This window comes from Lactuca serriola, chromosome 4 (assembly GCF_051521515.1).
Source record: "Lactuca serriola cultivar US96UC23 chromosome 4, Lser_US96UC23_V15, whole genome shotgun sequence".
Classification (NCBI taxonomy): domain Eukaryota; kingdom Viridiplantae; phylum Streptophyta; class Magnoliopsida; order Asterales; family Asteraceae; genus Lactuca; species Lactuca serriola.
The window spans coordinates 396,604,773-396,676,250 of NC_136411.1; the positions used below are offsets into that span (position 1 = coordinate 396,604,773).

Below are 71,478 nucleotides of genomic sequence, written 5' to 3' on the forward strand. Positions count from 1 at the left end.
ACCAATCATTCACTAAAATTTCATTCTAAGGGAAAGAAAGGTAAATACCTGGATTTTGACCGTTACAATAATATTTGGTTTGATCTTCATTAAATGTTTGATTTGTACTCTTTTTCACTTGATCAATGAAATTAGGGTTCATATCATCATAGTTAGTCAAATTATGAAATTAATAAATGTTTTATGATTTGATGTTAGTGACAACCTTTTAATTGGTTTCAATGGGATCAAAATTTGTGTAATCAAAGATTAGATGTTTAGATTCTTGAGCCTGTGAGGAATATTGGAAATTGTTGGTATTAACCGTATGAACTTAAATTATTTTAGTGATCTAATCTAAGAGTTTGTTTACATTTAATCAACTAAATGAAGTTTTACTTAAAGATCATATTTTGAGTAAAATACTTTTGTCAATTTGGAGATATTAGAGCTTATTAATATCTTAATTACCGATCTAGATTGAACATAAATTGAAGTTATATTACATCTTACAACATAGTATTTGAATAAGATGTGGAATTAGAAATTTCTTTTAATTATTGAATTTTAATCTTTGTTTAGTTAATACGTGAAATTTCATTTAATGCTAACAAAATCCCCCTTTTTAACAATTGTATTAATGTGTCAAGTGAAAATATGGTTATACAATAAGTCTCGTATCTCAGTGGTTCGACCCTGCTTTCTCTATACTGTCTCTTAGTATATTGTTGCAGTGACTTGTATTTGTTATTATTTCATCATTTTGTTTGTTGGTTTGACAACCAAACAAATTGGCGCCATTGTCGGGGATACGATAGTACTAATTTTTATGCCAAGATCATTTTGCATAGGTACACCTTTACCAATTGATTTGGAGACAAAGAAATTTGCAAGCAAATGCACAAACAAGCTAGACTTTTAAAGAAACAACAAAAATCTAGATCTTCTACATCAAATCTTTCAATCACATCCAAAGAATCCACACCACCATCTTCACCCACTCATACAACTGAATCTGAAACCTCTACTCCTACTCTTACCATGGTAGGCCAAGAGTGCAATAATCAGGGAAACAATCGAATTCCTACCAATCCACCTTTTAAACATACCTTTTGACAATGTTCCACACAAGATGTTACCGAACAACTGTAACATCCTGATTCCTATGTATGAGAATTATATATAAAAATGGCAATTTTCCTTGGAACTTGTCGAGTTGATGGCCTCAACTCGACGTGTTGAAAGTCTATGGGTCGCAGATCTTTTTGGACCAACTTGACGAGTCGGAGAAGAAAACTCGACGAGTTGGTGGCTGAATATGAAACCCTAATTTTTAGAGTGTTGCACCCTATTTAAAGGCCTTAAGTCCCATTCTTGGCCTCCCTAATTGCCCCCTCTGTCCAGAAACCCTAGCCTCGTGTCTTCTCTCCCATTTTTGAGTGTGTGTGAGATTAAAGAGTGTTTCCTTGGTGTTCTCTTGAAGAAGCTTGAAGTTGGTGGTGCATAGCTTGAAAGGAGAAGCTTTAGATCCAAAATCTTCTTGAGTTCAGCTACTCTTTGAGGTAAAAGTCGAAAACTTGCTCATCTATTGCTTAGAACTCTTCCTTGGAAGTTTATTGTCATTTTTATCTCATTTTTGGGTTGTTCTTGGTTTGAGCATGTCCTGAAATTAAAACTTTAGATCTAGAAGTTTTTTGGCCTCCTTGGGATTAAAGTTTCAAGATTTATCTAGATCTAGGCTTCCTTCATGCTCTAAGTCCCCTAATAAGCCTTCTTTGAGTGTTTTAGCCTCTTGGTCTTATGCATGGACTTAAAGTTAGCAACTTTACGTGGTTTTTCAGCTCTTGGGTTCCATATCTACATTCTTGAGCGTTATAAGGGATGAAAATGGACTGAATAGGTTAAGCTGGGAAAACTCGACGAGTTGTCCTGACAACTCGATGAGTTGGATTGGGTTTTCCCATTTTTCTGGAAAATGTAGGAACTCGACGAGTTATCCTGATAATTCGGCGAGTTGGCTCGGGTTTTCCCTGTTTCTCTAAGTATTGAAGAAACTCAACGAGTTGGGTCAACATGGACTGTTGACTTTGACTTTGACCATGGTCGACCAAGTTTGACTTTTGAGGGCATTTTGGGTATTTTGAGGTTTTTATGGGTTTGTCATGATAGTTGTAGGCTTTGATTCGGGAGTTGGGTTTTGGAGTTAGTTCTTATCAGTTCAACTGCTTGTGATGTGAGTCTTCCTCACTATATTTTCGGGTCGAAGGCACCAAGGCTGGAGTATTGGTTTGATACCTTGATATTGCTGACATGTTGAGTATGTTATAGTTATGCATGCTAGTCTTGCTACGCTAGTCTGGTAGATCTGTAAGACTGCCTGTGAATTGCCTGTTTATCTGTTTATGACATTATCTGTATATGTGGACATATTGTGGGGGTTGGGTTGACGTTGTACTGCTTTGTGCTATAACCAACAAACCCTAGAGTATGCCAGATATGGGTTGGGTTGAGGGCCAGGGAGGGCATGCCAGACTCATACGGAAGACTCATGAGCATTCCATATATGAGCTAAGGGTCGGGTCGGGCATGCCAGACACGTACTGAGGGATTAGCGATATTCAGTCAGATGACTGACCAGGCCGGTGAGCAAGCCATACATAAGCTATGGGCTTGTGAGGCAATCTAGACTGATGTTGTGGGGTCAGGGGTAATCCGGACTGTAAAGCTGTAGACCCATTTCATGTTGTTATTATATTTTGTTATTTGTTATGTATTGGTATTTCAGGGGAAAACTCACTAAGGTTTGGGTTTACAGGTTGTTGGATTATGTTTTAGGTACTTCTCAGGATCGCGGGAAGGCGAACGCGTGATCGTGCACCTCCTCATGTTTTTATTTCATGATTTTGGGATATTTCTGATATGAATCTTATTATGGAAACAGTTTTTTAACAATGATGATTTTGAATGTTTTAAAATGTTTAGAAATTTTCTTGAATTTTATAGGTGTTACAAGTTGGTATCAGAGCCTTGGTGTGTGCGAATTGGAGGAACACTCTTGTGAATCCAGTCTCAAACTAAGGAAAATATTTTCAAAATACTAACGGAGGATGCGATGTGTACAATCAACTGGATCTAGTAAGTAAACCACAAAATACCATACTGTTATTTGATATTGTGATATGATAAAACAACATGCTAGTGATAGGCTGGGGATCTTCATGAATTGCATGATTGAATTTCCTGACTATAAGATGTCTGATAGGCTAGGGCCTTTCTTTTATGAAATTGACATCATTACTGTAGTTGCTTAGTGTATGCATCACATATATATAACTAAGACCTTATAGCCTGAGAATGTTTGGTTTGGCCTTATTTCCTACTCTTGTTTGATGAAGGGCTTAGGGTAGGATCAGATATTCGAATGTCTATAGGTTCCAGTGTTATGTATGGCTAGCATACACGAGTGCTGGATGGTTGGTGGAAGTTTCATAGATGAGTCGGGGGGGGGGGGGGGGGGGTCAATCGACCAGTAGTGAGATGTTTAGCTTTTCCTTTAGGAGTGAGGACTGCACGTCCATTTATGCTTATGGGTATTGTTATGGGTGTTGTGATGATCCTTGAGACGAACACATGTTGGTGTGGAAGGTAGTATGGACCCATACTGCTGAAAGCACAAGACCCGTAAGCGTAGCAAAGATGTCACAACCCCTAAGGATTCATTGGAAGTAGGTTCCCCATTATTCATGTGGATTATCTGATATCTTCTTGGTGTATTTTCAATATGCTGGTTACGAGACGATTCGAGATCGGATCCGGGTCGGGATCGGGAGCTGGCAGTCAGGGTGGGCCAGCATTGATAGAGGACCGTGTTAGGGAGATCATCCGTGAAGAGGTGGTTGCTGTTGTCCGGGTCAGATTCTAAAGATGTTCGGATCTATCAAGACCGTGATGATGGAGTTACTTGACGATCGCTATGCAACCACTGATGAGACGGCTGCTGTTGCAGCCTCCGCAGCCATGGCAGCTGCAGGTGTTGGGACATGACGGGCCTTTCAGTATCGGGACTTCGATAATACAAAGCCCCAAACTTTCGATGGATTCCAGGACCCGATTGTGTCGATGAGGTGGATATCTAATGTGGAGGGGTGTTTCTTCATGTGTTCATGCCATCCTGACCAGAAGGTGAGGTGGGCTCTGAACCTTCTGAGGTCTGGATCGATGGATTGGTGGAGACTTGTTACGGGAGTCAGGTCAGGGTGGACCCCCTGAGGGATCGAGATCACGCTTTCCAGCTCACTGACGAGGAGGCCAGGGCAACACCATATGCTGTGACTGGTACGTTCTTAGTGAACTCTTTGCCTACTCATGTGTTATTCGACTCTGGTGCAAGTCGGTCCTTTGTCTCTCAGTCTTTTAGTATGGAGTTTACTTTTCCCATAGGGGAGTTGAAGTATCCATTGTGAGTTCCCATCACCAATGAACGCGGGTTTTCTGCTGTTTTGGTTTATCAAGGTTGCATTCTGGAGATTTTCGGAGTATATTTCCTGATCGATTTGATTCCTATTCGTATAGGAGATGTCTGCGTGATAGTGGGTATGGATTGGCTGATCCGTTTCGGTGCCATGATCGACTGCGAGGGTCAGCATGTGGTAGTTCGAACCCCAAGTGGGGGATAACTGCTTATTTATGGAGAGGGCACCAGGCTGGGTTCAGGGTTTTGTTCGGCAGCTAGGGCTCGATAGTATATTCAGCACAGATGTGCAGGTTATTTGGCTTATGCGGTAGAAACACAGGTTGGGGATCAGGTATCAGTTGCTGATGTTCCGATTGTTAGGGAGTTCGCTGATGTATTCCGAAGGAGTTACCCGGTGTGCCTCCTGAGAGGCAGGTTGAGTTCAGGATCGACCTTGTGCCAGGTGCGGCCCCTATTGCCAAGGAGCCATATCGATTGGCACCACCTGAGATGCATGAGTTATCATCTTAGTTGTAGGAGCTGCTAGACAAGCAGTTCATCTGTCCAAGCAGTTCTCCGTGGGGAGCCCCAATTTTATTTGTCAAGAAGAAGGATGGTTCGCACCAGATGTGCATCAATTATAGGGAGTTGAACAAGTTAATAGTTAAGAACCGTTATCCCCTACTGCGAATTGATGATCTCTTTGATCAATTGCAGGGAGCATCTTGGTTCTCCAAGATAGATCTGAGGTCTGGGTACCATCAGGTGAGGGTGAGGGAGGAGGACGTAGAGAAGACCGTGTTCCGGACTCTTTATGGGAATTACGAGTTTGTGGTGATGCCATTTGGGCTCACCAATGTGCTTGCAATATTTATGGATTTGAAAAATCGGTTATGCAGACTAATGCTCGATCGCTCGTTATCATGTTTATTGATGATATTTTGGTATATTCCAATACCAAAGAGCAGCATGAGGAGCATCTTCGCGGGCTTCTGGAGGTTTTGAGACGAGAACGACTTTATGCTAAGTTCTCGAAGTCCGAGTTTTGGTTGCGAGAGGTTCAGTTCCTTAGACACCTCATTAACATGGATGGGATTTTGGTCGATCCGTCCAAAATTAAGGCATTGATGCAATGGGAGGTTCTGAAGTCTCCCTCGGATATCAGGAGTTTCTTGGGTTTGGCAGGGTACTACTGGAGATTCATTCAGGATTTCTCCAAGATTGCAGTACCCCTCACTCGTCTGACGAGGAAGGGGGTGGATATCTGGTGGGTCCCTGAGCAGCAGTCCACATTTGAGACCCTTCGGCAAAGACTTTGTGAGGCCCTAGTCTTGACCCTCCCGGAGGGGATTGAGGATTTTTTGGTTTTCTGTGATGCATCCATCACTGGCTTTGGGGCAGTCCTCATGCAGAGAGGACGAGTGATAGCTTATGCTTTGCGGCAGATGAAGCCACATGAGACGAGATATCCCACGCATGATCTTGAGTTGGGAGCGGTGGTTTTCACACTCAATATTTGGAGGCAATATCTTTATGGGTCTGCTAGACTATCTACACGGATCACAAGTGTTTGAGGCATATTATGGATCAGCCGAACCTGAACATGAGGCAGCACGGGTGGCTGGACGTGGTCAAAGCTTATAACTACAAGATCCTTTACCATCCGTGTAAAGTGAACGTGGTTGCGGATGCCCTGAGCCGCAAGTCGGCTGGACCTTTGGTTGAGGTGGCATGTATGAGGATATCTATGGATTCTCCACTTGTGGGTTTGATTATGGATGCTCAGTCTGAGAGTGTTCGAGAGGAGAATTGGAAGATTGAGAGGATCGGGGGCGAGATTACCATATTTGTGCCGGATAGTCGTGGTTTGTTGACTCGTTGTGGTCGGGTATGGGTTCTTGTGTCTGGTGGGGTCAGACAGATTGTGTTATATGAGGCTCATAATTCTCGCTTTTCTATCCATCCAAGGGACACCAAAATGTATCAGGATCTGATACTGAGTTACTGGTGGTCGTGCATGAAGAGAGAGATCGCTTGGTATATTGAGAGGTGCTTGACTAGCAGGATGGTCAAGGCCGAGCATCAGAGACCGCATGGCAAGCTGCAGCTATCACACCCCAAAACCACGAACGGTGGAAACGTTCAGGGGTGGAGGACGTCATGTACAATATCACAACAGTGTAAAATAGTAAACAAGCAACAACATCATTCATTGCATTATAAGTAAAGTTTTAATAGATGTGTGTTCTTTCATTGTAATAAGACACCAAAAATATATAATCAAAATAAAAGACGAGACTTGTCTGCTCCGTCTTCTCAAAACCTGGCCACCGTACCTGTCTACTGATGACCTGAGAATACAAGTTATTTTGAAAGAGAGTATCAGCTTTAAAGCTGGTGAATTCATAATTATTTAAGTGTCATTGTCTTGCTTTGAAAAGCTGTTTTAAAAGTCATGTAAACCTCTAATTGAAAATGTTGATGTAAGTATGAAAAGCCCTAGAAAATCCCTTATTTTCTATTATTATGAAATGTAGTCTTCAACAAGACCCGAATGGTTTGTAAGTAAAATGATAGTTTTTCCTTCTATTGACTAGTACTAAAGTACTCAGTCTAATTCATCGTTTATGTGAAAGTATCACAAAATAAAGTAAACAGGAAAGAGTATATGATAGTCTTCTACCAAGACTTAAATGTTCTGTAAGTAAAATGATAGTTTTTCCTTCTATTGACTAGTACTAAAGTACTGAGTCTAACTCATCGTTTATGAGAAAGTATCACAAAATAAAGTAAACAGGAAAGAGTATATGATAGTCTTCTACCAAGACTTAAATGTTCTGTAAGTAAAATGACAGTTTTTCCTTCTATTGACTAGTACTAAAGTACTTAGTCTAACTCATCATTTATGTGAAAGCATCACAAAATAAAGTAAACAGGAAAGAGTATATGATAGTCTTCTACCAAGACTTAAATGTTCTGTAAGTAAAATGACAGTTTTTCCTTCTATTGACTAGTACTAAAGTACTTAGTCTAACTCATCGTTTATGTGAAAGTATCACAAAATAAAGTAAACAGGAAAAAGTACTAGTGTAAGTGTTGTCACTGGGTGCTAGGACTAACACAACATCGCAATAAGCGAAATATGTAACCTAATGAACATCCGAAGATTGTCCAGAAAAAGTATTAATGTAAGTGTTATCACTGGGTACTAGGAGTAACACAACATCGCAATAAGCGAAAAGTATAACCTAATGAACATCAGAAGATTTTCCACTTGTCCTCTGTAGCAGCAGCAGGTGGGTGGAAGGGTTAGTCCCTATATCGATCTACCTAATATAAATAGTAACCTTAGACCTCCGTAGATGGTCATCGACCACTGGTGCAAATCAGTGGGGTTCGAAATGGTTAGTCCCGCCGAGATATCCCATTAAACCGGGATAGGAAAGATAATTTACACAAAAAGTACTAATAAATCATCCTCATGAACCGAGGTTCAAGTATTCATGTAAGTATACACAGGTATTGTATCTACGTAAAGGTATTCATGTAATGTGTTCATGTAAGCGGATTCATGTATCATGTAAGCATATGTAAAGGTACTCATGTATCAGATAATGTACTAGTAAAGACTCATGAATGAACTGACTCTTGTGTGATTCCTTGTAATAGGAATAATGTTTGATATCTTCTAACTATCCCTATGATAGTTAACTGAAAGGTAATTGGTTGTTCAAGTAGGTTTATACACTCTTGCTGCCCAAGAGTGTTGGAAACTAAATGAAGGGTGAAAACTATAATCTCTAACATATATATGAACATATACGTATAAGTATAGTTTGGTTCAAGAAGGTAAAAACGGTTTTGTACGACATCTAAGAGTTTTGAACAATAATTAACAAGGACTTGATGTCATTTTAATAAACCTTTCAAAAGTAATACTTTTGATAACAAAGTATTTTTAAGATTTGAAACCATTTCATGCATCACATTTTGTAGTATGTGAAATCTGCTGATTTAAAACACAGTTATAAAATACATATAAATGATTTAATAACATGTTGTTTTCTACTTGTATTCCCCCCCCCCCAATTAAAGCATTTAAAATCATTTAAAACATTGATTTAGGGGTATGAACTCACCTGTAGATGGTGGTTTGGATGAACTGGATGGTGTAGGATTGTTAGGTGTCAAGTGAGGACTTGTACACACACTACGATCCTAATGAACATATAATCACACATATATGCACTCAATTAGTCTTAACTTACTAATTGATCATTTTAAGACATCCTAGAACATAATAAGCACTTTATATAAGTGTTTTAAGCCCTAAGGATTGCATCTAAGCTATTATGGGACAAGGTACTTGGGTTTAGGGTTCCAAAGGACCCCATACTTGAGTTTACTCTCCATATAACCTCACACATGGAGTTTACGGTTGTAAACTCTTGAGTTTACGACCGTAAACTCCAAGACTTAAAGTCCTTGGTTGTTTTGAGGTGTTAAATGATCCCTAGAAGCATTCCAACTTTGTGGGTTAATTCTTGGAAGGGTTTAAGGCATAGAAACACTCCTTTAAGGAGTTTATGGCCCTAAGGCCATTTCCTTGGGAGTTTACTGCCGTAAACTCTCTTGGAATGTTGTTTTTGTTGCTTTTAAGTCCCTTGCACATGTGGTATAGGTCTTAGACTTTTATTCCAAGCATATGAAGGCCTTAGGCACACTTTGGTGCCCTTCTTTGATGTTCACGGCCCAAGAACCTTATTAGGGCCGTGAACTCACTTTGAGGGGTGTTTTTGATGTGTTTTGGTCCTTGATTTAAGTGGGAACAATTCCTAGTAAATGTCTAAGGCTTTAGGTGCCTTAAAAGCACCCTTTTGTCCATGATTTTGGAGTTCACGGTCCAAGATCTTCTTGGGCCGTGAACACCTAAACTTGGGTGATTCTTTGATGTTTTCTTGTCCCTAATACACTTCTATACAAGTCCAAGGTAATAGCACGTCATGGGGGAAAGTCTAGGCTTTGTTTCGGGAGTTTACCGCCCAAGAACACCTTGGGGAGTAAACTCCTAAATCTAGTTATTTAGCTATATAAAACATGTTATAAACACATAATAAGCTTTCTAACACTACTAGGGAGAGTTACTCACGTTTTGGTATAAAAACCCGAAGATCCGTGAGAGAGAAAATGGCTTTTCTCTAGTTGGAAATGCGAATAATTAATGAATTTGGTTCAGAATTCTATTTATAGTCCTGAGATATTTTTGGCAGAAATATTTTTATTCCTGAAATAATTTCTAATTTAACAGAGTGTTGGAATAACAGTGTTGCACAAAACCCTAGTGCATCCACTCTCCTGATATTTCCTGAAGTGTAAACCCTGAAGAACTCAAACTTATACTAAAAAGTCTAAAAATCAACTGTGACTGTTATAACTTCTATTGAAGTGATATTATTTGTTCAGAATGGAAATTTCGGGTTGTCACATCATCCCCCTGTTAAAGGGAATTTCGTCCCAAAATTAGAATTTAGGCAAGGAAGTAGGTACGAATGATCGAGTCGTTATGTGAACTTCCTAATCGATTGGCTCTCGTGCTCCTAAGTGAAATCGGGTTCTCGGTTGGTATCCCAACGAACCTTCACTAACGGGCGATGGCGCTGCTTCGTCCGCTTGACCACTCGGTTGAGCGTCACAACGGTTTTAATACGAAGGCGAGGATCTCGTTAATCTCGATTTCGTTGAGTGGGCTTACGAGAGTCCTGACGGAAAGGTATTGTTTAAAAATTGAGACGCGGAGGGTAACATGTACGTTACTGAGTTCGCGGAGTAAATCTAGTCGGTGAGATGCAGGACCGATTCTGGTAGGAATCTCGGAGGTCCTAACTATATTGGATTTAGCTTTCCACGCCTTACGAAGCGTATTTAAGCCATTCCCAGAGTGAGGTTTCTTAAAGAATTTGGTCACTCACTTGGTATTCCAAAGGTTCTTTCTATTGCTTAACTTCCCAGTCAAGGGCCACCCCTCGTTGGGTCAAAGTCAAAAGGGTTTCTGAAATTTGCGAGGAGTTCTGGTTGGACTATGATAGTAGGTCTGTAAGACCTAGTATTTGGCGAATTTTCCCGTCGGTGACTACGGTGCCGACAAATTCCCAACGGTTTTGGATAACTTGTCAGAGTACTCAAGAATTTCCACATCACTAATAGTGTGTCTCAGGAAATCTGACTCTTAGTTCCAAACCTCATGTTCAGAGAACTTTGCGAAAAGTATCTCCGAGGGTAATGTTTCCATGGGTTCTTTCTTACTACGAGGGTAGATAAGTAAATCATTTCATGGAGAAATGACGAACTGATCCCAGTAAAAAAGACGTACTCCACTCATTTAGCTCATGAATACTGTGGGCGTATTGGTCCTATCCGAGGGGTATCACTACTGACTTGAAATGTCCGCATTGAGTTCGGAGGATAGTCTTCAGGACATCCTTCTCTATCACATCGAACTGGTGATATTCGGATCTCATGTCCATTTCTAAAAGTAACTCTTTCCCTGTGTTTGCTCAATCAATTCGTCTAAGCGAGGCAGAGACAACGATTTCTAAAGGAAATCTAAATGAAGTCTCCGGTAGTCGAGGTACATATGATGCACTCCGTCGACTTCTGGTAAGAATAAGACCAGAGCTCTCAAGGGTGAGAAACCTGGTCTTCTAATTCTATTGTTGAGTAGTTCGTTGTGTTGTCCGGGCTGTTCTTGTATCTTCCGTAGATGTTTAGACTGTAAGGTGTTCTGGTTATAAGAGTCATATTGGGTCGTAAGTTTGTTCACATGCTAAATGCAATTACTCGTAGTCTTGGGCAGTCTCCGTCCAGAAGTTCATATTACAATTCATACATGGTTCAATGATCACAATTTCGTGTATACGAGTCGTATATAACTAAGGTTGAAAAGGTAGTCGAATAACTGATTCTTCCTTAACCTCACATCCCATCGAGGGAGAAGAAGTTATAGTGAAATCATCAATTCTAAACCTGTAGAACATTGATTATATATCACTCTCATGTATACGTTCTTCAGTGATAGGTCAACCGTATGAATCCTGGAGTTGAACTTGACGTACTGCACGAGTAATATTGTGGGGGTTCCTTCGGAAAGGAAAGGAACTAAAAGGTACTTCATGCATGAGTACCACGGTGTTCCGATATGACAGCTTCGCTGAAAGACGTTTACTGAGAAAGAGATGTACTTATGAAACTGGTATTGCGAGGATCGAATGGAATCGAGTCGTATGATAATGTCGGAATCATACAGAAACTTAAAGACATTAGATTTGAACATAAAACGTCTACAGACAAAAACAACTGTACAACCATGAACAGAGTTACCGTTACAATACTATTGCTGCAAATAAGATATACTACAAAAGACAAGTATACGCAGCACGAGCATCCTATACCGACAGGATCCCGCAAAAGATAAGACTCTAGTTGCACTAGTTTTAAACATGTTTTTGAACATACAAAATACTGACGATTTGGAGGGAACCTATACTATATTAGGGTCCTTAACTGCCTCTTTGCATTCTGAGGTCAAACTCCTCCGGATTTGTCGTTGTCCTTCTCTGTTGGACAGTCCCTCTTGAAGTGTCCCATGACGCCACATAGATGGCATATCTGAGAGGTTTGGACATTGGTGGTTGAACAAATGTGTTGGATCTGGATCCTGCAGCAACTGGCAGTATGTCCATTCCTGTTGCACTTATAACAGTGTAACGGTCGGCAACTACCCAGATGATGAAAGCTACACCCATAACATTTCGGTAGGTTTCCGGCATATTGTCTGGTTGGTGTGGGGACCATTGGGACACCAGAAGGAATGGTCGTAGGAGGTGTAGATGTCGTAGCTGTGTTCTTATTCGCCCCTCGAAGCGATTTGTTCTTCCTTTTGGCCCAAAACTTTCGGCTGTTACTCTTGGTCTCGGCACTCGGGGTATCGTGGTAGTTTGTTGCTCATTGCGGTGCTTGATTGTTACTTGGATTGGAATGGTTGTTGACAATCCCGCTAACACTTGCGCTGTTAGCGTTCAGATGGGTCAGAATAGCTGACACGACAGCCGAGACTGCAGCTTGAAAGGTAGTTGCATCAATCTGAAGAGTTGGTGTTTGGTTGATGGGCTGATCGTTTTTCTTGGACGACATGATTTTGTTACACCGAAAGAAAATGAATTTGTGAGCGAAAATGGTTGAACCTAGACGTAGTTCGATCGCTCATGTAAAGAATAGAAGTATGTTCTCTAAGGTTCGACCTACATCCCTATGATGCAGTCCTACTACGGAATTGAAGTATGTTCACAAAGGTTTAACCTACATCCCTATGATGCAGTCCTAGTAAAGATCGGAAGTAAGTTCTTACAACGGTCTCAAGATGTTTGTTGTTCGAACCGAGGTATCATTGGTTGGTGAATAACATGATCCAACCATTAAAAGAGACTTGGAGGTGTCTCCGGAGTTAAATTGCTATAGTCCAATGACTTGACTAGAGCATGTTTCAAATAGACTCAAATGAAAGTATGATAAGAGTATTTGAATAGAGAAAGACATAGAAGTTAGCCGACTGTCAATATCTTTGATATTCACGATGTAAAGATTCGGGAAAATGACCTTGTAAAGGTCTTACATCATATCCACATAAGATAGTTCCTGACAGCATAAAGACCTAACCAAAAGTACTTACAGTACAAGATAGTTTCATAGAAAATGCCACATCGGGCATAGACAGAAACACGATTCCTTTCTAACAAGGAATATAAAGTAAAGTATCTACTACTAGCGACGGTCATCCCTCTGGTGAACTCTCAGTTCAGCCAGTTGGCGTTCCATATCGAGAAGTTATCTTTCGTACACCGCCTGGCGTTCTCGGAGCTCTATGACTTCGGCTCGAGTTTCAGCTAGCGCTTGCAAAAAGGTTTCATGGTCTCTCTCAGGCCTCTCACGAGCATGTTCAAGGCGACTGGTGTGAAGCATATGCATTCCTCCATTTGTATCTACTTCTGCGATATGTTGTAGAGCTGTCATGCCCTGAATTTCGTTTCGGGCAACTCTACGGATCAGAATTGGTAGAACTTTGTTTGTTGAGCTCCCTTCACTTACGTTATAAAAGCTTCGGTCTCCATTAAACGACATAGGTTGATTTTGACCTTCGCTCCATGTTTCCAAGCATTCCACCCACGGAGGCGTCGGGCCATGAAAAGCCAGACGAGGGTTAGGAATTGGAAAGGGAGCTGTCTGAGGTAGGTTCTCAACCTCGGGTTCGGAGATGGCACTATCTGAGAGGTCTTCAGCATGGTGATCATTCTGAGGGATCGGATGATCACTATCTAGTTCTTCTCCAAACCATCCAGCAATAACTTCGTTCGGAAGGAACAGGTTGACGTGGGGATGGAGTCCAGCCATGTTATCTACGCGAGAATTTGGGGTAAGAAAATAATTATTAGACGAACTATCTAGATAATTATTTAGGAAATCTTCATTAGTTACATCGCTATTTGTAAAGTGCATACCAGTTATATGTAATCAACACAGGATAGACCTTCGAATAAGTGACCTTAACTCCAAATTCACAAGTAATAGGGGTAAAGCAAAAATTTCACTGATTCTAAGTCTATAACATCCTAGTTACATATAACTTTAGTTTATCCACTTAGCAACTATCAATTTGGTAATGAAGATCCCGCTTTATTTTTCAAGTATAAAGTACCTATAGTAACACAAAACACCCCTATGGTATTTTAGATTTAGGTTCTGTTATAATGTTCTCATTGTGGTAATGTTGGTAAGTTTTTAGACTTGTTGCCATATCACAACCATTCTTGGGCATGTGTTAATCACTCCTTGGAACAACATAGTTGATCAGGCTATGCCACTCCTAAGACTGACCATACATCTGCAGGCTTACTTGTGATATTCAACAATCGTAATACTTTTGTTCTTGTCATTGCGACACTGATTTTAGTATGAATGCAGGCATGTATACTTTGCTAAATATTTTATTATTTAAAAGTACAAACTCCTAGACAAAGTGTTTTAATCCCAATGTGTTTATAGTTAGTATATCTTTTATGGGTTGATATACTTAATTCACTATAAACAGTGCTCTGATACCAATCTATCACACCCCAAAACCACGAACGGCGGAAACGTTCAGGGGTGGAGGACGTCATGTACAGTATCACAACAGTGTAAAATAGTAAACAAGCAACAACATCATCCATTGCATTATAAGTAAAGTTTTAATACATGTGTGTTCTTTCATTGTAATAAGACACCAAAAATATATAATCAAAATAAAAGACGAGACTTGTCTGCTCCGTCTTCTCAAAACCTGGCCACCGTACCTGTCTACTGATGACCTGAGAATACAAGTTATTTTAAAAGAGAGTATCAGCTTTAAAGCTGGTGATTTCATAAGTATTTAAGTGTCATTGTCTTGCTTTGAAAAGTTGTTTTAAAAGTCATGTAAATCTCTAATTGAAAATGTTGATGTAAGTATGAAAAGCCCTAGAAAATCCCTTATTTTCTATTATTATGAAATGTAGTCTTCAACAAGACCCGAATGGTTTGTAAGTAAAATGATAGTTTTTCCTTCTATTGACTAGTACTAAAGTACTTAGTCTAATTCATCGTTTATGTGAAAGTATCGCAAAATAAAGTAAACAGGAAAGAGTATATGATAGTCTTCTACCAAGACTTAAATGTTCTGTAAGTAAAATGATAGTTTTTCCTTCTATTGACTAGTACTAAAGTACTGAGTCTAACTCATCGTTTATGAGAAAGTATCACAAAATAAAGTAAACAGGAAAGAGTATATGATAGTCTTCTACCAAGACTTAAATGTTCTGTAAGTAAAATGACAGTTTTTCCTTCTATTGACTAGTACTAAAGTAGTTAGTCTAACTCATCATTTATGTGAAAGCATCACAAAATAAAGTAAACAGGAAAGAGTATATGATAGTCTTCTACCAAGACTTAAATGTTCTGTAAGTAAAATGACAGTTTTTCCTTCTATTGACTAGTACTAAAGTACTTAGTCTAACTCATCGTTTATGTGAAAGTATCACAAAATAAAGTAAACAGGAAAAAGTACTAATGTAAGTGTTGTCACTGGGTGCTAGGACTAACACAACATCGCAATAAGCGAAATATGTAACCTAATGAACATCCGAAGATTGTCCAGAAAAAGTATTAATGTAAGTGTTATCACTGGGTACTAGGAGTAACACAACATCGCAATAAGCGAAAAGTATAACCTAATGAACATCCGAAGATTTTCCACTTGTCCTCTGTAGCAGCAGCAGGTGGGTGGAAGGGTTAGTCCCTATATTGATCTACCTAATATAAATAGTAACCTTAGACCTCCGTAGATGGTCATCGACCACTGGTGCTAATCAGTGGGGTTCGAAATGGTTAGTCCCGCCGAGATATCCCATTGAACCGGGATAGGAAAGATAATTTACACAAAAAGTACTAATAAATCATCCTCATGAACCGAGGTTCAAGTATTCATGTAAGTATACACAGGTATTGTATCTACGTAAAGGTATTCATGTAATGTGTTCATGTAACGGATTCATGTATCATGTAAGCATATGTAAAGGTACTCATGTATCAGATAATGTACTAGTAAAGACTCATGAATGAACTGACTCTTGTGTGATTCCTTGTAATAGGAATAATGTTTGATATCTTCTAACTATCCCTATGATAGTTAACTGAAAGGTAATTGGTTGTTCAAGTAGGTTTATACACTCTTGCTGCCCAAGAGTGTTGGAAACTAAATGAAGGGTGAAAACTATAATCTCTAACATATATATGAACATATACGTATAAGTATAGTTTGGTTCAAGAAAGTAAAAACGGTTTTGTACGACATCTAAGAGTTTTGAACAATAATTAACAAGGACTTGATGTCATTTTAATAAACCTTTCAAAAGTAATACTTTTGATAACAAAGTATTTTTAAGATTTGAAACCATTTCATGCATCACATTTTGTAGTATGTGAAATCTGCTGATTTAAAACACAGTTATAAAATACATATAAATGATTTAATAACATGTTGTTTTCTACTTGTATTCCCCCCCCCCCATTAAAGCATTTAAAATCATTTAAAACATTGATTTAGGGGTATGAACTCACATGTAGATGGTGGTTTGGATGAACTGGATGGTGTAGGATTGTTAGGTGTCAAGTGAGGACTTGTACACACACTACGATCCTAATGAACATATAATCACACATATATGCACTCAATTAGTCTTAACTTACTAATTGATCATTTTAAGACATCCTAGAACATAATAAGCACTTTATATAAGTGTTTTAAGCCCTAAGGATTGCATCTAAGCTATTATGGGACAAGGTACTTGGGTTTAGGGTTCCAAAGGACCCCATACTTGAGTTTACTCTCCATATAACCTCACACATGGAGTTTACGGTTGTAAACTCTTGAGTTTACGACCGTAAACTCCAAGACTTAAAGTCCTTGGTTGTTTTGAGGTGTTAAATGATCCCTAGAAGCATTCCAACTTTGTGGGTTAATTCTTAGAAGGGTTTAAGGCATAGAAACACTCCTTTAAGGAGTTTATGGCCCTAAGGCCATTTCCTTGGGAGTTTACTGCCGTAAACTCTCTTGGAATGTTGTTTTTGTTGCTTTCAAGTCCCTTGCACATGTGGTATAGGTCTTAGACTTTTATTCCAAGCATATGAAGGCCTTAGGCACACTTTGGTGCCCTTCTTTGATGTTCACGGCCCAAGAACCTTATTAGGGCCGTGAACTCACTTTGAGGGGTGTTTTTGATGTGTTTTGGTCCTTGATTTAAGTGGGAACAATTCCTAGTAAATGTCTAAGGCTTTAGGTGCCTTAAAAGCACCCTTTTGTCCATGATTTTGGAGTTCACGGTCCAAGATCTTCTTGGGCCGTGAACACCTAAACTTGGGTGATTCTTTGATGTTTTCTTGTCCCTAATACACTTCTATACAAGTCCAAGGTAATAGCACGTCATGGGGGAAAGTCTAGGCTTTGTTTCGGGAGTTTACCGCCCAAGAACACCTTGGGGAGTAAACTCCTAAATCTAGTTATTTAGCTATCTAAAACATGTTATAAACACATAATAAGCTTTCTACCACTACTAGGGAGAGTTACTTACATTTTGGTATAAAAATCCGAAGATCCGTGAGAGAGAAAATGGCTTTTCTCTAGTTGGAAATGCGAATAATGAATGAATTTGGTTCAGAATTCTATTTATAGTCCTGAGATATTTTTGGCAGAAAATATTTTTATTCCTGAAATGATTTCTAATTTAACAGAGTGTTGGAATAACAGTGTTTCACAAAACCTTAGTGCATCCACTCTCCTGATATTTCCTGAAGTGTAAACCCTGAAGAACTCAAACTTATACTAAAAAGTCTGAAAATCAATTGTGACTGTTATAACTTCTATTGAAGTGATATTGTTTGTTCAGAATGGAAATTTTGGGTTCTCACAGCCGCCTCTGGAGGTTCCCATGTTGAAATAGGAGTATATTTCGATGGATTTCACCACTAAGTTGCCGAAGACGGCAAAGGGTTTTGATGCTATTTGGGTCATCATGGATCGATTGACCAAGAATGCCCATTTTCTGGCAATTGGGGAGAGCTCGTCGGCCAAGAAGTTGGCTGATGTGTATATTCGTGACATTTGCTCACCATGGGGTTCTGGTCTCTATTGTTTCAGACCGCGATGTTCGGTTCACCTCCCATTTCTGGCATAAGTTCCACGAGGAATTGGGCATGAGGCTGCATTTCAGCACAACTTATCATCCGCAGACCAATGGCTAGAGCGAGCGGACCATTCAGACTCTTCAGGATATGTTGCGAGCTTGCATCATTGATTTTGGTGTGAGCTGGGACTTCTACCTACCTCTTGTTGAGTTCTCCTACAAAAACAGTTTCCACTCCAGTGTTGGTGCTCCTCCTTTTGAGTTGTTGTATAGGCGGAGGTGTCATACCCCAGTCTGTTGGGGCGAGGTTAGCCATAGGGTCATGGGTCGGACCGAGGTGGTACTGCAGACTATAGAGATGATCCAGCAGATCGAGCAGAGATTGCAGACTACTTAGAGTCGGTAGAAGAGTTATGTCTACCGACGCCGATCTGAGTTAGAGTTTCAGGTCAGTGACATGGTGTTGCTGACGGTCTCACCCTGGAATGGTGTGATTCGCCTCAGGAAGAGGGGAAGTTGGGCCCTCGATATATTGGGCTATTCCGGATTATTTCCAGGATTGGCAAGGTTGTGTATAGATTGGATCTTCTGGAGGAGCTCAATCAAATTCATAGTACTTCCCACGTTTCGTAGATACAGAAGTGTATTTTGGTCGAGGATACAGTGGTATCATTGGATGACATTCAAGTTGATGAGCACCTGAACTATGTTGAGAGGTCAGTGGCTGTTCTGGAAAGACGACTTAAGGCTCTGCGTAACAAGGAGATACCTTTTGTAAAGGTACAGTGGCAGCATTGGAGGGGATCCGAGTGGACCTGGGAGCAAGAGGTTGAGATGCAGGAGCATTATCTGGGTTTGTTCACCGTTGTAGGATTCTAGGACGAAGCCTAGTTCAAGTGGGGGAGAGTTGTAACATCCCGATTCCCAGGTATGAGAATTTTATATAAAAAGGGCAATTTTCCTTGGAACTCGTCGAGTTGATGGCCTCAATTCGACGTGTTGAAAGTTTACGGGTCGCGGATCTTTTTGAACCAACTCGACGAGTTGGAGAATAAAACTCGATGAGTTGGTGGCTGAATATGAAACCCTAATTTTTCGAGTGTTGCACCCTATTTAAAGGCCTTAACTCCCATTGTTGGTCTGCCTAATTGCCCCTTCTGTCCAGAAAAGCTAGCCTTGTGTTTTCTCTCCTGTTTTTTAGTGTGTGTGAGGTCAAAGAGTGTTTCCTTGGTGTTCTCTTGAAGAATATTGAAGTAGGTGGTGCATAGCGTGAAGGGAGAAGCTTTAGATCCATAATCTTCTTGAGTTTAGCTACTCTTTTGAGGTAAAAAGTCGAAAACTTACTCATCTATTGCTTAGATCTCTTCCTTGGAAGTTTATTGTCATTTTTGGCTCATTTTTGGGTTGTTCTTGGTTTGAGCATGTCCTGAAGTTATTGTTGGATTAGTGTCTAAGTCCATAACTATTTTGGTATGTGCTTGACCCGATTATGAGCATGGTCCTTTTGGGTTGCCTTCACCATAGCAATATGTAGGATGAATTAAGGAGAGAGAGGTTTAAATATGATTTATTAATATATTATGAGAATAATATATTAAAGGAGAAATCATATTGTTTAATTAATATTAGTCAATAATTAATTATGAATTAATTTTGTGGCTAAAAGAGATTAATTAAACTTAGGGGACTGGACTGCAATTATTGGATAATTGAGTTATTGGGCTAAGGAATGCTAAATGAATATGGGGTGAACGAAATTATGATGAAAGCCCATCATATTTTCGTCCATGGCCTTATCCAGAAGGTTCCATGGGTTGCTTAGAGTTTAAGCTGTCCATTAGGGTTTTGACTGAAACCCTAGCAGCCCACACAAGTATATAAAGGACCCCTTAGGCTCCAAAAACGTGTGGAACTAATTCTCTAGGGTTTCTAGCTGGTTTTGGGCAGCCTCCTTTCTTCTCCTCTTCATCCAAGTTGTATATGGTGTTTGTGACTCCATTAGAGGTGCAGCATTTGAGGCACTAAGCTTTTGAAGCCAATCTAAGCAAGGAATTGATTGTTATTGCTATATAACAATCAAAGGTAATTCTCTAAACCCTAATTCAGTTTATAATATGTTAGATCTAAGTTTATTAGTCTTGGATTCAAAGCATGTACAATAGAGAAACCTAGATCCAAGCATTAGGGTTTGTATGAGCACATAGGATTGTTCTTATGCCTAAAACCCATCAGTGGTATCAGAGCCTTGATTGGTTTCAATTGTATGTGATGCTATGTTGCTTTATTTGCTGAAAAACGAATTTTTGGCCTCTGCCCGACCTGACTCGGCGAGTCAGTGGATGAACTCGGCGAGTCTGTCTGACTCGGCGAGTCCAGTCCCTGACTCGGCGAGTCCAGGGGTCAGACAGAGGGATTTCCGGGTTTTGGCTGTTGTTTTGACTTGGTTTTAATGCCTAATTCGTTTTTTGAAGCTAAAATCCGAATTTTATCTTAATTAAATGTTTATCCTTGCCAAAACAATAGATAATTTCAAATCTTTTAAATATTGGTTGTTTATGTGATAAATATGAATTATTTAAAGTTATTTGGTAACTATCTGATGACTAAAATAAGATTAGGTCAAAAATAGATAATTATGAAATTAATTGTTTAATTTGAATTATTTGTTGTTTGATCCCTAATGTTTTGAAATGTTTCAAAACTTGCCCTCAAGTTTTGGAATTTAAAGTTTGACTAAAAGTTTAATTTTGAAATGTTAAATTCTAAAACCCTAGTAATTTGAAAAAGTTCAAATCACACCCTTATGGTTTTATTAATTAATTAAAATGTATAATTAAAAGTGATTTAATAAACCCATAAAGTCTTGGTTTACATTTAATTAAATTAAAAGTATAATTTTACTAAATTAAACCATCTAGTATTTTAAAATTGTAAAATACACCCTATACTATATATAACATTAAAAGTCTAATATTATATATGTATGAGTAAACAGTCAGTCTTACCGTTAGTAGGCCTCATTCACGAAGCTGGTCTATAAGGGGTGTTTAAGGAAATTGCCTATAAAATGGCGATTGAATGGGTATCCACTCTTACCCACCGCACTCTTGACTAGTGGAGGGTCGTTAGCCGAACGGGTAGGATAGGACAGAAACCTTCCATTATAAGTATAATGGAGTACAAAGTAACTAAATCCCTTTTCAAATTCCCAAATCATAGTTACTTTAGGAAAAATGTGAAATTGTATGCTAATCCATAGAATTACACTTCGTACCCCTGTCAAACGTTAGTGGAGCGTGTGTGGTTAACCGGCACACTAATTTGGGGATGACATTGATAGCGAAGGGTGACTCGATGTTTGTCATAGATCAATGGAGCGTGTGTGGCTAACCGGCACATTGATTAGGTGATAGTAGCATTGGGTGCACCACGTGATTCGTATGGTTATTCACACCTTGTTTGTGATCCTCGGCATCCCAGTCACAAATAGTAGGGCATAATCGAGATTAAACATGCCATTGAAAAGTTCAATGAATCTCAAAAGATCTAGGAGTTTCAATTCATTTAAAACTTAATCTTCCGTTTCGGTTTTCATGGTGGAAATTGGTAAATCGTCATTTGCCTACCTTCAAATATTTTGCAACTAGATTACGGCATCCCTCTTCTAGGTTGTAGAGTATTGTGTTGGATCCTAGCTTGATGTTTCATTTGGGTGTTACATCAAGAATTCTAATCAACATGACTTGAATTTTCTCCCGTTTTGTAGATGTCGGGATCTTACAATGGTCTTCCCAAATCCTTTGGAACAAGCTTTCCAAATGAAGATGACGTTCCGAGATACAATCAAGGAAATGAGAGTCATGCTTCACTTCCTCCACCTCCTCCAATCATTCTCCCTGACCCACAAGTTCAAAGGCTTGAAAAGTTCAAGCTCACTCAAGCCCTTTTGGCAAGTAAACACGAAGATGGGAAACCTGTGTGTGCACACGTCTTAGAGATGAAGTCACACATTAATAGGTTAAGCATGTTGGGTGTCGAGATTTCAAGCGAGTTGGCTGCTCACTGGGTTCTTCAGTCACTTCCTGAATCATATAGTCAGTTCGATAAAGAGTACTATATGATGGATCACGACGTAACCCTCATTAATCTCACCTATTTGCTTATAGCTGCTGAATCAACAATGATTTGGCGTGCTGGTCAAGCAAACTTGTCTGGTGAATCAAACTCCCAAAGTTCAATGGACACTGGCAACATCGGAAGTGCAGAAAGAACTAAGTCTGTGATTGTCCGATGTGCTGTGCCAAAGGATTCCATTTGCTTTTATTGCCAAGAGAAGGGGCATTGGAGACGAAGCTGCCCTAACTACCTGAGAGATCTAAGAGATGGGAGAGTCAAGACGTATGGCTCTGCTTCAGGTAAAATCTATTATCTAACTCTTTTGAGTTCCTATTCTAGATTCTTAATACATGATGTGATAAGATTACATTTTGATGTTTTGTAGGATCGAAGAAAAGAGAGGAAGCTTGAGGGAAGAAGTGAGCTGAATCTAATCATGAAGAAATGGATTTCGATCGCATTACTTGAAGAATGGATTCTTGAGCTACTACTTGGAGTTAGAATAGATTGTTAAGAAATATGTAATAACATAGTTTTTCAATTAAATTGCATTGTAAAGACAAATTTCTTTCCGCAATAAAATGAATTTTGATTTTATCTTATTTATTTATCCTTGCGATGGCATGTATGAAAAAATTGATGTTTGAATGTTTCTATTATTAGCAACAATGGATTTGATTCTTAATTGTATTATTTGTGGAAATATCAAAAGTTTACCAAATAGGGAGAGTTTCTCATCGCCCAAGTTTCAATTGGACAGAAACTTGGAATCATGCAATGTGTATTGTATGATGAATGAAAAACTTTCACATTTGGGAAACTTAGACTAATTCTTTGACAAAGTGTCAAATTGAAGGACTAGGAAGATCAATTACACTAGGTTGTGCGTTGATCAAGTCTACCACAAGAGTGACAAAGATATTCGTCATGATTTACTAAAGTTTAGTAAATATGGTTATACTTATAAGATTGAGTATAACTCTGAGTTGACTGAAATAGTTTCAATCAATAGCAGAACGAATAAGAAGAATCAAGAAGGCAGAAAGATAAAAGTTTCTCCATTCTAAGAAGAAGGGAGAGTACCTTTTATTGTGTTTTATGATGAAGTCTTAATGATTAAGAACCATATCTCAATTGATCCTCTAAGTGAGTCTTAGTGCATTTTCATGTCTAAGAAGAGGAATCGAGAATTGTAGAAATGGTTAAATCAAAGAGTCAATCATACTTCGTTCCAATATCAAGTCTTAGAGTCATACTCCAAGATTGTGACATTGAGTGACAAGTCTTAAGTAGGTGTATAGCACTCATCAAATGTGGAATTTGGAAAAGTTTTCTTATTCTTGCACATTAGAAATTGGTAAGTTGTGATGTCTTGGATAAGACAAAGACCAACTAGGACCAATTTGTGAAGTGTTTTGTCTTGATAAGAACTACACTAACTCTTGAATGTTTGCTTTGTCAAGAAATCTTTCTTGACAAGAGAATCTTATATGTCAAGGAGTCAGTGGGAGTCTTAATGGTCTTGAAAGGTTTCAAGAACAAATCAAGAATATACCTTATCGATGATCACTAGCACACGACTTGAGGTTTGCAACCTATCGTGCTGACATTATTTTGTTTTTGTGCCATTCCAACTGAGTTAATTGCGTATGTGAGTTCTATGAGTTCTCATTTGAATGCATACTAGAGCCTTAGTCGATGGAAAGTACATTGATATGTAAGGACAAGTTACTAAACTACTTGGAAGACATGGTGGGCACTCGTGTTACCATAAGGCAAGAAATCAAGATTAAGAAAGTTCAGTCCATATGAGTTTGGATTTGTCGCAAACCCTGGTTTTGGCAAATTCACATGGATAGGAAATCATACACCATAAAATCTAAGTGTCATAAGATTCCCTCCTTCATGAAAAATGACTGTGAGGAAATGCTTTCACTAAAAGAAGATTTTAAGAAGATAGCGATTGTGAAAATTGTATTCTCAAAATTCGATTATGGTTACGGAATCCCTTCCATAGTTCGAATTATGAGATTTGGCAATTAGTTTCAACATTTGGAACTTAGTAACATAAGTTCTGAATTGTTTAAACACACATATAAGCTATCTAAGACAAAGGTGTATAAGGTTAAGAAGCCTAGATAAAGGCTTATCGAAGCATCTGGTATTAGAAATATGAATTTCATAAATTCAATAGGCATTGTTTTCTGAAAGTTCATTTGTTTTCTGAATACATGTCAAAGCTAGTGAGAGGATAAGTGTTATGCTTATATGATAATAATCATCATGATAGTGGGAGCATAAGTGTTATGCTTGTATGATTATTATGGCGAGTATTGCAAGTTAGCAATATTAATTATAGAAAAACAAAGATTCAATTTGCAAAGTTGCATGGGTTGAAAAGTTGTTTTAATATAATTAAGGGAGAGAATATTATACTTCGTTTCAAAATCTAAAGCTTAGATTGAGAAATTTTAATATTTTCAGTCAAAGGATACATTGTGTGTTCTTAAAATTCGATTATGATTACGGCATCCCTCTTCATAGTTCGAATTGTGAGAACATGACACATAAAATATTATGGAAAAAGATTGGTAAAGTATCATATCTTTATGTAAGACATTATGCATCATGTCCCATACGCTTCGGGTATAGGATCGATTGCAAATGTTATAATATTTTACCATTCTAAAATTTTCTAAATGTATAGCGCATTTAGAGGGAAAAAGGACTAGAATTGGTTTTGACTAAAATAATTAAACAACTATCAAAGGATGATCCAAAGTTCGCTGAGGATTAGTCGCTTGTGAGTGGTTGGAAGTATAGTATTGGATGGACCATATCGACATTATTATGAATAGATAAGATTCTATTAAGAATGAGTTGTCATATGAAAAATGTGGAAATGTTTCCATATTGGGAGTTGGATATTGAGATTCTATGCCTAGATTAGAAACTTTTATGCAGGAAGGATGTTCAAATGAATGTACTTTGAATGTGAGACTTCACGTCTATGGAATTGTCTTGTAACAATGTCCGATAGAGTACTTCAAAATTTCATTAGCCAAGTCTTGGTGACTTTTGTGCTATGACTTTATGAAAGGATCGTTGCATAAGATGTTAGAATCTAACATATTCTAATAGTAGCAAAGAACCTTGTGTTCTTACACTAATGATAAGGATTGGGAATTGTGAAATGAGCATCATTGAAAAGGTTTTTAAATTAATCTATTTCACAAAGTAAGGACCATAGGAAACATAGTGTGCATGCTTTATGCATGGGACAGCTATTGTTGTAATTTGAGTAATAAGTTGATTTTCTGAAACAGTAAACGATAATAATGAGTAATCAATATGGTGGTTAAATAGAAGTGTTTTATTTACTCTCACAAGTTTGAGGCCATATAGGATTAAGTATTATTGTTATGTTTCAATTTGCATGTTTTGACTTCCAGAATAACTAGGTTATTCAAACATCCACAGTCAGTCATACGTTGGGAGTAGGTATGAATAAAGACTGTCATGAATCGGTCTGTAGATTGTCTGAAGTGTTTAGACATGGCACAAGTTTGTTGTAGAGTTCATGAGTGCTTTGATAAGATTAGAGTATTGGATTAAACCCACGCTCACTTGGATCAATTCATGGTTTTATCACGAGTGATTAGTGAGACGATAATATTGTATATTCTTGAAACCGAGACGTGTGAGTTGTTATTTGTTGGTCGGTTACACATTGATAATAAGTAAACGCACCAGTAACTTGGTGTTATAAAACTTATTGTTGTGTGTGATTCGATCAGTAAATGCAAGTGAGCATTTGAGTCAAAGTTTATCCATTCCTTTTACCCAAAGTGGGATAAAAGCGATATCATTGGGCCTCTCGATGATTTAGTGATGACACCTAAGCGCTTGGCCAAGCCGGGACTAAGTTGATGTGTTCAATTGTAGTCTGTTATCAGTCGTCATAAATCGGAAGTCGGGAAACAGTACAGAGAGAATGATTGAAATTCATGTCTTTTGTCTATACGATATCTTGAGAATGGAGGAATATATAATCCCTTATCTAGAGGACACGCTATCTGATAAGATCAGAGTTGACAGCGGCTTTTGAAAGCTACGATTGCTGATTAGGTTCTGAAGTCATACGGAAAATAGTTATTAGACTTATCCAAGTAGGAGACTGTTGGATTAGTGTCTAAGTCCATAACTATTTTGGTATGTACTTGACCCGATTATGAGCATGGTCCTTTTGGGTTGCCTTCACCATAGCAATATGTAGGATGAATTAAGGAGAGAGAGGTTTAAATATGATTTATTAATATATTATGAGAATAATATATTAAAGGAGAAATCATATTGTTTAATTAATATTAGTCAATAATTAATTATGAATTAATTTTGTGGCTAAAAGAGATTAATTAAACTTAGGGGACTGGACTGCAATTATTGGATAATTGAGTTATTGGGCTAAGGAATGCTAAAGGAATAAGGGGTGGATGAAATTATGATGGAAGCCCATCATATTTTCGTCCATGGCCTTATCCAGAAGGTTCTATGGGTTGCTTAGAGTTTAAGCTGTCCATTAGGGTTTTGACTGAAACCCTAGCAGCCCACACAAGTATATAAAGGACCCCTTAGGCTCCAAAAACGTGTGGAACTAATTCTCAAGGGTTTCTAGCCGTTTTTGGGCAGCCTCCTTTCTTCTCCTCTTCATCCAAGTTGTATATGGTGTTTGTGAGTCCATTAGAGGTGTAGCATTTGAGGCACTAAGCTTTTGAAGCCAATCCAAGCAAGGAATTGATTGTTATTGCTATATAACAATCAAAGGTAATTCTCTAAACCCTAATTCAGTTTATAATATGTTAGATCTAAGTTTATTAGTCTTGGATTCAAAGCATGTACAATAGAGAAACCTAGATCCAAGCATTAGGATTTGTATGAGCACATAGGATTGTTCTTATGCCTAAAACCCATCAGTTATAACTTCAGATCTGGATGTTTTTTGGCCTCCTTGGGCTTAAATTTTCAAGCTTTATCTAGATCTAGGCTTCCTTCATGTTCTAAGTCCCCTAATAAGCCTTCTTTGAGTGTTTTAGCCTCTTGGTGTTATGCACGGATGTAAAGTTAGCAACTTTACGTGGTTTTTCAGCTTTTGGGTTCCAAATCTACATTCTTCAGCATTAGAAGGGATGAAGAAGGACTGAATAGGTTAAGCTGAAAAAACTCAACGAGTTGTCCAGACAACTCGACGAGTTGGATCGGGTTTTTCTGCTTTTCTGGAAACTGTAGGAACTCAACGAGTTGTCCTGATAACTCGGCGAGTTGTCTCGGGTTTTCCCCGTTTCTCTAAGTACTGAAGAAACTCGACTTTATTGTGTGAAACCCATTGATTTTTAACCAATTACAATCATACCATCTAAAAACAATTAATAAAAACAAAAATGAAAAAAAAATCTCATACTTTGGGAGATACAATGTGTTTTTTCATAAAACTCAACTAAAAAGCTTGCATTCTCTAATGAGGAGTGTGGTCAACATTTTAATTAACCCATTAAGTGACAACCTCTTAATGGTTCAACATTCAAAGTGTTTGGTTTATCAATTTTTTTACTTCTGATTGGTCTAAATCCCTCTTAACAATTCAAACAAAAAAACATGTTTAAACCATTATTTGTTGAAGATTACACCTATTACCCCCATTAAGTAAAATATTTCTCTTTCTCTCTCTCTTTCTCCCCCTCTCTCTCTCTCGATCGACTATCTCTTTATCTTTCTTTCTTTCTCTCTCTCTCTCTCTCTACCGCTCTTATCACAGCCTTCCAAAACTTTCATCGGTGTAACTCACACACCCACCACCTTCATCTTCATTCCACAAAATCACCCTTGTTGTCGTCCTCTTTCCTCGAAGCCACCATCGACGTCATATTCCCTCCTTACAACTACCAACGCCATCATAATATCAACATGTATGTAACATTTGTTTATGAAATCCTCTTGGTATCAACATTTCTTATTTTGTTTTTGGAGTCCTCTTTGTATCAATTCTTCTTTAAATTCGTATGCTTCGGTATTCAAGAACACTAACTGTCCCCATAAATATAAAGCTTCTGAGCCAGATACATCTTTAAAAGTACAAGAATCGAACTTGAAGTGGTCTTGAAGGACTACTAGGGTGTTAACTCATTCTTCTTAAACTTCTTCCATTTTTTGTCGTCATGATTAATAATCTCATGTGAATTAGGCATAAGCAACATAAAATAGAAAATAAAGAAGGTGTAGAATATATTGTTGATTGTTATTCTTGAACCTCTTTATCATGCTAATAAGAATCAATAATCCTCCAACATAAATGATTTCAACTTTTCATTGACAAATCAAGAAGCAGATGATAAAAAAATGGATCTATTTGAATCATGAATTGAATGTAATGCTTGTCGACTCCTTTAAACAATGTACCACAGTTGATACCAGTTTCCTTAATTTTGATATGGTAAGGCTTAACTTTCTTATGCAACATGCTCCATTCAATTCTTTGGGAAAAAACTTCCAATACCGTTCTAAGATACAAGGTTCATGGAGGGTTGCGAGCGAATTTAACGCCATTTTTATGTTTGAAAAGCATGGTGCCAAACCTCCAAATCTTGTACCCAATGCAATGATTAATGATTGTAGCATCATTGAGTGTGACAGAAAAGTTGGTCAAATAAGCAAGAGTAAGGGCTTTGTTAGGTGAGGCTTGATAGAGTTTTCACTAATCTAGCTTGTTGCTATGATTTATGGGAGTCTTAATTTAAGGGTAAATGATTAGATTAAAGCTCAAGAAGCCTCGATAACAAAAGTTCCAAAATATAATATATGTGGAACCCAAAATTGTCTTTCCAAAAGAACCCTTGTGGAGAGAAAGGGACTCCAACATATATAGCCACTTATAAGACCGTATCGTACCGATGTGGGATACACTAACACTTCCCCTCAGAGTCGGAGGCTCGATGAGGATAAACATGGATGTGTTGAGCTACAGGGGTGTGGGACGTCGACTCTAATACCATGTAAATATATGTAGAGTCCAAAATTGTCTTTCCAAAAGAGTCATTGTGGAGAAAATGAGACTCCAACTTATATAGCCACTTATAAGACCGTATCACACTCATGTGAGACACAACACAAAACTATATGATGTTGTTGAAGCACCCATTTGCAGTGCTTGTGAGATATTTTCCATTAAAATAAGCCATCCAAGGATCTATTGCCTTATTAAAGCTTCATGGTCTATATATGGTGAATGGTAATGATGCTAACTAGGGGTGAGCGCGGTGCGGTTCGGTGCGATTATTAGTCAAAACCTCACCACTAACCGCAAATGCGGTTAATCCATTTTCAAAACCGCATGGTGCGGTTATTTTTGCGGTGCGGTTAGGCGGTTATTTTTGCAGTGCGGTTTTGTTTTTTCTGTGTTGCGGTTATTAACTGCATGGATTTGGTGCGATTATTTTGTGTGGTTTTTAACCACAGTTTAGAGCCCAAATAGTTTTAAGAGTTCAAACATATTACTTGTAATAATAAAAAAAAAAAAAAAAAACCATAAGGTATAAGACAATTAACTATATAACTTAAACCACAAACAACTAATATCTTAAAAACGTCAAATCAATAGTAATTAACAAGAAATATCTTAAAATTGTCTAATTTCATCATTTTTCAAAGTTAAACATAAGAAAAAACCAACAGTTTTGTCTTCTATTATTTTATCCGTCTTTTATTCATGAAACTTGTGTTATTTTTAATATTTAATAAACTAATAATTGATAAAAAATATATATAATATATGCGGTGCGGTGCGGTTTTTTTGCGGTTTTTGGAAACTAATAACTGATTCGCACCGCAAATTTGCGGTTTTTGAAAAACAGAAAACCTCACAATCGGTTTTTATTGCGGTTGCGGTTTTTCGGTTGCGGTTTATGCGATTTTTGTGGTTAATTTTAGTTGCGGTGCAGTTTTTGCTCACCCCTACATGAATGCAAGAGAGTTAGCTGATGTTGTAAAACCTTGACTCGATTGCGGTTTGGTTTTATACCATCCTTGTATTGAAGATACTTCAAAACCAAATGATTCAAAGAGTCTGACTTATTCAATGTTAAGGTTGCCAAATAAGTCGTAATCAATTCTCATATATTAGGAAAAATAAATGAGTTACCTCTAGATGAGATACTTTGAGTTGTTCCCATTGTGACGTGTAGGATTTAATCTCTTTGAGATTTTGGATAAACACTTCGTCTCTAAATGAAGCAGAAGCGTCTATTTTAGGTATATTTTGTTTTCAAAAATCTTATAATAATAGTTGATATAAAAGACTCTCATCTTTTTCAAAGTATATACAACAAGCTTTTGATTTTTCTTTACTTATTTATCCCTCATTCAAAAATATGTGACAAGCAAAGACAGCTGGAATGACAAATTGGTCAAACCGTTATTTACAATTTGCTCAAATGCTTATAATCCTTAACTTTAAAAATAACATAAGTAATTTAATAGTAGTTTTTGATAATGATATGTAGTAACTAGTAAATTAATTATTATAAGAAAATAAACATTTTGATTCGTATTAAAATCTTATACAACAGTTTTATAAAGAAGAGTCCAAGAGTATAGATCCCGCCACCATACAATAAGATATTAAACAGAAATATAATGAAGCAAACGTGTTCACAGGTGATAGCGACATGATTGAATATTCTACCATTTTTGTCCATGTAGAAAAGTTAGCAATCTTTCTTTCACCCTTTTGTAACAGTAATACCACGGATAATAAGGTCTCTAGTTTAGAAAGTTAGCAGATGGAGACACCTGAACCACTCCAAATACTTGGGAGAAACGATATAAAACGAAACACATCCATCTCCATTCATAAATTTCTTATCTTTTAGCAACATGACGCTTACAACGCCCCTTGTATGCGTTTTCTTTCCTTTTTGTATTCTTTCTTTCAACTCTGTTTACACTTTACCTCTTCTTCTTCTTCTTCTCCATCTAACTTTTTACTTCATCACTGGTTCTAATGGTGATGACTTGCATTCATAACAGGTTGACAACAGAAGCGAAAGGGAGAGAGCAATCGACGAATGGCTTCCGGTTACCTCCTCCCGGAACGCCAAATGGTGGTACTCCGCCTTCCACAACGTCACCGCCATGGTCGGAGCTGGTGTTCTCAGTCTCCCTTACGCCATGTCACAACTCGGCTGGTCAGTCCTCTCTCTCCGTTGACCTGAAACACAAAGATGAAAACAGATTTTGTGCGTTCCGATCAGCATCCATCATAATTAGGGAAACAGTTGTTTTGCCCTAATAATTGTGAAATCGTTCTACTGATTTGAATTTCAGGGGTCCTGGAGTATCAGTACTGGTAATCTCATGGGTCGTAACTCTCTACACGCTCTGGCAAATGGTTGAGATGCACGAAATGGTTCCCGGAAAACGATTCGACAGATACCATGAGCTCGGGCAGCACGCTTTTGGGGAAAAACTCGGTCTATACATCGTCGTTCCACAGCAGCTCATCGTTGAGGTCGGTGTCAACATCGTGTACATGGTGACCGGAGGGACATCATTGAAAAAATTCCACGATCTGGTATGTAACGACAAGTGCAAAGACATCAGACTCTCTTACTTCATCATGATCTTCGCTTCTGTCCACTTCGTCCTCTCTCATCTCCCCAATTTCAATTCCATATCTGGAGTTTCACTCGCTGCAGCAGTCATGTCGCTGAGTTACTCCATTATTGCGTGGTCGGCGTCTTTGGCAAAGGGTGTACAGCCGAACGTACAGTATGGATACAAATCGAGTACAACAGCAGGGAAGGTTTTCAGTTTTTTTAGCGCATTGGGTGATGTTGCTTTTGCATATGCTGGGCATAACGTGGTGTTAGAGATTCAAGCAACGATTCCTTCAACACCTGAGAAACCCTCGAAGGGTCCGATGTGGAAAGGGGTGGTTGTTGCTTATATCGTTGTGGCTATCTGTTATTTTCCGGTTGCCATTATTGGGTATTGGGTGTTTGGAAACGAGGTCTCCGATAATATTCTCATCAGTTTGGAGAAGCCTAAGTGGCTCATAGCCATGGCTAATTTGTTCGTTGTTATTCATGTTATCGGAAGCTATCAGGTTCAAAATCTCTTCTTTACCTAAAAAGTCTCAATCTTGTAGTAGTAAAACAAATCTAAATTTTTTTTATTTCCTTTTCTTTTGTAGATTTATGCAATGCCAGTTTTTGATATGATTGAAACTGTTCTTGTCAAGAACTTAAACTTCACACCTAGCTTTACACTTCGATTCATCACCAGGAATCTGTATGTTGGTAAGTCAATTAATCATACAGGGGCAAATGAGTAAAATTAAACTATTCTTTCTGATGCATACAATTTAGTTGCAATGTTTTGTTTCCTTTTACCACAGCATTAACAATGTTCATTGGGATTTGCTTCCCTTTCTTCGGTGGACTTTTGGGATTCTTTGGTGGATTTGCATTTGCCCCTACAACATATTTTGTGAGAAACTTCTTCATCTCATTCTTCTTTTTGGAGTCTCGTGATATAATTTAAATTAATGTTTTGATAAATTTGTGCTAGTTACCTTGCATCATGTGGCTTACAATCTATAAACCAAACAAGTGGAGCCTATCTTGGATTGCCAACTGGGTATGCAGCATTATCTAAACAATCACTTGCTTAATTTTCAACCAGTTTATTTATGTACATATAAATATATTTCTGGTGTCACAAATTTCAGGTGTGTATCATACTCGGGGTTGCCTTGATGATTGTATCACCTATTGGAGGGTTAAGGCAGATCATTATTGAAGCCAAAGATTATGAATTCTTCTCTTAAAAGAATTAAAGAAACTAGCATAGCAGATTGAGTCATATTTAAAAGAAGCTCTTGATGTTATATGGAATAAGGAGCAATTGTTTGATTTGATGGTGTTATAATTTATTTTTATATGTATATGTGTTAAAAGTATTATGAGTTGAAAGATTGTTTAGAAGGGAAAGTGGCCATGGAATCAGTCAAGGAATTTACTTGCAGATGTTTCAACCCTTCCCTTGATACATTTATTATACCCACATTGTGTATGCATATCTGTATATGTATTTCCACTGTAAAATTATAAAGATATTCTCAATTCAATTTGCTATTTTTTTTTACTATGACATCAGTGGGTTGTTTCCTTGCTTAACTTGACTTGTAAATTTGTAATATTTCCCTATGAACGTGTTGATTGTTTGACATACATAAACAAAGAACCTAACTTTGTATAAAACATATTTCCAGTTACAAAAATCATATACCTGACCTGAAGGCAAAGTCAATGTAATTTGGTGAATCCTATTCCTAGGAGTTAAAAAGAATATTTATTTTCCTGTTAAACTTGTAATCATTCAACAAAAGTTGTTTCGTGATGGAAAGTTTCCAACAAGAAACCTACAAAGTCTAGTCCTAGTATTCCCAGATCAATTGAAATGAAATTCATATTGCCAAATCAAATTAGGAGTATAAATAAGCTTTCTCAATCACATCAAACATGCTCACTTCTGCCTATATTTTGCCTTATTAAATTACAACATGGAAGAACAATGGATGAGGAGCGTCAGATTATAATCCTGTTGTTGCAGAATATTCATGGCAGCTAAAGTAAATGACTGTAATTGCAATGTACATAGAACAAAATACATATACATAGCTCAGGAAACTAATAACCCCATGAAACATTCAACTCAAAAGTCAAAACAAGAAGATTGAAGATGCCATCAACAACATTTATTGCACTATTTCAAAAGGCTAACACAGGTACATGATTTTGTTTGAAATCATTATCAAGATTCAAGGGAAGGGATGATTCATACAGGGGATATTGTGTTATAGCCCAAAACCTGAAAAGTATTTGATTAATGTTCCTATCTATTTTTCTGGTCCTCAGGTATCACTATTCTTCCACTATACAATTCAAGCCACCGGTTATAAATCCAAAGTACACTAACCGAAATGGCTGCAATGACAACAGAGATCCAAGAAACCCAAACCCACCTAGGAATAACATCATCTGCATCCCCAGATAGATAAAAAACGAGCATCTTGTAAACAAAAACAGGCCCAAACAAACCTCTAACAACAGAATACAGTGCATAAAACGGAGGAGACAAAACAGCAAACACCTGGGCTGCAATCTTGGAGTCGGTTTTCCGCACTCTTGCCAGCGTCCAAACGTTTTGAAAGAAGCTGGTGACCTCCGCCAGTATCAGTAAAATCAGAATGCCATACGCTCCATGAAACACCAAGTATCGACATGTTATAAACACAAAAAGGGTGGCCAAATGGTGTGCTATGAAGAGGACATCGCTAGGGTTGAAGATGAGATAATGAGAAAGATCCATGACGAAGTATGCAATGCTGTATTCCAGGACGGTATTTTGAAAATCGGTGTTGATCGATGCGAATCCACGATTGGAGTCGGAAAGGATGGCGTGACAGGCCAAGAAAACAGCAGGTGTGCCATGCGCGAGTGACATCAAACAGCTAGCAGCTTCCGGCCGGAGCTTCGGAGTCCAGTTTCGGAAGACGGTAATATGGGCAGTCAAGTAAATTGCAAAGAACATGGAAAAAAAGAGGGGAAGATTTGGGAAAAAAGAATCTAGAATTGGGGAATCCATTATTCTTGAAACCCTAAAACACAAAACAAAATGCCGTTGCTTGAAACCCTAATTCGCAAAATTGAAGGTCAAACCAAAGGAGAATCTTGTATGAATTGATGAAAACGGTTGTTGGGGGAGGGGTGGATAGATGAACAATATGCTATATATATGTTATTGTATGTATATATAATGATGATTTGATGGAGGGAGGGAGGGAGAGGGTAACGTATTTTACGAGACGATGGAAGAATTGAGATGCTGAAAAAGCAAAAACCATGTGGCAGCTTCTCCAATCGTCAACCGCCAAACACAATGGTTAACTTTTGAATTGTGGCTTTCACTTCAAATGTTAATTATTATATAATAAATCCAATTTTATAATTCTCGCTTACCTTTTCGTTACTCAATAAACAAGAGGACTTATGGAGACATTAATATATGCAATATTATTTGTATAAACATGTGGATGATGCAAGCATTTAAGATAATAACTTAAATATATAGTATATCATAATGATTAATGAACAACTTGATAAAGATGTTTGATTCGTCAACCTAACCTCTCTTCACCCATTTTGCGACCATCTACAGTGGTCATCATTGTTGATTTGGCCACAAATCACTAGTGAATATCATCTCATGTTTAACAGTGGCCAGTGGTTAGTGAATTAAAAAATAATTACCATAAAAAATGGTCAATTATGGTGGGAAGGATGAACCATTGGGTTTCCTTCTTTCTCACCGACTCTTTATATTCTCTATCTCTTTCCAAGTTTTTCTATCTTTCTCTACAATAAATATCTTTCTCTATAATAAAATGAATTTTTTTTATATAAAAATAAAAAAAATAAGAGGAATATAATGGTTGATATACCAACATTTTTACAGTTTGTATGTGGTAATGAACTGACACTCATCAATATAATTGTTACTAGTGGGTATTACGGACGATCTTATATACGCCAACAACTTTAGTTTCCAATTTTATCTGTAGCTTTGTTTTTTTATGTCACCTTTGTATTGAATTTATTAGATAAAATGCTATTAAATTTAATATTTTGTAACAATAGACTATATCTTTGAAAACTTGTTAAAAATAATTAATTTACCATCATTTTTTTAAATATTATATAAATTCTCCTTGTCTAGTTTGTTATTTTTAATCATATATAATATTTACAAAAATTATAAAATATATAACAAAAATAAATTCAATATATTACTATACACAATATTAATATGATAACTATGTAACATCCGAATTCTTGGATGTATTTAAATTTAATGTGGTTTGGATTTTTCGGTGGTACCACGTTGTGGTGAAGACATCACACGACGTGGTGATGGTTAATGTATCGTGGGTTTTAAATGACCACCACGGCGTGACATTTGTTTAATGAGAAACTCTAATATCCGGGGTTTACGTCATATTTAAGGGAATGTGATGGCTAGTGTTGCTCACCCTCAGCCTCCATCACACTCTCCCAGCCTGCAAGCAAACCTTATTCTTCATTTTTGCTCTCTAAGCATTTTGTGTTGATTTTTGGGGATTAGAAAAAGAATGAGGTGATTTCTAAACTTGGATTCAGCAAGCAACTTTTCTCACCATCTTATTATGCATCTTATGGACTCTTGTAAGTCCTTAAGTACCAAGCATTTTGGTTCTTATGCCTTAATTTTCATGTCCTTGATTACTGGGTGGTGAGATCTCATAAAGTTTGCAACTTTATGAATCGACAGGTCATTTGGGGTCTTAGATGCTTTGAATCTGGAGTAATATTGAGTTTTAGCATCATGCATGGAAGATTTGGCCGAAAAAACCTCATTTTGACCTAATAGAGTCCAAGACATGCATTGAGCATGCATGTCTAGAAAGTAAGGATTTTATGTTGTTATTTGATGCTAGAAACGTTCTGGAAATGGGGATCCAATAGTGTTCAAGAGAAAGTGCTTAATAAGCTAAGCCAAGTTATGATTTTTTGCACTATTTAGATCTAGAAATGTGATTTCTATTCCTTAGAGAATCTAAAGGGATAAAGTTGGAAACTTTAACCCAGTGCCCACGGTGTGGTGGCTTGGCTGAGACCCGCTTGTTTTGTCATTTAGTGGCCACGGCATGGTGACCTACTATAGTTGTGTAACATCCATAAATTTTTGAAAATTTTAAAACTTTTACAAAAATCCAAAAACCATCATTGTGTGCATATAGTTTTCAAAATAAGTTCGACATCAGAGAAATCCCAGGAATCATGAAACAAAATATGAGGAGGTGCACGGTCACACCTTCGCCTTCCCGTAATCCTCTGAGGTACCTGAAACATAATCCAAAACTAAGCCCGAAGCTTAGTGAGTTCCCCCAAAATACCAATCACAATATTAAAACCAGAATAGTATCACAAACAGCATGCATTCAGAGTCTTCAGTCTGACTAGAATGCCCCACCGGTCTACAGTCTATCTGGTACACTCACAGAACCTACAGCATGACTGGTACACCACCTCGGGCCTTCAGCCTATCTGGAACATTCTCCGGGCCTTCGGCCTGACTGGTACGCCCCACTGGCCTTCAGTCTATCCGGGACGCCCTGGGTTTGTTGGCCTTCAGTATAAAGCAGATTCGCCTCAACCTAACCACACATAACATGTCGATATATACATAACAATTAAACATATAACCAAACAATCAAACAAACAGACAGATCTTACAGATCACTAAGTATAGTATCATCCTATTATCAGGATACAGATCTAATAGATCACTACAATACTCAATCATACAATAATCAGGATAACAATCCAAAAAGGCCAGCCTTGGTGTCTTTGACCCAACAAGTACGGTGAGGAACACTTACCTCACAAGTAGTGTTGAACCGGTAAAATCCAACTCCAAACCTCAGCTCCAGACTCAAAGCCTACAACCACCATGTGACCATTTCTATCAAAACCTAGAAATACCCAAAATGCCCTGAAAGTTAAACTTTGTCAACCATGGTCAAAGTCAAAGTCAACAGTAAAGGTCAACAACCCATGTTGACCTAACTCATCGAGTGCACCTACCAACTCGTCGAGTTCCTATAGTATCCAGAGAAGCGGGGAAACCCTAGCCAACTTGTCGAGTTGGTTGGACAACTCGCCGAGTTTTCCCAAATTAACACATTCTGTCCTTTTTCATCAAGTCTAACACTTTAAAATGTAGATCTGATACCCAAGAGCTGGAAAACCATGTAAAGTTGTTAACTTTACGTCCATGTATGTCACCAAGAGGCTCCAAAGCTCAAAGAAGGCTTAATAAGGGACCAAAAACTTGAAGGGGTCCTAGAACTTGATTGTAACATCCTGTTCCGGATCGTTTTGTGATTTAAGGCTCGTGGGCCATAATCCGGGTATGAGAAAGTTTTGAGACTTTAAGAGAGAAAGTATAGGCCAACTTTGGATATGGATAAGGTAGCTTGTGTGATAAAAGAGTACGGGTTATGCTTTAGAGTCCAAGAGTATCGGAGAAGGCGTTGGCTCGATTTTTATGAATTTTGGGTTTTATTCGTGGAGTTTGAGGTTGTGATGAGTTGCTCAAAGCGTAGCGCTTCTCACCACCTTTCCGTAGATATAAGGTTCATTGGCAACAGACTCATAACGAAGAAGATATTATAGTTTGAAGTTTTGGCAGAATTAGTCCTTATTGAGAAATGGGTGGTAATTGGGTACACTGGGTGATACTTGAGTACATGCAGCGTACTTATGCGCCTTGCATGATCGGGAACGCCACTTAGTACGCTGGGCGTACCAGAGGGTACGTTGGGCGTACTAGGTCCAGAATGAAAACCCTAATGTTGTGGAGTGTCCCTATTTAAGGAACATGATGGCCTCATTTCCAGCCACCATTTCCAGTATCCAAGCCCTCTCAACCCCTAATCCCATTTCTCTAGCTTGTGTGAAGGTTTGTGGATCATTTGAGTGTTCTTATAGAGCTTGTGATGAAGAAGGGGTCTTGAAGGAAGGAAAGCATGTGCTTCTAGCTTGTGTATCTGACTTCTAATCTAGTTGGTGCATCCTCCAGAGGTATCAAGTTTGAAACTTGCTTATTGTTGTTATAATTTTGGTTTTGGGTCCATTTCTAGGGTTTTATGTCCCAAGCTTGAAGCTTTATGAGTTTGATGAACTGCAGAGCATAATACATATCCTTTCATGAGTATTTGGTGGTCTAGATTCAATGAGAACTTGGTTGTCTAGATGTAACGTCCCAAAATTCAAGACTAAAAATTTCTTTTAATAAAACATTACTTAAAGCAAAGTCATCAATCTGAAACATAATCAGAGTACTAAATTCCAAAACACATGTTCCTTATCAGAGTAAACATTCCCAGGCTATCTAATCTATGATGTGTGCCATGCGATCACCCCGAGCTCTTCCCTCCACTACCGGAAGTACCTGAAACCATAACTGAAAACCGTAAGCACGAAGCTTAGTGAGTTCCCCACCCTACCACATACCATGCATAACCACATACTACACATATCGGGCCGTGTCCGCTATCCTGGGCCTCGCCCACTACCTCGGGCCTCGCCGCTCCAGGCCCCGCCTGGTTTCGAGCCCCGCTCGGATACAGATCTGTTTCACTTAGGCCTCTCCTGTCATAGGGCCTTGCCCGCTAACATATAATAACACAAAAACATATCACATCACATAAGCTAAACACATACTAACGAATCTTGTCCTAAGGCCTCGCCTGTCTCTGGGCCTCTCCCTTGTCCTGCTACTGATGAGTCATGGAACCCCGTCCATACTCCTGCTGATAGTGAGGTACGGGCCCATCCCACCCTCACTCCTTCCCTAACTTGGGCCTCGCCCCTGATCTGCTGCTAATGAGATATGGAGCACCATCCACACTCTGCTATTGGTGAGTTACGGGACCTCGTCCACACTCACCTTCCTACCAGGCATATACAAGTATCACACAGACAACAAGTATAAACTATCACATAAACCATTCCTTGGGCACCCTCCCGCTATCATTGGACCTCGTCCTGAATATCATACTAGCATACTGTGCCTAGGGCTAACCCTCGGGTCTTCTACTCACAACTACATGGGCCGGCATTGTGGCAGTAGACCCATTCACACAAAAGGGAAAGTCGCCTGCACTGGCTGAACTTGCTGATGATCCCACTAGTTGCTGCCCGTCAACTCTCTGAACTCCTACTCCACTAGCTCCTCGAGCTACCAATATCAATGCAACACTTAGTCTAACTGACCCCCGAAATAGAACCAAGTCAACTCTGGTCAAGGTCAAAGTCCTGGTCAAGGTCAACCTTCCAGGTCAACCCTACTCGCCGAGTCACCCTACTGACTCGCCAAGTTCATATGTTCAGAGTCCTTCCATTCGCGACTTAACTCGCCGAGTCAGTCCATGACTCGCCGAGTCTACCGATTCCCGAGTCCTGACCTGTCCAACTCACCAAGTCTCCACTCGACTCACCGATTCGAGTCTCAACTCGAAGGGTTTGGGGTTTCGTGACTTGACTCGCCGAGTCCAAGAACAGACTCGTCGAGTCCAAGACAACCTTCAACAGACTCGCCGAGTTGTTCTTCCAACTCGCCGAGTTCCTGCCCAACTTCATCCGACTCGACGAGTTGCTCATCCCACTTGTCGAGTTCCTCCTAATCTTCATGCTACTCGCCGAGTCCTCTCAAAGGACTCGCCGAGTCCATTCAGATCTTCATACATGCAGAGGACTTTTGAGTCATGCTTGGACTCCAAATTTTAGATCTACCCTTCCCAAGCCTATTCCTCACGTAAAGTTGCAAACTTTATGTGTAGAGAAGGAGATCTAGGCTAAATACACCATAAACTAGGGTTTATGACAACCATGCTTCACCAACATACCAAGAGCTGATACTTTATGGGATTCTAGACCAAGACAAGCATGGACCTGAGGTAGCAACCTCAGATCTGAACTTTTAGCTCGAAATGGTTACTATCATGCCAAGAATGCCCAAAACATACACATAGATCTAGGTGCAAAGGAGTCCAAGAACTAGCTTATTACCTCCAAATGCTCAGAAATGTCTTCCCAATCCCAGGTCTATAGCCCCCTTCTTGCACCTCCAAGACCCTTCTTCCTTCTCCAAGCTTTAATGCACTCTTCAAGGCAATAATTAGCTCAAAAATGGATATGGCGGCTAGGGTTTAGTGTTCTGGGTTAGAGAGGCAGTAAAGGAACCCTAGGGAAGAGAATGAGGCACTTAAATAGGCTCCAAGTCCCGGATTTAGGGTTTTCCTCATTCAGACCAGACTCGCCGAGTCTCCTTGGCCGACTCGCCGAGTCGGTCACTTACTCCTCGAACCGGATCCCGCTCGGACTCGCCGAGTTCCTCCTTGGACTCGTCGAGTCATCCCTTAAACTTAGGGTTTTCTTTCCTTTCTTGGCCTTCCTGACTTTGGGTGTTACAACTCTCCCCCACTTAAACTAAACTTCGTCCTCGAAGTTTGCTATGGCCAACCGCCTGCGATCTGCCTCCAATACCCCACCAATTATTCCAACACCAGCTGCCTACCTTCGCTGGTCTTCCGCACGGTCATTCTGACTAACATCAATCCTTGCGGATAATAGTCTTGGGTCAACCCTGACCCTGAACATTCTGGAAACACAACTTACTCAACCGACAATCCTTCTGGTACTCTTCGAGTATTGCACTGAACCCATAGGGGTTCACCCCTTCTTTCCTTGCGCGATTTCCTTACCTCCCCAAGGCAATGCTCCATAACCAACTATTTCCTCTCTCACTGTGAAGATCCTATCTTCACCAATCCATTACTCCCGCTACCTCCTGTATGGGTCATTATTGCCAGTATCCACTGGGCATTTCTTCCTACTATAATTTGGTGTCGAGCACCCCACGATCAACTAACTGAATTCCACCATACACTGCATACCCGCACTGCTACAGACTGAAAATTCTGCTATTCCTCATCTGTCTTCCGGATGAACTGAGACCACCCTGGTCCTTACCAATCTATCAATATCTGGATTACCGGCTCCCACCGGTCGCTGGTCCCAACACAACTACTAGTCGCTCCTAGCGACTTTCGAAGAAACTTCAACCACCTATAACTGCTCAATCTATTCTGCCATTCAGGCACTAGAATCCTGAGATCCTCGATCCCCTATCTTAACACTAAGGTCCCTACCAGGTCCCACATGTGCTGCTAAAACTCACGGGCCTCGCCCACGGGTCCCACCCGCCTCTATCCTTCTAGGCCCACTTGTCTAACCACTCTCGCTCGGGACTCGCCCACGGGTCTCACCCAACCATACTACTGAGCAACCCTGCTCTCAGGTCTCACCTACACTGCTAATCTCATACGGGCCTCGCCCACGGGTCTCACCCAACTATATCATGGAGCGGCCTCTCCCAAGGTCTCACCTCTCTAGGGCTATACAGGCAAACTCCCTATCATTCTCATCCACTACCCATTCCTGATCCCTATCTGGTCACTAGGAGATAAGGGCATCACCCCAACTCCGCTAACAAAGCTACTATGGAATGCTACGGCTTACCCGCAGTCTTACATCACCTTCCATCACTGACTACTAGTGAATGCTATGGCTGCCACGTAGTCTTACAACACTTTCATCCACTGAGTGCTAGTGAATGCTACAGCTACCCCGTAGTCTTACATCACTTTCTACCACTGACCGCTAATACGAAAGCACCCCATGCTGTCAGTTCTCAAGATCCTCCTTCTGACTCACTTGAGTCCTATAGGAAATCCTCCAACCTGAATTCCCAACCACATACTAACCATCACCAATACACGCACTAGCTGAGGGGGAGTTTCTCAAACTCCCAACCCTGAACTCCTCAATCCATCAAACGATGTACCACTTCTTTTCCTTCTTGGAGGTCACGCCCTTATTCTGGATTTACGTGCTCCTACCTTGCACACTCGGAGGATTCTCCCCCACTTCGATCCTGCTTACCCCTTGCTGCTCAATACTCAAAAAGAAATCTCAATCCTTGCTACCATTCCATAATCAATCTGCTGAGGAACCTAAGCTTACCATAGCTAGGGATCTAACCAATCCATCTCTAAAACTATACCACTCCGAACTAGCGAGACATACCAAGTCCATCCCAAGCATGCTACAGTTACTGCATCCTATGCAACCTTCCCCAATAAGGCACATCCCCCCCTAACTACCATTCAATATCCAAGGTGTGCAGATGGCATATACATAATCACAAGCAAGCCACACCATAATACTATACTCATACCAAAATTGATGCAGAACCATAACAATATAATCATGCACAAATAAAAGAACTGAAAACGGAAGTCGCATACCTGCAACGTCCGGCGTTGCTCGCGTCTCCAAGGTAGCCATCTGAAAAGCCCTGCCTCCTACCGCAGGCACCTCTGCACGACCCTGACGGCCGTCTGTGATCCTCAAAGTTGCAGGGGCAGGTGCCATCACCCGTCCTGCTGAAAACAAACTGGGGCACTGGGCCTTCTTGTGGCCCCGTTGATTGCAGTGAAAACATATCAAGTCAGATCCCTGAGTGGTGGTAACAGTACAATCCCTGCTAAAATGACCAGTCCGACCACACTTGAAGCAGCCAGACTCACCGCCGCTACCACTCCTGCACGCGCCCCCGTGCGCCCTGCCACACTTCCCGCACCGGCTGCGGTCCTAATAATCCCTCGATCTCGAATCCGATCCCTTGGGCCTTTTGCCCGAACCCGCAACTACCTAAACCTCATCCGGCTTCCTCTTACGGATCTGCTCCAAATCAATTTCCCTCTCTCTGGCCCGAGAAATCATATCTTCCAGCGTCTTACAGCTGGATCTGCTCATGAACTCCCTGATGCCATCCTTCAACATCTCATGGTATCGGGCCTTCTTAATCTCCTCATCCGCAACATACTGCGGTACAAGAAGATCCCTCTCCCTGAACTTGGCGGTGATCTCCGCCACAGTCTCAGTGGTCTGCGTCAAATCCTGAAACTCCCGTGCCAACTGTTGCACCTCAATAATTGGCGAAAACTCCGCCCTGAACCTGGCCGAGAAATCGCTCCAAGTCATCGCGTCCAACGCAGCATCATCCCCCAAAGCATGACCAATCTCCTCCCACCAATCCCTCGCTCTGTCCTTCAGAAGACAGGAAGCGAGTCTGACCTTGTCCCCCTCAGGACATCGGCTCGTACGGAATGCGTTAGCAATATCAGCCAACCATCTGCTGCTAGCGATGGGGTCCCTAGCCCCATGATAATTTGGTGCCCCGCAAGCCCTGAACTCTAGAAATGTCAAGGTACACACTCCCATCAATGCCATCATCTCGGTACGGAAGGCTCCCAGCCTTTCATCCAAAATCTCCAGTATACCCTCCTTGACCGTGCCAAAGATCATAGGAGTCTGATCTAGAATACTGCGTGTAACCTCAGCTGATATCAACTCCCTCATTCGCTCCTCGAGCTGCTCGGCTCCTGAACCCGAGCCTGATCCCTCTCCGGCGCCTGATCCGCCCGCTGGTCTCTCTCTCAACATCACCATGCTGAAATATAATACATCCTCTATCAGAATACTTATCACCGCTACGAGACCAAACACACGCACTACCAGGTTCCCGGTCTTGTCTCGGCCTTTCCCGAATCGAGTACGGATCCTCTGCTTTTAGTAGTACGGACCCATACTACCTTCCACATCTATCCGTACTTTCCTCAGGAATCGGTTCAACTCCACTAGGTCCCTTATCCACTACTACTGCTCCCAGCACTATCTCATCCTAGGCTTACCCTAGGGAAACCTCTAACTCAACTCAAACCAGTCCTCAGCTGCTGAAGGTTTTCTTGTGATGCCAATTAGCCATCACCTGGATACCATCACATGTGACGAGGCTCAGATAATCCTTCAAGTAAAGGACTCGTCCCTACAACGGTTGGACTCAGACAAAAGTTGCGCAATAGGGCCAAATCCAGCACTCTGAGATTATTCAACCCTGATCACATGTGACGTGGCGTATCCACCTAATGGCTAACTCCCATCACTCAAAATCCCACAATGCACAAAGCAAGCAGCATTCGGACAAGGGAAAATCTAACCATAACATACTCAAGCAATCATAATCTCATATCAAGAATCTGTACTAGCATGCAATATAAGCTTATAAACTCAGGCATAACCTAAACAGGCTATCCTACTACTGTCTAACCAGTACTATCATCCAGCTCAAAAGCACATATAACATGCACATAAGGCATCCTCCCTAGATCCTTAGCCCTAATCTAGCATGTTGTTCTAATAATCACAACATAAACTTGTATGGGTATTTTGGGGTACTTACTTGAGCTCGGTTGATTGCATGCACCACACCCTTTTCTCTTATCGAAATTCTTTTCTTTCTGAATTCTTTTTGCTTTTCTAAAACTGTTTTCTTTTTCAAAACTCTTTTTATAAAACAGTCTTCTCATTTTGAAAACTTCCATACCAATTCCTTAGTTTGAGTTCAGACACACTCGAGAGTATGTCCGAATCCCTCAAACCAAGGCTCTGATACCAATTTGTAACGTCCCAAAATTCAAGACTAAAAATTTCTTTTAATAAAACATTACTTAAAGCAAAGTCATCAATCTGAAACATAATCAGAGTCTAATTTCCAAAACACATGTTCGTAATCAGAGTAAACATTCCCAGGTTGTCTAATCTATGGTGTATGCGATGCGATCACCCCGAGCTCTTCCCTCCGCTACCGGAAGTACCTGAAACCAAAACTGAAAACCGTAAGCACGAAGCTTAGTGAGTTCCCCATCCTACCACATACCATGCATAACCACATACTGCACATACTGGGCCACACCCGCTATCCTGGGCCTCGCCCACTACCTCGGGCCTCGCCCGCTACAACGGCCCCGCTGCTCCAGGCCCTGCCTGGCTTCGACCCCCCCCTCGGATACAGATCTGTTTCACTTAGGCCTCGCCTGTCACAGGGCCTCGCCCGCTAACATATAATAGCACATAAACATATCACATCACATAAGCTAAACACATACTAACGGATCTTGTCCTAAGGCCTCGCCTGTCTCTGGGCCTCGCCCTTGTCCTGCTACTGATGAGTCATGGAACCCCGTCCATACTCCTACTGATAGTGAGGTACGGGCCCAGCCCACCCTCACTCCTTCCCTAACTTGGGCCTCGCCCCTGATCTGTTGCTAATGAGATGTGGAACACCATCCACACTCTGCTATTAGTGAGTTACAGGACCTCGCCCACACTCACCTTCCTACCAGGCACATACAAGTATCACACAGACAACAAGTATAAACTATCACATAAACCATTCCTTGGGCACCCGCCCGCTATCATTGGACCTCGTCCTGAATATCATACTAGCATATTGTTCCTAGGGCTAACCCCTGGGTCTTCTACTCACAACTACATGGGCCGGCATTGTGGCCGTAGACCCATTCACACAAAAGGGAAACTCACCTGCACTAGCTGAACTTGCTGATGATCCCACTAGCTGCTGCCTAACAACTCTCTAAACTCTTGCTCCACTAGCTCCCCGAGCTACCAATATCAATGCAAAACTTAGTCTAACTGACCCCCGAAAGACAACCAAGTCAACTATGGTCAAGGTCAAAGTCCTGGTCAAGGTCAACCTTCCAGGTCAACCCTACTCGCCGAGTCACCCTACTGACTCGCGGAGTTCATATGTTCAGAGTCCTTCCATTCGCGACTTGACTCGCCGAGTCAGTCCATGACTCGCCGAGTCTACCGATTCCCGAGTCCTGACCTGTCCAACTCACCGAGTCTCCACTCAACTCACCGATTCGAGTCTCAACTCGAAGAGTTTGGGGTTTTGCGACTTGACTCGCCGAGTCCAAGAACAGACTCGCTGAGTCCAAGACAACCTTCAACAGACTCGCCGAGTTGTTCTTCCAACTCGCCGAGTTGTTCTTCCAACTCGCCGAGTTCCTGCCCAACTTCATCTGACTCAATGAGTTGCTCATCCCACTCGTCGAGTTCCTCCTAATCTTCATGCTACTCGTCGAGTCCACTCAAAGGACTCGCCGAGTCCATTCAGATCTTCATACATGCAGAGGACTTTTGAGTCATGCTTGGACTCCAAATTGTAGATCTACCCTTCCTAAGCCTATTCCTCACGTAAAGTTGCAAACTTTACGTGTAGAGAAGGAGATCTAGGCTAAATACACCATAAACTAGGGTTTATGACAACCATGCTTCACCAACATACCAAGAGCTGATACTTTATGGGATTCTAGACCAAAACAAGCATGGACCTGAGGTAGCAACCTCAGATCTAAACTTCTAGCTCGAAATGGTTACTATCATGCCAAGAATGCCCAAAACATACACATAGATCTAGGTGCAAAGGAGTCCAAGAACTAGCTTATTACCTCCAAATGCTCAGAAATGTCTTCCCAATCCCGGATCTATAGCCCCCTTCTTGCACCTCCAAGACCCTTCTTCCTTCTCCAAGCTTTAATGCACTCTTCGAGGCAATAATTAGCTCAAAAATGGATATGGCGGCTAGGGTTTAGTGTTCTGGGTTAGAGAGGTAGTAAAGGAACCCTGGGGAAGAGAATGAGGCGCTTAAATAGGCTCCAAGTCCCGGATTTAGGGTTTTCCTCGTTCAAACCAGACTCGTCGAGTCTCCTTGGCCGACTCGCCGAGTCGGTCACTTACTCCTCGACCCGGATCCCGCTCGGACTCGCCGAGTTCCTCCTTGGACTCGTCGAGTCATCCCTTAAACTTAGGGTTTTCTTTCCTTTCTTGGCCTTCCTGACTTTGGGTGTTACACTAGACCTCTCCATGCATGTGTTAAGATGAGTAAAGAGAGTCTTAATGCTCATTTTTTGGAAGTTGGGTCCTATTAAGACATGTAAACTGATAAAGTCGCCAACTTTATCAGTTAGGGACTTGTAATGAAGTTTCCCTGAGGTTTGGATGCTTTGGGTTGAAGTGGTTAAGTCAAAAAATTAAGGTTTGTAGACTAGAGCAGTACCCCCCGCGTATTGAATTAAGTCCCCCGAATAGGACTGCGTGTATGCTGAGCGTACCAAGAGAGGTACGCCCCACATAATCTTGTTGTGGGCTTTTTGGGCTAGATCTCATTTTGGGCCGTAAGTGTTGGGTCTTGGTTTGGGCTTGTTGTATTAGAGATTTTTGGTCAGGGAAATATATATGTCTTGGACCCATGTGTTGGGCTTGCCATTTTGGACTTAATTTTTGGTATTGGGCCTTGGTGGGCCCAATGTGCTTGGGTTATTTATGGGTCAGGTTAGTAGGACATCTTTAGAATTAATGTGTGGGGGCTTGGTCTTAGATCCTAATTGGGTTAATGTGGGTTTGGCTCAGTGTTAGATGCCGATGTGCAGCAGCAACATTTATATGATCTGTTCATCTTCCGAGGTGAGTCTTCTCACTATACTTACCTGTGTGGTAAAGCATGAGTGACCGGAGGGTCTTATTGTGTTATTGACCAGAGGGTCTTATTTATGTTGTAGACCGAAGGTTCTTATTTATGTTATTGACCGGAGGGTCTTATTTATATTATTGATCGGAAGGTCTTATTTGTATTACTGACTGGAGGGTCTTATCTGCTTTATGTGCTACTATGCATTATGTCTTTATGACTTATGTTGTTATATTATTCTGTATATATGTTGAGCTATGACCGGAGGATCCATACCGAGCCGTGAGACCGGAGGGTCTTCACCGAGACACAGGACCGAAGGGTCAATCGAGACATAGCTATGAGAGGCTTATTATTTGTGTATGTGGTATTTTGTGGAACCCACTAAGCTTCGTGCTTACAGTGTTTATAGCTTGAAAAATTACTGAGTGGAAGTGGGAACAGATTTCCATGGATTTTATCACCAAAATTACTGAGGACTACATGAGGTGTCGACGTGATATGGGTGATTGTAGACCGGTTGACGAAGAGTGCTCACTTCCTAGCTATCAGTGAGAACTCTTCTGCAGAGAAATTGGCCGAGATCTATGTGCGAGAGGTGGTGGCACGACATGGAGTGTCGACATTGATAGTGTCAGATCGAGATGTGCACTTTACTTCCAGGTTCTGGAAGAAATTTCATGAGGAGTTGGGTACCCGGTTGCACTTCAATATCGCATATCACCCACAGACAGACGGGCGGAGTGAGCAGACGATTCAGACGCTCGAGGACATGCTACGTGCAATTGTTATGGATTTTGGTGGGAGTTGGGACACTTATTTGCCCTTGGCTGAGTTTTCATACAACAACAGCCATCATTCCAATATTTGTATGCCTCCTTTTGAGCTCTTATATGGGAGGAGGTGTCAGACTCCCATCTGTTGGGGATAGGTAGGGCAGAAAGTGATGAGGGCACTGAAATAGTGGTCAAGACGACAGAGCAGATCCAGCAGGTCAGGCAGATATTACTGATGACCCATAGTCGACAGAAGAGTTACGCCGACCGACGTCGTTCAAAGCTAGAGTTTTAGGTCGGAGATTTTGTCCTCCTGAAGGTATCCCTATGGAAAGGGGTGATCTGATTCAGGAAACGGGGCAAGCTGGGCCCTAGATACATTGGTCCTTTTAGGGTGATCGCCTGAGTGGGTAAGGCAGCTTACCAATTGGAGCTGCATGCAGAGCTGAGCCATATTCATAACACCTTTCATGTGTCCCAGCTAAGGAAGTGTGTAGCCGATGAGACGACAGTGGTACCTTTAGAGGACATTCAGGTTGATGAAAGTTTGAACTATATTGAGAGGCCGATAGCGATCTTGGATAGGAAGGTGAAGGTCTTGAGGATTAAAGAGGTGCCCTTGGTTCAGGTTCAGTGGCAACATCGGAAGGGATCCGAGTGGACTTGGGAGCCGTAGAACAAGATGCGCGAGTAGTACCCAGAGTTATTTCCAGAAGATGGCTTCGAGGGCAAAGTCTAATTCTAGTGGGGGAGAATTGTATCATCTCGAGACTAGGTATATCTCATTAACCCTTGTTTTATTGTAGTTGTCAGGTTTGGCCCTTTATTTGAGAAAATGTGGTAGCTGAGTACGCAGGGCGTACACATGTGTACGCTCAGCGTACTCATGTGCGTGATTTGGACGCGGAAGCCACCTAATATGTTGGTCGTACCAAAGGGTACGTCGGGCATACTAGGCTCAGAATGAAAACCCTAATTGTAGGGTGTGTCCTTATTTAAGGAACATGATGGCCTCATTTCTGGCCACCATTTCCAGTCCTCAACCCCCTCAAAACCCTAATTTATGCTCTCTTAGCTTGAGTGGCCATTTGTAAGCTTCTAAGTGTTCTTGTGGGATTCTTTGAGTGAAGAATGAGCTTTGAAGAGAATAGAGTTGGAGTCCAAGCTTTGGATTTGAGCTTCCCTGTGGTTGGTGCCTCATTTGAAGGTATCAAGCTCAAAGCTTTCTCATCCTTTTGATTTGTGCATATTATGGTTCATTTTTAGGGTTTTTGGCCCAAAGCTTGAAGCTTTATGAGTTTGTTGAACTCCAGAGCCTAATACATGTCTCTTTAAGTGTCTCTAGTGGAGTGGACTCATAAAAATGGGATCTTGGACATCAAAATCACCCTATGCATGAGATATGAACACTTTTGTGAGTTAAGAGTGAGAGTTTTTGGTTTTTAGACTTTCTCAGCCATGCAAAGGCTTAAATTCACGAACTTTATGGAGTATGAGCCTTTAGTGAGTCCAGATTCGAGAGTATAGTTATGGTCTTAACGGATTAAGACCAAGAGAGTGGGAAAAGTAAGTCTGGGACGTACGCCAAGCGTACTCCCAGGTACGCAGCGTAGCGTCGAAGATCCCCGATGCATGCATGGTGAAGTAGTACGCCCAGCGTACGCGTTGTTGTTGACTTTTGTTGACTTTTTGGGTTTGGTCAAACTATGGACTATAGATTAGAGGTCATGGAAGGGTAAAATGGTCTTTTATCCTTCTGAGAATTTGTAGTGGGCTTAGCCTAACATCTTTGAGGGTTGTTTATTAACTAGAGATAATTATGGTATATGTTAGGGGTGGTTCGAGTACGAGACATATTTGCTTTACTTACGAGGTGAGTTTTCTCACTATACTTACCATGAGTGGTATCATTGTGTGATCGAAGGGTCTTGTATGCTTATATTGAGAATTGTGATATCCTGCATTATGTCTTTGTGATTTATGATGTATATTATCCCGAGTTTTATTGAGTTAGGACCGGAGGGTTCCCACTGAGACACATCGATCGGAGGGTCTCTATCGAGATATAGCCATGAGAGGCTAATGTGAAGTGTTTGGTATTTTAGGAAACTCACTAAGCTTTGTGTTTACCGTGTTATGTGTTATGTGTTTCAGGTACTTCTCAGGATCACGGGAAGGCGTCGGCTTGATTATACACACGAGATGGAGTTTATGTTTTTAGAGGATCCTAGATTATTAAACAATTATTGAATTGCGTTTTGATAATTTTTAACAAATGTGTCTCTTTTGAAATGTGATACTTGGAATTATGTGATTTTGAAAATGAAAAAAAAAATTAGTTGAAAATTTACATTGTTACAGATAAGGTGTCGTTTCCGGTTGGAATTGAGCTTTACCGGGGTTCGACTCTCATCCCATACATCTTTACCTTGATATTGGACGATATGTCATCGGAGATCCAGGGGAAGTGCCTTGGTATATGTTTTTTGTTGTTGATATCTTGTTGATTGTCGAGTCAAGGACTAACTTGAACTCTCGTTTAGACACATGGAGGGTTAGGTCAATAGAAAAAGGTCTTAGGATTAGCACTGCTTAAATCAAGTATCTTTGGTATAATTTTAGGGGGGAGACAACTACCGAAGGATTAAGATTAATATAGGGTAGAAAGCTCTACCCCCGACGAAGAGCTTCAAGTATTTTGGGGTCTATGATACATAAGGTTGGAGGTATGGAGGTATATGTCAACCATTACATAAGGATGAGTTGGTTAAAATAGAGGGCAGCCTCAAGAGTCTTGTGTGATAGAAAGGTCCCGTTGAAACTAAAGAGGAAATTTTACAGGGTTGCTATTAGGCTTGCCCTTTTGTATGGATCATAATGTTAGCCAATAAAAAAAGAGAATGAGAGGAAGATAGAAATAGAGGAAATGAGGATTTTAAGATGGACATTTTGTTGAACCTTGTTGGACATAATAGTGAGTGGGTATGTTAGAAATTTGTTGGGAGTGATGTGGATCATCAACAAACTGAAGAATTGAGGTGATATAAACATGTCAAAAGGAGGCTACCATAAGTATTGGTAAGGAGAGTAGATTCAATGATGATTGATGAAAAGGGTAGGAAATGACCTCCTAGAAGGAAGTGAGAGGATATTGTGTGGCTAGACATGGAGGAGCACCATTTTTTAAAGGACATGACATTAGATAGGGAAGTGTAGATGTTAAATATTGTGGTTGATGAGTAGTCTAATTAACACATTTGTATGTATCGTTTCTTTATGATGTTTAGTGTCGATGCATGCTCCTTGCTCGTATGGTTGTATTATGATTTTATTCATGTATTTGTTTTTACTGCTCACATTCACTTACTCTACCGATGTTTGCCTCATTATAGGTTCTCTTACCGATATGTTCGTAATATAATTTTCACGTGTTTATGTTTTTGTGCACACTTGGACTTTTACAATCTTTGTTTTATGTATTTTAAGGATAATGTTTTCATACATTCCAAAGGTTATCTTTGTGTCACGGTCGTTCTATCCATAACGGATGTACGACTGTTATCTTACCCATTCGTTTTATCACATGCCTATGTTATTTTTTACACAAAATTACAAAACATTGAACTAGTTGGAAGCATTTAGAGTAGCTTTTCTGGATGCTATTGAAAAATGATCAACACGATAAAGATAATCAAAATCAAATAACCAGTTGCAGTAAAACTTTCAACTGTATGTTTGGTTTCTTTTTGAAAAAAAAAATCACGATGAGAAACCTTTTTGATGGTCGGATTTTGCGAAATGCAAAAGAAGGAGGTAAGAGAAGGATAAAACATTGTTGTTAACGCAACCATAAGTTTGTATGATTAAAAGATAAAGGCATAGTTAAGGAAATTTGAATTTGAATGAGTGGTATAAATTAATTAATGTTATTATATATAGAAAGTTAATAAAGTCGAAACCAAGAGTCTTCTAAGACAAAACAAAGGATTACATTACATGATGCTTTGTTGGAGCCATGTGATGTGATGCCAACACTTGCTACTCCTGGCTGGCTCCTTGATTCATCAGCACTTACCAACAATCATGTACCATGTATCATGTATCATGTCATGATGATGGCATAATTTATCAGCAAGCAGCAGCAACAGCAGTCAGTTGATTTCACCCTCTTCGACGTCATTATTTACTACCCCAACACCCACAAAAGCAAGTGGTTCTTCCTCTTCCTCTTCTTCATGTTCATCTTCATCCCTTTTCATATATAAGCCTAGTTGTTCCAAAGCATTGGTGCCTCCAAATTTAAAACTCCCTAATCCTGAACCCGAACCCGAACCCGAACCCGAGCCGGACCCATCCTGTGAGTCGGGGCCAGGGCTTATCTCATCTAAGCAACTCGGTAGCATCTGGTCTGGCTCTGCAGCCCTTAGCATTTCCAAGTCTTTCAGAAACCGAGAAGCCTCATCGATCTCAACCGTCTTTTCAATCTGCCAAAAATATATATAAACAAACAAGGTTACTTTTACTTGCTACTTGTTTGGAAATAGAAAAACAAGGAATACCTTGAGTAATGCTTGTCGGGCTGCTTCCCTCTCCAGGTCTCTTTTCCGTTTTGCTTCGGCAGCAGCTTCCGCCTCCACTCGCCTTCGAGCATCTTCTGCTGCCTTGGCTTCTGCTTGCAGTCGCGCTTTTTCTACACACCCATTCCCATATGTGATATGTGATGTGTGATGTGTGATGTGTGATGTGTGATGTGGTGGATTTATAAAGTTTCTAAAACCTTAAAATATATTATTTGGGTTTGGGCTAACCAACCTTTCCTTTTTTGGTTTTCAAGTTGCTGGGGGTCCGCTTTTTCGTCCTGGTGGAGTGTTTTCTCTCGAGCTTTTAGAATTGTGTCCGCAAAACGGTTTTTCAAAAGTGCAGCCCTGTACAGCTTATCAGGTGACACCTGTCTCTCGTTTTCATCCACTTCCCCTAAATAAATCAACAGTCAACAGTCAACAGTTTTCATTTTTCATTTTTCTCCTCCAAATCCACTGCTTCTTACCATCATCGTCCTTCTCCTTCTGGCTACTATCATTCATTTTGTTTGGCTTCTGGCTCTGGCTCTGCTGTGAATTTTCTTCACCATCTGAGACCCACTCTAAATAAATTATAAATCACCACCAAAACTCTTTTTTATCGTCATCTATTTAAATACTACTACTATTATTCTTAATTTCATAAAAGGACTCACTATTTCCTGCTGAATGCTTCATGTCTGTCTTCTCATCCGAATCTGTTCCACCACCATTCCTCTCCTCATCCTCCTGCTGCTGCTGCATATAAAATATAAAATATAAATAAAAAAAAACTAGGCCTTGTAATGTTGGTCTGCTATCTTGCAATTTAGAAACTTAAGATATACCTTTGCCCCAGTAAACGAAATAGCAGCTTTAACATCTTTTACCTCCTTTTCAGAAGCACTGCTAGAATCAGAATCTGCAGTCAACAAACACTCAAGTCTCATCAAAGGTACAATTCACACCCAACCAACCACTCTTAAATTAAATGCTAATGAATTTTTTACACAACATAAATAACCTAATTACCACTAGAGACGCCTCCTGAAGTAGTCTGTTTGTTGTTGTTTCTGTTATCTAATTCAACAGGAGGATAGCTTGAAACAGGAGCCTCATTCCCACCAGCATCTACATCCTCATCCGCAACATCATTCCCTGTAACATTTTAAAACACAAGCATGAAAACCTGCTGTTAACTCACACTTTCTCAAATATAGATGGACAGAGTATACCTTTGTATAACTGCATAGTTGAGTTACTAAGCCCTGATTCATTTAAAAGCTGCACTTGTAACAAGTGATATAATATCATCGTTTTGGGATATCTTGACATGGGTTATTATATATTATATATTATATATTATATATATAAATGAAGGAGAGAAAAAAAAAACATAAATACCTCAATGACACAAGGTTCTGCTTTTGCATGGGTTTGTTTCTCTCGAGCATGGTCATCCAACATTTTGCGTAATTCAAACAGAGCCGCATCATTAAGAACATCAATATCAATCTCAATCTCATCTTCTCCAGCTTCACTACCATTTGAACCATGTTTCTTCAAAAAGTCGATGATATTATCTGGTAGATCACTCATATGAGTTTCCAACTCCCTACTTAGATTATGTTTTTCTTCATTTGTCATCACCAACTTAACTGGCTCAGGCAACAGCTTTTCTTGTATTGAGGTAACTTTTCTCTTCTTTGAAGGAGGCATTGGCTTAACTAAATCAATCACTTCATGAACTGGTTGTTGTTGTTGTTGTTGTTGAGAACCATTTGCTGGTAGTTTCTTCTCAATAGGCTTCCATCTTAGTTCAAAAAACTTACTAAGAATATCTGCCATGATATGCACATCATTGCCTGGAGGGTTATATGTCATGGCGTTTGAGAAGGTGAGCCTGACATCAGCAGCAAACTGAAGCGGACTTGAATAGTTACCTGAGCTGAGTTTAACTTTTATGGTCCCTAAATCCATGGGTTTCTTGATAACGTTGAAGTAATCTGGAATTTTCAGGGCAACAACATCAACAGGTTTATTGAACACCCAACCATGCTGATGTGTCATTAACTTCTTTAACAGGTTCTCACACTGTTTCCTCAATTGTAGACTGAAAGTCTCTGGTAAAGCTGGTTCATTTACAGATTGTAACCTTGTAACACCTGGACTTGTGCCTCGTGCCTTCTGAGCTTGTGGATCAATTGATTTCCTCAAGTTTGTTAGGTTTCCTTGAACTTTGTTGGAGCTAATGATATTGCTGGAAGATGACATTGTTACATGAGCCCTGTCCACATCCACTCTCTTCTGAAATGTCCTCACTTGATCAAGTTCAGATCGCAACCGAAGTAACCACTTCTGTTTGTCAGAAGATGGAAGTGTTGACAAGGGGACGCTTTGTATAGGCACACCAAAACCATCATGCAATGCAGAGCTCAACTTAATCCATTTCTTTCTATGGCCACTTGAGTTCTCATAGCCAGATGTCTCCATATGATCACGTCCAGAACAACCAGACCCTTCAGATTCTTCATTGTGAGGAAATCCACCGGAATAAGCATCAGGAAACCTATCCTTCTTCGCCATGACTCTCCTAACAGTTTACACCCGATCCACAATGCTGTATATTACAACCTACTGCTTAGCACAGATTTTTCTTAGAAAGTTCCCTGGAATTTCACGACAAACCATCAAATTAGTCCTAAAGATCCATGACTATACCCTGCCGCTCGCTTCCCGTAGAAGGAAGACAGTATCTATTTAGATAATCATTTCCGGTTAGATTAGGGTATTACACATGCATACGTCGGTTCGTGAAATATAAAGTCTCGCGCAAACTCAAATTATGCAATTGATCGACTCTCTTGTAGAATTACAACTACTCTGAATTAAAATATCGAATTCACCTATTTTGCCATCTCGAGTTTAAATAACAGCGTGCGACGATCTAAAGAGGGGCAGAGAAAGAGGAAACCCTGATCTTAACGCAAAAATCTTCTATCGTTCGCAAAGTGGAGACAATGATATTTTACGCAGGAAGCATGCTTCAATACGCACGATAGATTATACCAGGTGATTCGAACTCATAGCCCTTTAATCAACACCAATGATACCAGAAACGATAACATAACCCTAGGTCGGAAATATCCTGCGAATTGAAGCTTGTGAAGTGGAAAGAATGCAGTGGCTGAAGCCCTAGGAAATCAGTAACCGGAGAACGACAGTGCCGCAGAAACTTCCTGATTGATTCGAGCGACGACTATATGATCGTACGGCATAAATGCAAGCAAAGTTGAACTGGAACTCTTTAGAGAGAGAGAGAGAGAGAGAGAGAGAGACTGACCGTCTCTTTTATTTTTTCCTTTGTGAGTTTATAGAGTGAGAGTGCAGGATAGATCTAGGCCGTTGAATTACGCCGTCATCAGAATCAACGGTGTTGATAACTTTTCAGATCCAGCATCTGATGTAGATTCACGTGATGGAAGCGTGACACGGTTATGGAACTTTAATTTTGTTGCAGTTTTAGTTCGTTTAAATTTAAGAATTCACAATTTTAACCCTGGTAACAAAAAACCGTCAAAATAATTTGTATAATCGTGAAAATGTTCATATCATTATAAAACACGTAGATTTTTTTTCCAAAATCCTTTTTTAATAACTAATAATATTTTATAATAGTTTTTTACATTTTAAAATCATTATCATAATTAAAATAAAATAAAATTAACTATATTATCCTAGTTGAATCCTTTTGAAACATACATTATCTTTTAAGGTTATATTTGATACACGTCTGACTGGGTCTGACTCAGCGATTTGGACTGACTCGGTCGGACATTAGCTGTTTGATGATGTGCTTTCTCGGTCAAATGTCTGACTCAATTTTCCTACATGATCAACTTTGTAACATATGTTGGCTAGGAATAAAGACGCTTCTACCCTCTGTATTCTTTCTTCGCTCGTTACCCATTCTTCCATCGTGACCTAAAAAAACGCACAGACCCAAAAACGCCTCCTCCTCCATCGACAGCTCCCTGTCATCTTTTCGGTCGCCACCATCTCGCTGGCCAAAGAGAGCTCGCCATCTCTGATCAGTTCTCAATCTCGTTTTCCCTGTCATTCAACCACTACGATCACAGTAATTCATCAAAAACATGTAAAGCTAATCTTCTCCTTTTATGTTAATAATTTTTGAAATCAGAAAATGTGTATGTATAATCTATAAAATCATAACTGGATCTGCTTTGATGTTCTGAAATCTGAGGTTCTTTGATGTAATGAAATATGAGGTTCTTTGTGTTATGAAATCTAAATGTTTATGTATAATCTATAAAATCAGTATCCGATTTGCTCTAATAAATCTAAAATTGTATGTGTATACGTTATGGAATTAGAATTCTTTTTGTTATGAAATCTAAAAATTGGTTGTTGGAAATTAAAAATCAGAATTTTTTTGTATATAAGCTATGAAATTAGAAATCAGATTTTTTTTGTTGTTGTTTATAAGCTATGCAATATAAGCTATCAAATCAGAAATCACACTTTTTTTTGAAAAGCCTTTAGATCAATCAATTTATCAAACAATGACAGTAAATAAGAATAAGAAGAATTCACCAAGAAAAACTTTCACTAAGAAGGATAATCTCACAAAGAGATTATCGTGTGCACAAAGCAGCGATTAGGGTTTGTGAAAGGCGTGTCCTTTCACAAACCTATATAAAAGATTATATACTGCTATTCTAGACAATCCCTACAAATCAGGGATATGCCAGCTAACTAATTTACGCTAACTATGGAAACAAGATAAATACAAAATCTGTTACAATGCACTGAATAAACTAAACACACTGAGCTGCTGAAACGCTGATGCTGATACTGAGATATACGCTGATGCTGAGATTTATTTCAAACATCATCATATTTCAAGGTTTGACCTTTCAATCTCCCCCAATATGATGATGTTCAAAACCAACTAAATTAGAACACCTCTGGACAAGAATTCTTCATACTCAGCTTCAGCCTCTATTTTTACTGGCCAGTAAGGACTATCCAGCAACTCCTGTCTTCTATTCAGCAGCTCCATAGCAATAAGGATGTAAAACTCTCCAGAGAGATCTTGATGACTTATGCACATTTGCCTTAAGCCAACGAGATGAGTGGTTGGAGCCTTTGGGATCTCAGCAGTTTGCTGAAAACACATCTTTCTGTTTTTATCGAGATAGAACATCCCGTGTTCAGGAACTGAGATAAATTTATGTTGAACCGGGTCAACACTGATAGGAAGAGAATTGTTTATCCCACCAGCACCAAAGTCCAGAACCAACAAGTCTTCACAATCAACTTGAAATTTGGTTCTTCGAGTTCTAGGAACAGATGACCTTTGGCCTTGATGCTGAGGTCGTTCTTTAGGAACAAGGTCCAAACGCTGAACTTTCTTGATCAGCAGATGAAGAGCACATGTCAGTTCAGAGGAGTGAACTGAGGTTTGCTTGGATGCTAATTCGAGTAATTCCATCCATTAAGAATATCCATATTTGATCAGCTCATCCCTCTTGACAACTTCAGTGTATGAATGCTGAGGACCTTGACGAGTGATCAGCAACGTGAGAATTTTCTCATTGCGTGGTTTGGAAGCTTTAACTTTGATGATCTTATCACCACACACTCGTCGTTTAAGAACGTCTTCAAACCTCTTTCGATCAATCCTGTCAAGAACACTGTCGGTCTTAGGCTTACTGATGCAAGGAGGAGGCTGAGAAGATTGAGATTTGGACTGAAATTCCAAGAATTTTTGCATCTGAGCTTCAAAAGATCCTTTGGCCTGAAGTTTATGCTGAATGAGAGATTCATCAGCTTGAGCAATATTCTTTAGAAGCTGAGCTTGATTAGCTTCATCAAGAATTTGTTTAACTTGATCAGGGGACATGTTCCATTCAGCCGCCAAATTTGATATACTGACTATGGACTTGGGTTTCTTGCCAGACAAAGAATTATCAGTTTGTGAATGAGCCAAGTCAGTATCTGCTACCTTACGCTTGCGAGATAGCGGATGAGAATCTTCACTGGCAACGTCTGAATCTTCTCCTTGGACCGGAATAATGGGATCAACAAATTTCATGTCTGGCCTTTGAGATTCATTATCAAGATCATCTGAATCTTCTTCTTGGACTGGAATAAGGGGATCAATGAATTTCATATCCAGTATTTGACATTCATCATCTTGTTCATCATCATGCTCACTATCCCCAACAAGCTTTTCAGTATCTGCTGGACTATCAGGCTTCGCAAAGTCAGACTCGGGCACAGACTCGGGCATCTGCTTTGGTGGCTCAGTCTGAACTAAGGAGTTGTCAACATGTTCGGTGTCTCTCTCTTTGGGATTATCATCAGCATCTTTTGGATTATCATCAGCATCATCATCATCGTCAGTATCTCCCCCTTTTTGAGCATCATCAGATTGAGGGCTAGAGGAAGGAGTATGCAAGAGAACTTCCTTAAGCTGATGAACATCAGCCTCAATGCGTAGAAGACGCTGACTCATATCCCGAGTCAGTGTCAGAAGTTCATTAAATGTTGAGGCCGGAATTTGAACGAATGAAGTACCTGGAGCTGCTTGTGAGCGTGATGGCATCCCAGGAGAAGATTGGTCTCTCTGGGGTGGATTCTCCCCCTGTGAGGGATACTCCCCCTGAGATGGGTGCTCCCCCTGAATCAGTGAATCCTTTTGAGCTGAGGGAACTTTCTCAGTAACAGAGACGGTATGATGAGAAAGTTGAGGAGAGAAATAACCACCATCATGTGGTTCATCCTCTTGACCGGCAGGATCTTCATGGTTACCATCAGCACCTCCTTCATCAGTATCAGCGGTGAGAGAAGGAACAGTGTATGGATTTGCAATCCATTCTCTCATCCTATCAGAGATTCCGATATCAGTATCCAGTGGATCGTCTTGATACATTCGAATTGACATGCGGGGGCATTGGATGGGATTTCCAGGGTGTGAGAAGTAAGCTGCAGCAAAAAATTTATCGAACACAAGAGCAATCCAGCGTGGGAAGGGAACGTGATCAGCGTGTACATTTGCATGAAGAAGCTGAACAAGTTGATCAAAGAATAAGGCCCCATAATCAAGTCTTTTGTTGAGAAGAAGTGAGCAGACGACTTGTTGCTCATAGGTGCTCAGTTAATCACCACTTCGAGACTTGTGACCCACACATTTGCACAGAGCTCCGGTAAAGAACTTCCATCCAGGAGTCATACATTGGCGCAGAACAAGAGCTGATCGAGCACCAGCCTTTGAGTGATCATACCCCAGTTGATTGAATAAACGTCGACAGCGTTCAATAGAAGGAAGTTCAAAAAATGGTTCAAAGATAGGTAACCTGAGTGCAGCACTGAGGAGTTCTGCAGTAATAAAGACAGAGTGTCTTCCACGGCCAATGGTCCCGGTGATGACATTGTTTTCATTATTTAATGTTGCAGTGTAGTAGAACTCACAGACTTGTTCAGGGAAGAACTCTGATGGAATGTCACTGATGGCGTATCGTAGACGGCAGGAGGCTAAGAAATTAACAAAATCATCGAGTCCAAGACCTCGATGAACATCTGGAATATCAGGGTTGAAAACAACGTTGGTGGCTTTGATGTATATTGGAAGAGGAGGAGAGTTTGGGGCAGGGATTACCCTTCGTGAGGTAGAGGAGAAAGTGAATATAGATGCCGCCATTAGAGAGTTTTTAGGGTTCTAGGGTTTTGAATATAAGTGAAGGAAGTTTAAATTGTGGAAGGGAAGTTTGAAATAAGGGTGGAAGGAGGTTTAAATATGGGATTAAACGGGCCTCTAAAAGGTAATGATTATCTTCTTCAAAAATAATGGCGTATCGTAACAACCTGTCAGATCAGAAAAATAGCCGTTGGGTAAAAGAGCCGTTGACTGAAGATGAAACGTCAATCAGTGTTTGCGGAAGCGCTTAGATCTATGCTTAGCTTGCATATGTGATTTTTTTTATTTTACTTCTTGTGGTTGCCAGAGACGATTGTTTGTGGTTGCCGGATGTGAGCCTTGTGGGATGGCTTCAGGATGATTTCATCAAATTTTATGTAACACCCAAAATCCAGAAGACACGGAAAGGAAAGAAAACCCTAAGTCAAAGGGGGTCAACTCGTCGAGTCCAAGGGAGAACTCGACGAGTCGGAGCAGTTGAGTGACCGACTCGATGAGTCGGAGAGTGGACTCGGCGAGTCTGGTCTGGGTTAGGAAGTGCTAATTTTGGGACTTGGTACCCTATTTAAGCTTATTGTTCTCTTCCATAGGGTTCATTTACAGCCTCTCTCGTCTAGAACCCAAAACCCTAGCCACCCAACTCCATTGATTGAGCTAGTTCTTGCCTTGAGAGTGAATTGAAGCTTGGAGAAGGAGGAAGGTCCTTGGTGGTGCCATAAGAAGCTATATATCCAGAGTTGGGGTAGCATTTCGGACCATTTAGAGGTAAAAAGCTTATACCTTGACTGTTAATCATCTAGATCCCCTTTGTAGCATAGATTTGGTCACATTTGGACCATTTCCAAGGTCAATCCGAGTATTAACACCTTGAGGATGGATTGGACACAGATCTGAACACTCTTGAGCTCTAGAAGCTCAAAAGTTGTTGGCTTTATCCAACTAAGGTCCCATTTCATGACCTAGGCCTTCCTTGTAGCTTGGATTAAGTGTTCTAGCCTCACAACACCTTGCATGCACATAAAGTTAGCAACTTTACGTGCAATGCTAGCATAAGGAGTCCAGATCTATGAGTTGGAGGTGTTGGGATGGACTAGAATCGGCAGAATAGATATGTCATAAGATGGACTCGGCGAGTCAGTTCATAGAATCGACGAGTCGGGTTGCAAACCCAAACCCTTCTGTTTATGAGTCAGATCAGTGAGTGGGGTTAGAGAATGACTCAGCCAGTCTGTGTCCGTAATGGACATGAAGATCATGGTACTCGACGAGTTTAAGGAGGAACTCAGCGAGTCCAAGGAAATCTCCTTAACTTATGAAGATGGACTAGACGAGTTGTATAACAACTCAGCGAATTGGTTGAAGATGGTCCCGAATGTTTAGTTGAAGGAGAACCCGTCGAGTTGTTGCTAGACTCGACGAGTCGAGTCAACGTTGTTTTGGGATTTGAGGAGCACGGAATCGACGAGTTGGTGGAACAACTCGGCGAGTCGAGTCAACTGGAAGTTGACTCTAATCGTTGACTTTGACCCTGAGAAGGACCTTGACTAGAGTTGACCTAGTTGACTTCTGGAGGATAGTTAGGCTAATTGTTATTATTGGTATTGGTAGCTCAGGGAGCTAGAGGAGCAGCGGTTCAGAGAGTTGTCGGATAGCAGCCAGAGGGTTATCAGCAGCTTCAGCAGTTTGAGGTGAGTCTCCTCACTGTTTGTATGGGTCTACGACCATAAAGCCGACCCATTTAGTTTATGTATGATGGGAAGACCCGGGGGTTAGCCCTAAGCATTACGCACGAAAGACCAGGAGACGGCTCCTGGCACATAATATGTTATTACGTCTGGCAGGAAGACCCGGGGGTTAGCCCTAGGCAATATGTATGAAAGACCAGGAGGTGGCTCCTGGCGCACTGTATGCTATTATGTACGAAAGACCAGGAGGTAGCTCCTAGCACACTGTATGGTATTATGTATGAAAGATCGAGAGGTGGCTTCTGGCACACTATATGCTGAATTGCCTAGTAGAGTAGTATGTATAGTTGTCTTGGTGATGCTTGCATGGAAGACCAGGGGTAGCCCTTGGCACTTATTTGTAAGACCGAGGGAGTAGCCCCAGGCTTGACCAGGAAGACCACGTGCGGCCCGTGGCATAACCGCAAGACTATGTTTGACACATAGCACCTTAGCAAGACTATGTTTGACACATAACACCTTACTTGATTATGGATATGTATGGCTCTTGGTTATGTATGGCATGTATGGACCAGTTGGTATGTATGGTATGTGGTAATTGGGGAACTCACTAAGCTTCGTGCTTACGGTTTTCAGTTTTGGGTTTCAGGTACCTTGTTTTCAAAGAAAGGAGTCGGCTCAATCGCGGCGCATCACATTATGATTTCCGCACATGAGATCTTTGGGGATTACACTCTGATATGGTTTTGTGATAATATGTTTTGATTCTTGACACTTTGGTTTGACATGAAATATTATTATGAATGTTTCTATACTGTTGGTTTTATATAATAACTTCAATTAAAACGAAATTTTTTGTCTTGAATTTTGGGATGTTACATTTTAAGTTGCAAATATGATTTTTATGGATTTTATTTAATGAGGTGGTGGTTGTAAGGTTTGAGGTTGTGGTAGATTAGTGGATCCTAATAATAAATAATAAAATAAATGAATGAATAATAAAAACAAAAATAACAAGAAAATAATAAAAATAAAGTTAAAATAAATTAAAGAATACCATATTCGTTTTTTCAATTTAGTCAGGGACTTAACATGAATTAAAACCAAATCATCGACCCGTGTTATAAGAAAATTAAAGATGAAACTTGCAAAACAGACTTATAAAATCAAAAACTATTTTCTGTCGGTGGTAGAGGTGGTGATGGTGGTGGCGACAGTTATGGTGACGGCATGGTTGTGTTAGTGGAGTGGCGACGACGATGACAGTGGTGACAAAGACATTAACAATGTAAAAAAGAAATATTTTAAAATTTAGAAAATGTTGATAAAATCAAAAACTGAGATAAAAAAAAAAGTATGTTTTATGTTTTCTTATAGTTTTTTTTTCTTAAATATCTTTCCACATGAAACGAAAGACTTTAAAATAATACTCCCTCCGTCCCAATTTTATTGTCCACCTTACTATTTTAGTTTGTCCCAAAATTATTGTCCACTACCAAAAATAGATATACGTTTTTACCGTATTACCCTTAACATTTAATAAAGTAAACATCAATAATTATAAATACACATTTCCCATTGTTTTTAAAAAAGGGCAAGATGGTCATTTTATTCAAAAAGACAAAACTAATGATTGTTTTTCTTAATCTTTGTGTTTTTTTGTTTGTGGACAATAATTTTGGGACGGAGAAAATAATAAATAAATAAATAAAAATAAAAATAACCGTACACTTTAGCAACGAAATTCACCGACCAACACCAAAATAAACATCGGCGGACTTCAGCGGTAATCGGAAAACCGTTGGCGGCCGCTAATCTATTCAATAAACTATTCCGCCGTTCTTATGTATGCATACAGTGCTTATATATGGGTTTTATCGGGTTTCCGAGATTTTTCGGTGAAATAGAAGATAATGGCAAGGAATCACATTCACAGCAGTAAACAGATTTCCACAAAATCAACAGTCCTGTTGTTGTTCGCTAGTGTTGTTGTTGGTGGCGCATTGATTTTCTATTATTTATGGGCTTCTTCTTCTTCCGCTGTTTATACCTCAGTTCATTATAATTGGATTCGCGAGAAAAATGATCTAGTAACCCTCCCAAATTTCTCCAACGAGACTAATAAGGTCAGATAATTCCCCACTTTTCGAAATTTTTTATTTTACTTTATTCATGTAATTAATGATGCTCTAAAATTGAACCTTCCATTTTGCATACATTTTTTATTTCCCTCTTGATATTTGTGTTATGGTCTTGATATAGAATCATCTAATTAGTAGTGTATTGAAAGTTGAAACAAGGATCTCTTATTTATTGTAACTTTGTATTGTAGATTGCAGAATTTAAAAATGAGAAGCATAAAAATAAAATCCCTGAGAGGCTACTATCAGGAAGTTTTGCAGATTTAGACGCACCAGAAACCAAATGGGAAGAAATGGCACCGGCACCTGTGCCACGTCTTGATGGTGCTTCAATACAGATCAATCACCTGTTTTATGTGTTTTCTGGCTATAGAACCCTTGACCATGTAACGCAATCATTTATATAGCCTTTATGCAAAAGCAAAACCCATATTCGTTAAATTTGAATTTGGTTGTAGGTACATTCCCATGTTGATGTATACAATTTCAGAAGCAACAAATGGGAAGAAAGCTTTGGTACACCAAAAGAAATGGGTAATTCTCATTTAGGAATGGCAAGCGATGGAAGATATATATACATCGTCTCGGGGCAACGAGGTCCTCAGTGTCGAACTCCTCCCGTCTCTCAAACATTTGTGCTGGACACTCAAACAAGAAGCTGGGAGTCTTTTCCACCATTACCACAACCTAGGTTTTTATTTATTTATTTATTTTTTAATTAAAGTTGAATGGTTTGACCTAATTTAATTCCCATTCCAGGTATGCTCCGGCGACTCAAGTTTGGAGGGGTAGGCTTCATGTAATGGGTGGTGGCAAGGAGAATCGGCATACACCAAGCACGGATCATTGGAGTATTGCGGTGAAGAATGGGAAAGCTTTGGAGAAAACATGGAGGAATGAAGTGCCCATACCCCGTGGTGGTCCACACAGGTAAACCATGTAGCCCATTTAGTTCGTCAAGTCAATTAGTCAAAAGAGAGTAATTAATATTTATGTTTGTTTGGAATTTGGATAGAGCTTGTGTTGGTGTTGGTGATGCGCTGTATGTTATTGGTGGTCAAGAGGGTGACTTTATGCCCAAACCAGGCTCACCTATCTTCAAGTGTTCACGCAGGCATGAGGTAGGTAAGAGCTCTTCTCTTGTACTACTAGTATTGAACAAGTCATATCAAGGTAAAACTGAAGTGTTGTTCAAACTTCAATCCAATTAATTACTTTTCAGGTAGTTTATGCCGATGTTTACATGTTGGATGATAAGATGAAGTGGCATACATTGCCACCAATGCCAAAGCCCGATTCACACATAGAAGCTTCATGGGTAATTCTAAACAATTCCATTGTCATTGCTGGAGGCACAACCGAGAAAAATCCCATAACAAAACGAATGATTTTGGTTGGAGAGCTCTTCCAATTTGATATTAACTCAAAGGTAGTTGATTTTTTGTACAAAAAATTGTTTTGCAACTTTGATCTTTATCTGAGATTTTTGTAATGTTTTGGTCCGTTCCAAGAGAAACCTTTTTGGGCCCAAAATTAATTATACTTATGTCAATGTATACAGAAATGGGATGTGATTGGGAAGCTTCCTTATCGTGTAAAAACCACACAAGCAGCTTACTGGAATGGATGGTTTTATATCACATCTGGTCAGCGAGACAAAGGACCCGATAATCCACAACCAAAGAAAGTCGTGGCTGACTTATGGCGCACAAAATTGAGCGACCTTCTTATACACTAAATTTAAACCTTTTTTTTCCTTTTTGCACATTATAGTTTTCACTAGTTAGCATTTAATCAAGTGTGTATCATTTGGTTCCCCCATTTTGAATCATAGTTTTTTTTTTTGGTAAAAAAAAAAAAAAGGCTGTACAAGGCTAAAAAGGTATGCCGGTTGTTTTTTGATTGGGCATATCATGTTTACTTAACAACACAAGTGACAATTGTAAATGAAAGATAGAGCCAATTTTGAGATTTTTCATCTTAGTAGAGGAGCATAAGGTGCTGGGCATGGAGATTGAGAGAGATCTGGTAATTCATTTATGAGATCAACAGTTGCCTCCAAGCATTTGTTTAGTATTCTCTTCTCACACCTCAGCAGCTGTGTTGCTACTCGTTTCCTTGGATCGATATCACATTCTCCCAACTGAATTTCAACATTCCTTGGTTAATTCCCATCTAATTTAAAATTATTGCCAAAAAAAAAAAACAACATTATTAAATATTAGAGATTACCAAGGCTTCATCTTCGCTTAGAGTGGTGGGGTAACCAGACAATCTTTCTCTGAAGTAAGTAGCTAGTTGGTTCAAAACAGCATGTTCCATACAAGGGCTCACCTGGTAACACAGAAATAGTAAAGGGACTGAAACTGTAAATTAGGATTTATTGAACTAAAGAAGGACTTACGGGACATACAGGACCCTGAGAGGATATAACCGACTGCATCTCTGAGGGATCTGAAACATAACCCAGCCTCATATATGGAAGCATATCTAAAACAGTTTCTCTTTCCTTCCCCACATTAACCTAACAGAGACAGGAAAAGTGTATCTATCAACAGTCGATCTCTTTCAATTACAGAAACTAACTATGGAGCTGTTTTTTTTTTCTCAGTTAAATCTTGTATAGGTAAAGTGGCTGAATAGGTAACAATGCAAACCATCTAAATGACCATTTTACCCTTTGCACTCCAACAACCAATTTTCACAATATTCATCAGTTTTAATAATGTGAAAGTAGTTGGGAGGAAAAAAGAGGTAAATGTTTGGTGTCTTAATACATTAAGCCAGGTTTTTTGGCTTAACCATTTAAAAAGAAGCAAGAAGGCCAGCCCATAAGCATATAGGTTAAGTGAGTTGTACCTGGAAAGTTTGTATGGTCAATTTTCCATTTCGTTGAGCAACCAATCTCTTTTCCTGGTATTGAGGATCCTCTGTGTTCAATGCTGCCTGGAAGCAACAAAGGTAAGAAGCAAAAAAAACTAAATATATGATTATGATTATGATTATGATGACAAGTTGAAACTTCACCTCCACCATCAAGCGATCATAAGTGTTATCTTCATCAACAAAACCATAATTGATGAGTAATTTGGAATTAGGTTGTGGCCCACACCTACATATATACAAAATCAAAATGTTTCTACTTTCTTCTGAATATAATCCAAAACTAAAAGGAAGATACATAGTATTACATACCATACTACAATAGACTGTCCGGCTATATATGGGCGATCAACAACCAACTGGACAGCTCCATCCTCTGCAGCTGTTAACATCGCCTTGCAATTGCTCCTATACCCCAACAGAGGAGGTCCAAGAGGAACCAATGCAAACCTTCTTGCCAAACTCACTTTCTGAAATTTTACACCAACCATTGCATACTTAATAACAGATACCAAGGCATAGCACATATACAAATAGTAGGCAAACCTGTAAATGCACCACACAAGATTGAACTGCTACAAAAGCTTGTTTGAATATCTCAAAAGAAAAGGCCTCTGTAGGGATATCAAATGGATATTGCTGCTCAAACAAGAACCAAAAAAAGGTTAATCAGAGTCAGTCAGTCGTGTGACATGAAGAATCCAAATCTACACAAACAAAACTAAAACCATTCCAAGTAATAACTAAAATGAACAAGGAAAAAAAAAACTAAACAACCTGAAATAGGGATCCAGCCATGAACCAGACAGTGTCAAGCTCATTATACTCTTTTCTGATGCCTTCTGCTCTTTCAACAACTTCAGCCTGATAGGGAGGGATGTATGTGTAATGTGTTAGGGGTGTATATTCTTAAATTCAAAACTTAGGATAGGAACAGATAGATACCTTTATTGGACTTCCTGTAAGATAATTGAGCTCAGATTCAGACCATAAGAGTGGTGATTCAACAGCTAGCTGTCCCCTACCACGCTGACGATCAAGCTCTTTGATATATGGGTACCAGAAAGATTCTTTTCCTTGTTTTTTCTCGTACATTAGATACAACGCAAGGCAAGCTAACTCTGATAGTTTGTTTGTGGTTAACAGTTCCGCTGCAACATAGATTAGGAAGAAACGTCACTCATAACAATGATCTATAAGACAGAAGGAGGAGGGTAGTTTATCTGACTATTACTCAGATGTAATGACGTATCTAGATCATGATCAAGTTGTGTACTCAATTGAGTGCATCAACTAATAATGCCAACCATACGCACATCCAATAAAGAAAGCCTTAGTAAAATTGAACAGCATCTTACCGACGGTTTCATTCCCCAAAACTCTCTCGAGTGTTACAATCAGCGAACTCGGAACAGAAAATGCAATATCACCTGCCTGCATTACACATAGCTAGATCATCAAATAAACTTCAACTAATTCAGGCAAGAAAATCAACACAGCAACACCTGCCTGTAAATCCTCGCTTGCAGCGACGTAATGAATGGAAGGATGTCGTGAATCATACGCCTGCCTGTCTTTGAGAACTACCTTACACGGAGGTAAACCATTCTTATGCATCCAAGATTTCAAGTCTTCCTCCTCTTCAAACTCTTTATCTTTCTTGCTGGCAACCGTGGGAGAAGACGACTTCCCGGAGACAAGTGTATCGGAGCTCGATGCCAGACACATGTTCCGACTCCGCCACCGAAACGAACGACGAGCATTATGCTGGTAATCTCTCGAATTTATGAATGCTACCTTAGAAGGAACGGAGACAGGGCGATTATGAGTGGAGGAGTAAATTGGATTGAAACTGAATACGCATTTGGTTTGTTGTAGATAAGCGACGTCCATGATGATGCTATTGATCTGGTTCAGTCAGAAGCCGGTTGGAAAAATGAAAATTAGGGTTAGGGCTTATGAGATTGAACAATTTGTAAGGCAAATTGTGAAGATTTTGGTGGGTCTGATGGGGATATTTTGTTGGTAGCGTTCAGTTGTGTGCAGGGAGGAGGATAAGGAGAAGCTACTAAGTGCTAACTTCTTCGGCAGTATTTATCATTGGAGGGAAATCTAACACTGTCTTCTCCACTTTCTTTTAGTTTTTTTTGTAAAGGAAACAAAAACAGAAAACCATCTTCTCAAACTATTGTATCAACATTTTATTGTTCAAAATATACTTTTAATTCTTGAAAAAATAAAAAATGTTTTATAAAACTTTATGAGCCTAAATGCAAGAAAGAGTAATGTATTTGTAATAATTATTTCTTATTATATAGACAAAATTACAAAAATGGTCCCTGTTGTATGTATTTTTTAGAGTTTTAGTCAAAACCACGACTTTTTTGGATTGGTAGTCCTTTTGAGATGGTTTGTTTGTGATTTTAGTCCCTCGGTAAATTGAAATGACTATAATGCTTTTCTGATTTATTTTTTATGTTTTTTATTTAATTTAAATAAAAAAGAAAATAAATAATAAAGTTGGGCCCATCTCTCTCTATCTCTATTTCTCTCTCTCAAAAAAAAAACACTGAACACACACACATGATTAAATTAAACACATACACAAATCACACGTGTACACAGGAGGTGGATAAACAAACGAGAAAGAATCGAGTTTTTTTGCCTCCGCCATTTTCCAGATCATGGACGGTATAATTTGGTGTGTATGTGTGTTCAGTGTTGTATTTCGCTTGTTGGGTTTTTGGAACTCGATTCCAAAAATAAAAACACTCATACACAATCAAATCAATTTTTGGGGATGAACTCATATACACAAATCGATTTCGATTTCAGGGTTTTTTTGTTTCAAAAACGATTTGAAGAAACACACCTAAACCACAAGCACACAATTAAAAAAACCGGGCCACATTGTTATTGTTGTGAAGCACTGATTTGTGTAGAGGAATCAGACAATGCCACTGCTTTCATTTTTTTTCATGATTTCAAACTTTTGATGCGAAAATGGAGGCACAGAAGGTTGGCTCTTGTAAATCGGAGCATACACAAGGTCATTATCATACTCGTTTGCATTTGAATCGTGGATGAAAGATTGTAGATTATACTCTCGGATTCAGGAATTATTTGAGATTCGTTCTCATTACCTTTCAATCGAACCAAAGCAACATATACTTTAACCTTCTTATCCACCAACTCCATCGTCATCGTTGTTAACCCCAATTTAGGTCAAATTTGAAGCTGAAATCGACGAATTGATCGATCCAAAAAGAGGAACAAGTTTCCAACGCCATTGATTCCGGC

The 71,478-nt window shown here is 39.7% G+C and overlaps 5 protein-coding genes across 9 annotated transcripts; 2 read left to right on the forward strand and 3 right to left on the reverse strand.

Moving 5' to 3' along the window:
• The first annotated feature begins 31,090 nt into the window (after positions 1–31,090).
• On the forward strand, positions 31,091–33,498 carry LOC145097952 (lysine histidine transporter 1-like). The gene is made up of 7 exons (XM_079035627.1): positions 31,091–31,242; positions 31,375–31,532; positions 31,672–32,452; positions 32,540–32,645; positions 32,744–32,835; positions 32,917–32,985; positions 33,077–33,498. Exons 1-7 carry the CDS (start codon positions 31,222–31,224, stop codon positions 33,173–33,175), a joined length of 1,326 nt encoding a protein of 441 aa, XP_078891753.1. The 5' UTR covers positions 31,091–31,221; the 3' UTR covers positions 33,176–33,498.
• A 585-nt stretch (positions 33,499–34,083) lies between these two features.
• Positions 34,084–35,325, reverse strand: LOC145097953 (DNA-binding storekeeper). Its single transcript, XM_079035628.1, has one exon. It carries the CDS (start codon positions 34,993–34,995, stop codon positions 34,243–34,245), a length of 753 nt encoding a protein of 250 aa, XP_078891754.1. The 5' UTR covers positions 34,996–35,325; the 3' UTR covers positions 34,084–34,242.
• A 17,753-nt stretch (positions 35,326–53,078) lies between these two features.
• Positions 53,079–57,084, reverse strand: LOC145097955 (transcription factor GTE9-like). Of its 4 annotated transcripts, none has more exons than XM_079035632.1 (9): positions 55,151–57,084; positions 54,982–55,030; positions 54,779–54,904; positions 54,595–54,668; positions 54,424–54,502; positions 54,235–54,318; positions 54,000–54,161; positions 53,747–53,877; positions 53,079–53,671 (listed from the first exon to the last, which is right to left on the reverse strand). In XM_079035632.1, exons 1-9 carry the CDS (start codon positions 56,330–56,332, stop codon positions 53,339–53,341), a joined length of 2,220 nt encoding a protein of 739 aa, XP_078891758.1. In that variant the 5' UTR covers positions 56,333–57,084; the 3' UTR covers positions 53,079–53,338. The 4 variants fall into 4 exon arrangements, with proteins under 4 accessions (XP_078891758.1, XP_078891756.1, XP_078891757.1 ...); XM_079035630.1 differs by having other exon boundaries at positions 54,235–54,330; XM_079035631.1 differs by having other exon boundaries at positions 54,424–54,505.
• Positions 57,085–64,932: 7,848 nt separating this feature from the next.
• LOC145097957 (kelch repeat-containing protein At3g27220-like) lies at positions 64,933–67,271 on the forward strand. The gene is made up of 7 exons (XM_079035636.1): positions 64,933–65,280; positions 65,487–65,681; positions 65,754–65,986; positions 66,055–66,225; positions 66,311–66,416; positions 66,518–66,724; positions 66,857–67,271. The coding sequence occupies exons 1-7, from the start codon at positions 65,068–65,070 to the stop codon at positions 67,031–67,033; spliced, it is 1,302 nt and encodes a 433-aa protein (XP_078891762.1). The 5' UTR covers positions 64,933–65,067; the 3' UTR covers positions 67,034–67,271.
• LOC145097956 (Rubisco methyltransferase family protein) lies at positions 67,117–70,344 on the reverse strand. 2 transcript variants are annotated; one of them, XM_079035635.1, is made up of 11 exons: positions 69,684–70,344; positions 69,537–69,608; positions 69,124–69,329; positions 68,956–69,042; positions 68,725–68,817; positions 68,491–68,648; positions 68,323–68,407; positions 68,155–68,241; positions 67,709–67,819; positions 67,528–67,629; positions 67,117–67,438 (listed from the first exon to the last, which is right to left on the reverse strand). In XM_079035635.1, the coding sequence occupies exons 1-11, from the start codon at positions 70,069–70,071 to the stop codon at positions 67,271–67,273; spliced, it is 1,557 nt and encodes a 518-aa protein (XP_078891761.1). In that variant the 5' UTR covers positions 70,072–70,344; the 3' UTR covers positions 67,117–67,270. The 2 variants fall into 2 exon arrangements, with proteins under 2 accessions (XP_078891761.1, XP_078891760.1); XM_079035634.1 differs by having other exon boundaries at positions 67,700–67,819; positions 69,684–70,343.
• Positions 70,345–71,478: the final 1,134 nt, after the last annotated feature.

Bases quoted from the DNA above. Each gene is read 5' to 3' on its own strand.
- LOC145097955 (XM_079035629.1), bottom strand. From the start codon at position 56,332: ATGGCGAAGAAGGATAGGTTTCCTGATGCTTATTCCGGTGGATTTCCT. The intron at 54,331-54,423 runs GTGAGTCCTTTT...TAATTTATTTAG, and splicing joins GAAGCATTCAGCAGGAAATA to AGTGGGTCTCAGATGGTGAA. The intron at 54,162-54,234 runs GTAAGAAGCAGT...TGATTTATTTAG, and splicing joins GAAGGAGAAGGACGATGATG to GGGAAGTGGATGAAAACGAG.
- LOC145097957 (XM_079035636.1), top strand. From the start codon at position 65,068: ATGGCAAGGAATCACATTCACAGCAGTAAACAGATTTCCACAAAATCA. The intron at 66,417-66,517 runs GTAGGTAAGAGC...ATTACTTTTCAG, and splicing joins AGTGTTCACGCAGGCATGAG to GTAGTTTATGCCGATGTTTA. The intron at 66,725-66,856 runs GTAGTTGATTTT...CAATGTATACAG, and splicing joins AATTTGATATTAACTCAAAG to AAATGGGATGTGATTGGGAA.
- LOC145097952 (XM_079035627.1), top strand. From the start codon at position 31,222: ATGACGCTTACAACGCCCCTT. The intron at 31,243-31,374 runs GTATGCGTTTTC...CATTCATAACAG, and splicing joins TGACGCTTACAACGCCCCTT to GTTGACAACAGAAGCGAAAG. The intron at 32,836-32,916 runs GTGAGAAACTTC...AATTTGTGCTAG, and splicing joins TTGCCCCTACAACATATTTT to TTACCTTGCATCATGTGGCT.
- LOC145097956 (XM_079035634.1), bottom strand. From the start codon at position 70,071: ATGGACGTCGCTTATCTACAACAAACCAAATGCGTATTCAGTTTCAAT. The intron at 68,649-68,724 runs GTTTGCCTACTA...GTAAAATTTCAG, and splicing joins CTTGTGTGGTGCATTTACAG to AAAGTGAGTTTGGCAAGAAG. The intron at 68,408-68,490 runs GTATGTAATACT...GTATATATGTAG, and splicing joins GGACAGTCTATTGTAGTATG to GTGTGGGCCACAACCTAATT.
- LOC145097953 (XM_079035628.1), bottom strand. From the start codon at position 34,995: ATGGATTCCCCAATTCTAGATTCTTTTTTCCCAAATCTTCCCCTCTTT.